At 44.0% G+C, this 72,089-nt stretch overlaps 3 protein-coding genes across 3 annotated transcripts; 1 reads left to right on the forward strand and 2 right to left on the reverse strand.

Annotated features, from left to right (window-relative positions):
- The first annotated feature begins 26,529 nt into the window (after nucleotides 1–26,529).
- LOC123403300 lies at nucleotides 26,530–28,593 on the forward strand. The gene is made up of 4 exons (XM_045097254.1): nucleotides 26,530–26,623; nucleotides 27,032–27,576; nucleotides 27,705–27,768; nucleotides 27,875–28,593. The coding sequence occupies exons 1-4, from the start codon at nucleotides 26,585–26,587 to the stop codon at nucleotides 28,346–28,348; spliced, it is 1,122 nt and encodes a 373-aa protein (XP_044953189.1). The 5' UTR covers nucleotides 26,530–26,584; the 3' UTR covers nucleotides 28,349–28,593.
- A 6,840-nt stretch (nucleotides 28,594–35,433) lies between these two features.
- On the reverse strand, nucleotides 35,434–39,522 carry LOC123435512. Its single transcript, XM_045115607.1, has 4 exons — nucleotides 39,250–39,522; nucleotides 37,931–38,475; nucleotides 37,275–37,338; nucleotides 35,434–35,803 (listed from the first exon to the last, which is right to left on the reverse strand). The coding sequence occupies exons 1-4, from the start codon at nucleotides 39,286–39,288 to the stop codon at nucleotides 35,603–35,605; spliced, it is 849 nt and encodes a 282-aa protein (XP_044971542.1). The 5' UTR covers nucleotides 39,289–39,522; the 3' UTR covers nucleotides 35,434–35,602.
- A 14,180-nt stretch (nucleotides 39,523–53,702) lies between these two features.
- Nucleotides 53,703–55,762, reverse strand: LOC123403311 (23 kDa jasmonate-induced protein-like). Its single transcript, XM_045097262.1, has 3 exons — nucleotides 55,567–55,762; nucleotides 55,028–55,304; nucleotides 53,703–54,132 (listed from the first exon to the last, which is right to left on the reverse strand). Exons 1-3 carry the CDS (start codon nucleotides 55,734–55,736, stop codon nucleotides 53,953–53,955), a joined length of 627 nt encoding a protein of 208 aa, XP_044953197.1. The 5' UTR covers nucleotides 55,737–55,762; the 3' UTR covers nucleotides 53,703–53,952.
- Nucleotides 55,763–72,089: the final 16,327 nt, after the last annotated feature.

The raw sequence follows: 72,089 nt of genomic DNA on the forward strand, positions 1-72,089 counted from the left end.
GGCCCTATGGGTCCCGACATCATGATGATCGGCGTTCAGTCGGCGACACTTACGACCCAAGACACGACGCAAGAGGGCGAATCGCCCAGCGAAGAGTCGACAGGGGTCGAGCCCACTGCGATGGTCACGATATGGACCGTTCAAGTGGAAGCAGGACCATCGTGTCCGGCCCCGAGTGTTTTAGTCGAGCCATCCGCTCGGCTGACATCCCGCCCAACTTCCGATTGGCAGCGGGAATCGGTAAATTTACGGGGGAATCCAAGCCTGAAACATGGCTAGACGACTACCGAGTGGCAGTCCAGATCGGAGGAGGGGACGACCATGTCGCTATGAAGCACCTCCCTCTGATGCTCGACGGCTCGGCTCGAGCTTGCCTGAACCAGTTGGCCCCTTCAAGCATTTACAGTTGGGCAGATCTGGCCCGAGTGTTCATCAGGACCTTCGAAGGGACATGCAAACGCCCTGGAGGCCTTGTGGAGCTTCAGCACTATGTCCAGAAGCCTAATGAGCCATTGCGCGACTTCATCCAGCAATGGAAAACTCTCTACCACACGGTGGAGAAGGTCACCGAGCATCAAGCAGTTTGCACCTTCAAGGCAGGCGTGCGGTACAGAGAGCTGTACCTGAAGTTCGGTCGAACAGGTGACATCTCCATGAGCAAGATGATGGAGATAGCGGCGCGCTATGCAAATGGCGAAGAGGAGGACCGCATCCGGAGCGGCAAGCACAAGACAGTCGGTGATGCTGACGGAGGTAACACTCGGAAGCAGAAACAGAAAGCTCCGCCCACACCGCAAGCAGAGGCTGCAGCCGTGACCAATGCTAAGTTCAAGGGCAAAGGGAAGGCGCAGTTTACCCCTAAGAAGAAGCCGTTCAACAATCCCATCCTAGACCAGCCTTGTCCGGTTCACACGAAGATGGACAAAGAAGGCAACCCCATATACGCGAAGCACACCACTCGACAGTGTCGTCTCCTGATCCAGGGGTTCAGCGAAGGGCAACCGAGTGAGAAGGATCCTGAACAAGATGAGGAGGATAAGGAGGATCCGTTGCCCCAAGTCCACGCGACCCTCATGATTTTTGCTGACGTCGAAAGCAAGAGTCGACTGAAGCTGGTGAACAGAGAGGTCAACATGGCCGTTCTGACTGCCCCCAAGTTCCTCAAATGGTCCCAGGCTGCGATCACCTTTGACCAGTCGGATCATCCGGCACATGTACCCACCCCAGGAAGACAGGCCCTGGTCATCGACCCGGTGGTAGAAGGAGTTCGACTGTGCAAAGTCCTCATGGATGGCGGTAGCGGCTTGAACAACATGTACGCCGACACCCTTAAGGGGATGGGCATCCCGATGTCCAGACTCAGCGAGAGCAACATGCAGTTCCACGGAGTCGTCCCTGGACGGAAGGCCAAATCACTCGGCCAGATCGCGTTGGACGTCGTTTTCGGCTCCGACAAGAACTTCCGTAAGGAAAGGCTGACGTTCGAAGTGGTTGACTTCCAGAGCGCTTATCATGCAATTCTGGGTCGCCCAGCGTATGCGCATTTCATGGCCCGTCCATGTTACGTGTACCTGAAACTGAAGATGTCGGGCCCGAAAGGCGTGATCACCATCACGGGCAATTGGCAGCGAGCTGAAGAGTGTCTGCAGCAGGGGTCAAGGATTGCCGACCAGCAGATGGCCGTCCTCGAGCTGGACGAGTACAAGAAAACAGTCGACCCCGCCGACCTGATGCGCTCGAAGAAGCCAGCTTCAGAGTCTGCATTTTAGTCGGCGGGAGAGACAAAGATGGTCAGCATCCACCCAACGGACGCCACTGCTGCCCCGACGAACATCTCCACCACCCTCGATCCTAAATAGGAAGCCGAGCTCACCCAATTCTTCCGTGAGAACTGGGACATCTTCGCATGGAAACCCTCCGACATGCCAGGTGTACCCAGGGAGTTGGTTGAGCACCGACTGCACATGGATTCCACGGCTTGGCCTGTCCGAGAACGTCTGCGCCGGTCCGCCGCGCACAAGAGGAAGGCAATCGGGGAAGAGGTGGCCAAGCTGCTGGCAGCCAACTTCATTCGCGAGGTTCACCACTCCGAGTGACTCGCCAATGTAGTCATGGTGCCCAAGAAGGACAAGTCGCTCCGAATGTGCATCCACTTCAAGCATCTCAATAAGGTCTGCCCGAAAGACCATTTTCCGCTCCCCCGCATAGATCAAATTGTTGATTCGACTGCGGGTTGCGAGCGTCTGTCGTTTCTCGATGCCTACTCAGGCTATCATCAGATCCGTCTGTATGGTCCCGATGAGTTAAAGACAGCCTTCATCACCCCATTCGGGTGCTTCTGCTACATCACTATGCCTTTCGGTCTGAAGAATGCAGGAGCTACCTTTATGCGCATGATCCAAAAATGTCTCCTCGACCAGATCGGTCGCAAAGTGGAGGCATATATGGATGATATAGTAGTCAAGTCACGCAAAGGTTCCGACCTGCTGACTGACTTGGCAGAAACATTCGCCAACCTTCGTAGGTACGATATCAAGCTCAACCCAGCCAAATGTTCATTCGGTGTTCCCAGCGGAAAGTTACTCGGTTTCTTCGTTTCCGAACGAGGGATCGATGTCAACCCCGAAAAGATCGGGACCATCGTCCGAATGGAGAGGCCGGTCAGAATACACGATGTTCAACGGCTCACAGGTTGACTAGCGGCTTTAAGCAGGTTCATCAGTCGACTCCGCGAAAAAGCACTTCCTCTGTACCGACTCATGAAGAAATCAGATACCTTTGAGTGGACAGACGAAGCCCAAGTCGCATTCGACGACCTCAAAGTCCTACTTTCCACCCAGCCGGTTCTTACTGCTCCGCTCAGTAAAGAGCCCCTTCTTCTATACATCGCGGCTACAAATCAAGTTGTCAGTACTGTTCTTACAGTCAAGCGAGAAGAAGAAGCCAAAGCATACAAAGTTCAGCGGCCAGTGTACTATGTCTCCGAAGTCCTGACCCCTTCCAAGCAGAGGTATCCCCATTATCAAAAACTTATCTATGGGATTTATATGACTGCGAAGAAGGTGGCTCATTATTTCCAAGATCACTCGGTATCTGTCGTTTCTGATGCTCCGTTGTCGGAAATTCTCCACAATCGAGACGCATCGGGCCGAGTGGCGAAGTGGGCAATGGAGATGTTGTACTGTGACATCAAGTTCGAGGCCAAGAAAGCTATTAAGTCTCAAGCCCTGGCTGACTTTATAGCAGAATGGGTAGAACAACAGCAACCGACCCACATCTACTCGGCTCATTGGACAATGTTCTTCGATGGGTCTAAGATGTTGAATGGCTCTGGCGCTGGTGTTATGATCATATCACCAAAGGGCGACCAGCTCAAGTACGTGCTGCAGATACACTTTGATACCTCCAACAACGAGGCAGAATATGAAGCTCTCCTCTACGGATTGCGCATGGCCATCTCACTCGGCGTCCGTCGCTTGATGGTCTACGGCGATTCGGATTTGGTGGTCAATCAAGTGATGAAAGAGTGGGACATCAGGAACCCCACCATGACTACATACTGCAATGCAGTGAGGAAGCTGGAGAAGAAGTTTGAAGGTCTAGAACTCCACCATGTTCCAAGACTGAAGAACCAAGCAGCTGACGAGTTAGCAAAGCTCGGATCCACTCGGAGACCAGTACCGAGTGATGTCTGCCTCGAGCACCTCCACCTCCCCTCAGTTAAAGAAGATCCTTTCGCAGAAGAACCGATACAACCCAAGAGCACAACAGATCCGACTGAAGTCGATGTACCTGCTGTGGTTGATCTGGTCATGGAGATTCTGGCTGTCATTCCCGATTGGACTGTGTCGATCATGGCATATATCTTGAGGCAAGAACTCCTAGAAGACGAAGTCCAAGCCAGGCAGATTGTCCGTAGATCAAAGTCATTCACTGTGATTGAAGGCCAATTGTACAAGGAGAGTATCTCAGGCGTGCTTCAACGATGTATCTCCCCAGGGGAGGGGCAGCTGATCCTGGAGGATATTCACTCGGGGACCTGCGGTCATCACGCTTCTTCGAGAGCAATCGTAGCCAAGGCATTCAGGGCTGGCTTCTTTTGGCTGCAGGCTAACGAGATGGCTAAGGATATGGTTGATCGATGTGAGGGCTGCCAGTTCTACTCCAACAAGTCCCACAAGCCAACGTCCGCGTTGAAGACGATCCCTCTGGTGTGGCCGTTTGAAGTGTGGGGATTAGATACAGTTGACCCGTTCAAGACAGACCAAGGTGGATACACACATCTGTTGGTGGCAGTCGACAAGTTCACGAAGTGGATCGAAGCGAAGCCCATCAAGAAGATCGATGCTTCGAGAGCCGTCAAGTTTGTCAGGGACATCATCTTCAGATTCGGCATACCTCACAGCATAATTACGGACAACGGGACAAACTTTGACTCGGACAGATTCAAAGGGTTCTGTACAAGCCAGGGCATCCGAGTGGATTTTGCTTCCGTAGCACATCCACAGTCCAATGGACAAGCAGAGCGGGCAAACGGGCTTATTCTACAAGGATTGAAGCCCCGACTCCTGCGAGAGATAGGACATGCCGCTGGCGCTTGGGTTACCGAGCTACCTTCAGTGCTTTGGGGACTTCGAACAACCCCGAACAGATCTACAGGGCGATCAACGTTCTTCCTCGTCTATGGAGCAGAAGCGGTCCTTCCGAGTGACTTGCTTCACAATGCGCCACGAGTCGAACTCTTCTCCGAAGCCGAAGCAGAACAAGGAAGGCAAGACGGAGTGGATCTTCTGGAAGAGGAGCGCGAGATGGCGTTAACTCGCTCGACCATTTATCAACAAAATCTGCGGCGTTTTCATGCACGCCACGTCAGAAGTCGGACGTTCCAAGCAGGCAACCTGGTGCTCCGAGTGGATCAACAAAGACCCCACAAGTTGGCTCCGGCTTGGGAAGGACCCTTCATCATCTCCAAGGTGCTGAGCAACGGAGCATACAGACTCTACAACATTCAGAGGGAGACAGACGAGCCGCGCGCATGGAACAGAGACCTCCTGAAGCGCTTCTACACGTGACCGTCGACTGAAGCGATGTAAAGAACAAGTATTGGCGAAATAATATAAAGCAGATTGAGTTTTTTGCAGGTTCAAAGTTCTTCCGCGGTCGCAGACTCCGGTCTCAAAAAAAAACTTAGGTGCGATCCAGGATCGCCTAAGTATTAACTTTCTCCTAGTGTGTACTTAACGTCACACTCGGGGGCTTAGCTGCGATCCAGCATCGCCTAAGTATTAACTCTCTCCGAGTGTGCACTTCACGTCACACTCGGAGGCTTAGCTGCGATCCAGCATCGCCTAAGTATTAACTCTCTCCGAGTGTGTACTTAACGTCACACTCGGGGGCTTAGCTGCGATCCAGCATCGCCTAAGTGTTAACTATCTCCGAGTGTACACTTAACGTCACATTCGGGGGCTTAGCTGCGATCCAACATCGCCTAAGTATTAACTCTCTCCGAGTGTGCACTTCACGTCACACTCGAAGGCTTAGCTGCGATCTAGCATCGCCTAAGTATTAACTCTCTCCGAGTGTGTACTTAACGTAACACTCGGGGGCTTAGCTGCGATCCAGCATCGCCTAAGTGTTAACTATCTCCGAGTGTACACTTAACGTCACACTCGGGGGCTTAGCTGCGATCCAACATCGCCTATGTACTAACTCTCTCCGAGTGTGCACTTCACGTCACACTCGGAGGCTTAGCTGCGATCCAGCTTCGCCTAAGTTTTAACTCTCTCCGAGTGTGTACTTAACGTCACACTCGGGGACTTAGTTGCGATCCAGCATCGCCTAAGTATTAACTCTCTCCAAGTGTGTACTTAACGTCACACTCAGAGGCTTAGCTGCAATCCAGCATCGCCTAAGTATTAACTCTCTCCGAGTGTGTACTTAACGTCACACTCGGGGGCTTACCTGCGATCCAGCATCGCCTAAGTATTAACTCTCTGCGAGTGTGTACTTAACGTCACACTCGGGGGCTTAGCTGCGATCCAACATCGCCTAAGCATTCACCTTCTCCGAGTGTGTACTTAACGTCACACTCGGGGGCTTAGCTGCGATCCAGCATCGCCTAAGTAATAACCTTCTCCGAGTATGCACTTCACGCCACACTTGGAGAGAGCTTACCGGCGATCCAGCATCGGCTGTTTGCCTTTGCCTTCACCAAGAAACACCAACCAAAAACTCGAATCAACATTGCAACAGAAGAACAAAAGTCGGATTCCAAAATTCTCGCAAAGATAGCTAACTTGATGCAGCTCAAGTTTATCCGCACCGATTTAAAAGTGTGACGGCCAACAGAAGTGGCCAAAGTACCTTACAGATATGTTCGGGAACGTCGCATGGGAAACAAAAAATTTCCTACGCGCACGAAGACCTATCATGGTGATGTCCATCTACGAGAGGGGATGAGTGATCTACGTACCCTTGTAGATCGTACAGCAGAAGCGTTAGAGAACGCAGTTGATGTAGTGGAACGTCCTCACGTCCCTCGATCCGCCCCGCGAACAATCCCGCGATCAGTCCCACGATCCAGTACCGAACGGACGGCACCTCCGCGTTCAGCACACGTACAACTCGACGATGATCTCGGCCTTCTTGATCCAGCAAGAGAGACGGAGAGGTAGAAGAGTTCTCCGGCAGCGTGACGGCGCTCCGGAGGTTGGTGATGACCTTGTCTCAGCAGGGCTCCGCCCGAGCTCCGCAGAAACGCGATCTAGAGGAAAAACCGTGGAGGTATGTGGTCGGGCTGCCGTGGAAAAGTCGTCTCAAATCAGCCCTAAAACCTCCGTATATATAGGTGGGAGGGAGGGGACCCTGCCTTGGGGCTCAAGGAGCCCCAAGGGGGTCGGCCGAGTCCAAGGGGGAGGACTCTCCCCCCCCCAAACCGAGTTGGACTAGGTATGGTGGGAGGGAGTCCCCCTTCCTTCCCACTTCCTCCCTTTTTTTTCTCTCTTGATTTTCTTCTCTTTGGCGCATAGGGCAGTTGTGGGCTGTCCCACCAGCCCACTAAGGGCTGGTGTGTCTCCCCCAAGGCCTATGGGCTTCCCCGGGGTGGGTTGCCCCCCCCCCCCCCCCGGTGAACTCCCGGAACCCATTCGTCATTCCCGGTACATTCCCGGTAACTCCGAAAACCTTCCGGTAATCAAATGAGGTCATCCTATATATCAATCTTCGTTTCCGGACCACTCCGGAAACCCTCGTGACGTCCGTGATCTCATCCGGGACTCCGAAAAACATTCGTTAACCAACCATATAACTCATATACGCATAAAACAACGTCGAACCTTAAGTGTGCAGACCCTGCGGGTTCGAGAACTATGTAGACATGACCCGAGAGACTCCTCGGTCAATATCCAATAGCGGGACCTGGATGCCCATATTGAATCCTACATATTCTACGAAGATCTTATCGTTTGAACCTCAGTCCCAAGGATTCGTATAATCCCGTATGTCATTCCCTTTGTCCTTCGGTATGTTACTTTCCCGAGATTCGATCGTCAGTATCCGCATACCTATTTCAATCTCGTTTACCGGCAAGTCTCTTTACTCGTTCCGTAATACAAGATCCCGCAACTTACACTAAGTTACATTGCTTGCAAGGCTTGTGTGTGATGTTGTATTACCGAGTGGGCCCCGAGATACCTCTCCGTCATACGGAGTGACAAATCCCAGTCTTGATCCATACTAACTCAACTAACACCTTCGGAGATACCTGTAGAACATCTTTATAGTCACCCAGTTACGTTGCGGCGTTTGATACACACAAAGCATTCCTCCGGTGTCAGTTAGTTATATGATCTCATGGTCATAGGAATAAATACTTGACACGCAGAAAACAGTAGCAACAAAATGACACGATCAACATGCTACGTCTATTAGTTTGGGTCTAGTCCATCACGTGATTCTCCCAATGACGTGATCCAGTTATCAAGCAACAACACCTTGTTCATAATCAGAAGACACTGACTATCATTGGTCAACTGGCTAGCCAACTAGAGGCATGCTAGGGACGGTGTTTTGTCTATGTATCCACACATGTAAATGAGTCTTCATTCAATACAATTATAGCATGGATAATAAACTATTATCTTGATACGGGAATTATAATAATAACCATATTTATTATTGCCTCTAGGGCATAATTCCAACAGTCTCCCACTTGCACTAGAGTCAATAATCCAGCCCTCACATCACCATGTGAATTACATTGTAATAAATCTAACACCCATACAGTTCTGGTGTCGATCATGTTTTGGCCGTGGAAGAGGTTTAGTCAGCGGGTCTGCTACATTCAGATCCGTGTGCACTTTGCATATATTTACGTCCTCTTCCTCGACGTAGTCGCGGATGAGGTTGAAGCGTCGTTTCATGTGTCTGGTCTTCTTGTGAAACCGTGGTTCCTTTGCTAAGGCAATGGCACCCGTGTTGTCACAGAACAAGGTTATTGGATCCAGTGCACTTGGCACCACTCCAAGATCCGTCATGAACTCCTTCATCCAGACACCCTCCTTAGCCGCCTCCGAGGCAGCCATGTACTCCGCTTCACATGTAGAATCTGCTACGACGCTTTGCTTGGAACTGCACCAGCTTACTGCACCCCCATTAAGAATAAATATGTATCCGGTTTGCGACTTAGAGTCGTCCGGATCTGTGTCAAAGCTTGCATCGACGTAACCTTTTACGGCGAGCTCTTCGTCACCTCCATATACGAGAAACATCTCCTTAGTCCTTTTCAGGTACTTCAGGATATTCTTGACCGCTGTCCAGTGATCCACTCCTGGATTACTCTGGAACCTACCTGCCATACTTATGGCCAGGCTAACATCCGGTCTAGTGCACAGCATCGCATACATGATAGAACCTATGGCTCAAGCATAGGGGACGGAGCGCATATGCTCTCAATCTTCATCAGTTGCTGGGCACTGAGTCTTACTCAATCTCGTACCTTGTAAAACTGGCAAGAACCCTTTCTTGGACTGTTCCATTTTGAACCTCTTCAAAACTTTATCAAGGTATGTGCTTTGTGAAAGTCATATCAGGCGTTTTGATCTATCCCTATAGATCTTAATGCCTAGAATGTAAGCAGCTTCTCCTAGGTCCTTCATAGAGAAACTTTTATTCAAGTAACCTTTTATGCTCTCCAAAAGCTCTACGTTGTTTCCAATCAGTAATATGTCATCCACATATAATATTAGAAACGCCACAGAGCTCCCACTCACTTTCTTGTAAATACAAGATTCTCCAACCACTTGTATAAACCCAAATGCCTTGATCACCTCATCAAACCGTTTGTTCCAACTCCGAGATGCTTGCACCAGTCCATAAATGGATCGCTGGAGCTTGCATACCTTGTTAGCATTCTTAGGATCGACAAAACCTTCGGGTTGCATCATATACAACTCTTCCTTAAGGAAACCGTTAAGGAACGCCGTTTTGACATCCATCTGCCAGATTTCATAATCGAAAAATGCAGCTATTGCTAACATGATTCTGACGGACTTAAGCATCGCCACGGGTGAGAAAGTCTCATCGTAGTCAACTCCTGGAACTTGTGAAAAACCCTTTGCCACAAGTCGAGCTTTATAAACGGTCACATTACCGTCAGCGTCCGTCTTCTTCTTAAAGATCCATTTATTCTGAATAGCCTTGCGGCCCTCAGGTAGTATCTCCAAAGTCCACACTTTGTTCTCATACATGGATCCTATCTCGGATTTCATGGCTTCTAGCCATTTGTTGGAATCTGGGCCCACCATTGCTTCTTCATAACTTGCAGGTTCATTGTTGTCTAACAACATGATTGATAAGACGGGATTACCGTACCACTCTGGAGCAGCACGTGATCTCGTCAACCTGCGTGGTTCAACAGAAACTTGAACTGGAGTTTCATGATCATCATCATTAACTTCCTCCTCAACCGGCGTCGCAATGACAGAGGTTTCCCCTTGCCCTACGCCACCATCCAGAGGGATGAGAGGTTCGACAACCTCGTCAAGTTCTATCTTCCTCCCACTCAATTCTCTCGAGAGAAACTCTTTCTCGAGAAAAGCTCTGTTCTTAGCAACAAACACTTTGCCCTCGGATTTGAGATAGAAGGTATACCCAACTGTCTCTTTTGGGTAACCTATGAAGACGCATTTTTCCGCTTTGGGTTCCAGCTTTTCAGGCTGAAGCTTTTTGACATAAGCATCACATCCCCAAATTTTAAGAAACGATAACTTTGGCCTCTTGCCATACCACAGTTCGTATGGTATCGTCTCAACGGATTTTGATGGTGCCCTATTTAAAGTGAATGCAGCTGTTTCTAATGCATAACCCCAAAATGATAACGGCAAATGAGTAAGAGACATCATAGATCGCACCATCTCTAACAAAGTACGATTACGACGTTCGGACACACCATTACGCTGTGGTGTTCCAGGCGGTGTTAACTGTGAAACAATTCCACATTGTCTTAAGTGAGCACCAAACTCGAAACTCAGATATTCACCCCCACGATCAGAACGTAGGAACTTGATCTTCTTGTTACGATGATTTTCCACTTCACTCTGAAATTGCTTCAACTTTTCAAATGTTTCAGACTTGTGCTTCATCAAGTAGACATAACCATATCTACTTAAATCGTCAGTGAAGGTGAGAAAATAACGATATCCGCCGCGTGCCTCCACGCTCATTGGACCACACACATCGGTATGTATGATTTCCAATAAGTCACTTGCACGCTCCATTGTTCCGGAGAACGGAGTCTTAGTCATCTTGCCCATGAGGCATGGTTCGCATGTGTCAAGTGAATCAAAGTCAAGTGACTCCAAAAGTCCATCAGCATGGAGTTTCTTCATGCGCTTTACACCAATATGACCCAAGCGGCAGTGCCACAAAAATATGGCGCTATCATTGTTTACTCTAACTCTTTTGGTCTCAATGTTATGTATATGCGTATCGCTATCAAGATTCAATATGAACAATCCTCTCACATTCGGTGCATGACCATAAAAGATGTTACTCATAGAAATAGAACAACCATTATTCTCAGACTTAAAAGAGTAACCGTCTCGCAATAAACAAGATCCAGATATAATGTTCATGCTCAACGCAGGCACTAAATAACAATGATTTAAGTTCATCACTAATCCCGATGGTAGCTGAAGTGACACTGTGCCGACGGCGATTGCATCAACCTTGGAACCATTTCCTACGCGCATCATCACTTCGTCTTTCGCCAGCCTTCGTCTATTCCGCAGTTCCTGCTTCGAGTTGCAAATATGAGCAACAGAACCGGTATCGAATACCCAGGCACTACTACGAGAGCCGGTTAAGTACACATCAATAACATGTATATCAAATATACCTGATTTTTCTTTGCCCGCCTTCATATCTGCCAGATACTTGGGGCAATTGCGCTTCCAGTGACCCATACCCTTGCAATAGAAACACTCCGTTTCAGGCTTAGGTCCAGCTTTGGGTTTCTTCGGCGGATTGGCAATAGGCTTGCCGCTCTTCTTCGAATTGCCCTTCTTGCCTTTGCCGTTTCTCTTGAAACTAGTGGTCTTATTCACCATCAACACTTTATGCTCTTTACGGAGTTCAGACTCTGCGACTTTCAACATCGCAAACAACTCGCCGGGAGACTTGTTCATCCCTTGCATGTTGTAGTTCAACACAAAGCCTTTGTAGCTTGGCGGCAGTGATTGAAGGATTCTGTCAGTGATAGCTTCTTGCGGGAATTCAATCCCCAGTTCAGCTAGACGGTTTGAGTACCCAGACATTTTGAGCACATGTTCACTGACAGACGAGTTTTCCTCCATCTTGCAAGCATAGAATTTGTCGGAGGTCTCATATCTCTCGATCCGGGCGTTCTTCTGAAAGATAAACTCCAACTCCTGGAACATCTCAAATGCTCCATGACGCTCAAAGCGACGTTGAAGTCCCGGTTCTAAGCCATACAAGACTGCACATTGAACTATTGAGTAGTCCTCCTTACGTGCTAACCAAGCGTTCTTAACATCCTGATCAGCCGTAGCGGGTGGTTCATCTCCTAGCGCAGCATTAAGGACATAATCCTTCTTCCCAGCTTGTAAGATTAGCTTAAGATTACGAGCCCAGTCTACAAAGTTGCTTCCATCATCTTTCAACTTAGCTTTCTCTAGGAACGTATTAAAATTCAGGATGACTGTCGCGTGAGCCATGATTTACAACACAAATATATTCAAAGTGGACTTAGACTATGTTCAAGATAATTAGAGTTCAACTTAATCAAATTATATGCTAAACTCCCACTCAAAAAGTACATCTCTCTAGTCATTTGAGTAGTTCATGATCCATTTACACTAGCTCAAGTCCGATCATCACGTGAGTTGAGTATAGTTTCAGTGGTAAGCATCCCTATGCTAATCATATCATCTATATGATTCATGATCGACCTTTCGGTCTCATGTGTTCCGAGGCCATGTCTGCACATGCTAGGCTCGTCAAGCTTAACCCGAGTATTCCACGTGCGCAACTGTTTTGCACCCGTTGTATGTGAACGTTGAGTCTATCACACCCGATCATCACGTGGTGTCTCGAAACGACGAACTGTAGCAACGGTGCACAGTCGGGGAGAACACAATTTCATCTTGAAATTTTAGTGAGAGATCACCTCATAATGCTACCGTCGTTCTAAGCAAAATAAGGTGCATAAAAGGATTAACATAACATGCAATTCATAAGTGACATGATATGGCCATCATCACGTGCTTCTTGATCTCCATCACCAAAGCACCGGCACGATCTTCTTGTCATCGGCGCCACACCATGATCTCCATCAACGTGTTTCCATCGGGGTTGTCGTGCTACTCATGCTATTACTACTAAAGCTACATTCTAGCAAAAGTAGTAAACGCATCTGCAAGCACACACGTTAGTATAAAGACAACCCTATGGCTCCTGCCGGTTGCCGTACCATCGACGTGCAAGTCGATATTTCTATTACAACATGATCATCTCATACATCCAATATATCACATCACATCATTGGCCATATCACATCACAAGCATACCCTGCAAAAACAAGTTAGACGTCCTCTAATTTTGTTGTTGCATGTTTTACGTGGTGACCAAGGGCATCTAGTAGGATCGCATCTTACTTACGCAAACACCACAACGGAGATATATGAGTTGCTATTTAACCTCATCCAAGGACCTCCTCGGTCAAATCTGATTCAACTAAAGTTGGAGAAACCGTCACTTGCCAGTCATCTTTGAGCAAAGGGGGTTACTCGTAACGATGAAACCAGTCTCTCGTAAGCGTACGAGTAATGTCGGTCCAAGCCGCTTCAATCCAACAATACCGCGGAATCAAGAAAAGACTAAGGAGGGCAGCAAAACGCACATCACCGCCCACAAAACCTTTTGTGTTCTACTCGAGAAGACATCTACGCATGAACCTAGCTCATGATGCCACTGTTTGGGGAACGTCGCATGGGAAACAAAAAAATTCCTACGCGCACGAAGACCTATCATGGTGATGTCCATCTACGAGAGGGGATGAGTGATCTACGTACCCTTGTAGATCGTACAGCAGAAGCGTTAGAGAACGCGGTTGATGTAGTGGAATGTCCTCACGTCCCTCGATCCGCCCCGCGAACAATCCCGCGATCAGTCCCACGATCTAGTACCGAACGGACGGCACCTCCGCATTCAGCACACGTACAGCTCGACGATGATCTCGGCCTTCTTGATCTAGCAAGAGAGACAGAGAGGTAGAAGAGTTCTCCGGCAGCGTGACGGCGCTCCGGAGGTTGGTGATGACCTTGTCTCAGCAGGGCTCCGCCCGAGCTCCGCAGAAACGCGATCTAGAGGAAAAACCGTTGAGGTATGTGGTCGGGCTGCCGTGGTAAAGTCGTCTCAAATCAGCCCTAAAACCTCCGTATATATAGGTGGGAGGGAGGGGACCTTGCCTTGGGGCTCAAGGAGCCCCAAGGGGGTCGGCCGAGTCCAAGGGGGAGGACTCTCCCCCCCCTAAACCGAGTTGGACTAGGTTTGGTGGGAGGGAGTCCCCCTTCCTTCCCACTTCCTCCCTTTTTTTTCTCTCTTGATTTTCTTCTCTTTGGCGCATAGGGCACTTGTGGGCTGTCCCACCAGCCCACTAAGGGCTGGTGTGTCTCCCCCAAGGCCTATGGGCTTCCCCGGGGTGGGTTGCCCCCCCCCCCCCCGGTGAACTCCCGGAACCCATTCGTCATTCCCGGTACATTCCCGGTAACTCCGAAAACCTTCCGGTAATCAAATGAGGTCATCCTATATATCAATCTTCGTTTCCGGACCACTCCAGAAACCCTCGTGACGTCCGTGATCTCATCCGGGACTCCGAACAACATTCGGTAACCAACCATATAACTCATATACGCATAAAACAACGTCGAACCTTAAGTGTGCAGACCCTGCGGGTTCGAGAACTATGTAGACATGACCCGAGAGACTCCTCGGTCAATATCCAATAGCAGGACCTGGATGCCCATATTGAATCCTACATATTCTACGAAGATCTTATCGTTTGAACCTCAGTCCCAAGGATTCGTATAATCCCGTATGTCATTCCCTTTGTCCTTCGGTATGTTACTTGCCCGAGATTCGATCGTCAGTATCCGCATACCTATTTCAATCTCGTTTACCGGCAAGTCTCTTTACTCGTTCCGTAATACAAGATCCCGCAACTTACACTAAGTTACATTGCTTGCAAGGCTTGTGTGTGATGTTGTATTACCGAGTGGGCCCCGAGATACCTCTCCGTCATACGGAGTGACAAATCCCAGTCTTGATCCATACTAACTCAACTAACACCTTCGGAGATACCTGTAGAGCATCTTTATAGTCACCCAGTTACGTTGCAGCGTTTGATACACACAAAGCATTCCTCCGGTGTCAGTGAGTTATATGATCTCATGGTCATAGGAATAAATACTTGACACGCAGAAAACAGTAGCAACAAAATGACACGATCAACATGCTACGTCTATTAGTTTGGGTCTAGTCCATCACGTGATTCTCCCAATGACGTGATCCAGTTATCAAGCAACAACACCTTGTTCATAATCAGAAGACACTGACTATCATTGATCAACTGGCTAGCCAACTAGAGGCATGCTAGGGACGGTGTTTTGTCTATGTATCCACACATGTAAATGAGTCTTCATTCAATACAATTATAGCATGGATAATAAACTATTATCTTGATATAGGAATTATATTTATAACCATATTTATTATTGCCTCTAGGGCATAATTCCAACAAGATAAACACTCGGCATACCGAGGATAAATTTTCTTACACGTCAGCTGGGCCGGCACCAGGACTGGAGGGCTCCACGAAAGTGTCCAAGTCGATTCCGTCGGTGATGTGGGTAGCACTCTCAAGGAACGTCTCCATGAAGTCTTCGAATCGAAGCTTCTTCGTGTTGGCGACCTTCAGCGTCTTCGTTTTTTCCTCACGCACCTCCTTGCAATGGACTCGGACCAGGGACAGAGCAACATCTGCACCGCAACGAGCTGCAGATTTCTTCCACGAGTGCACTCTGTTGGGAATCTCCGCCAGTCGACTCATCAGGTTCTCCATCTCTTGCCGCGACTCATCTTCCGGCCAAAGTTCCTTGTCGATTCGGCCGACGACTTCTCTCAGTCAACCGATGAAAGGACCCACTTTGCCCACGCGGATATGCGCATGGAGCAGATCCCGATTGGCGTCGTCGCCGAGTGGAATGTTCTCAAGAATCGAACGCTCCACGTCAGCAGCTTCAGATTCGGCGTCAAAGCAAAAATCTGTGACAATAGGACAAACAGACAATAAGCGCCGAGTGCTACGCGCACAGCACACCCACTCGGAAAAATAAGGACTTACCAGCCACACGCGTCATCATCTGCCGAGCCTAGTCGCTCACATATTTCTCTTGTGCTCTGCATCGTTTGTTCAGCACGTCCATCTGACCCATCAGCGCAGTCCTCTGCTTCCCCATCCTTTCCACTTCCTCAGTTAACACCTTGTTCACTTCACGCGCCTGCTCCAATGATTTCTCCCGTTCCGCCAGGGCATCCTTCATGCCAGCCATTGCAAGCATGGCCGCATCAAGTTCGCCAGCGAATTGATTCCTCTCCGCCTTGAGAGTCTCATAGGCTGACCCCATTGCACAAGTTTTCTGCCAACGACAACCAAGGGACAATCAGAAAGTTCAACAGTTAACAGTCTAAGTTCTTCAGACCCCTGCCGACGCAAGCAGTCGACAGCGGTCTCGGGGACTACACCCAGTGGGTTCACTAAGCGTGACCCCATTGGCATGCACCTCAAGCAGGCCTGCCCTATTGAGATGCATGTTATCAACTACGCCTCTGAGACCAATACTACCCGACCTGAGTATAACTTACTCTCGGGGACTCTTACCGTAAGTGCAATCCGACTGCAACAACTACTCGCACTCGGTACTCCTATATACAGACACAACCAAACTCGAAGCAACATGTATAAAGACAACTGTCGGTGCAAGCACTCGACAGAAGTCTCGGGGACTACACCCACTGGGTTCACTCAGAGTGAACCCATCGCAAATAACAGCTTCTATTCAACAACACCCAGTGGGTTACAGGGGAAAAGTAAATACTTACTAGACAACTTACTCGGATATCATCGCGCAGCTCCAAGCTCCGCTGGTACAAGGCCGCAATAGAGTCATAGGCCCTCTTGGCTTCTCCAGTCATCAGCTCCGCCTGCACCATAGCCCCCTTGGCCGCTCCCACCTACTCCTCTGGAAGATGCTGGATGCTGAATTCAGCATGCGACGTCCCTGGAATCGTCGGAGGTTCCTGAGGCATCCCAAGGCCCGCCCCAGTCAGCTCCTCCTCCACCAGCACTGGTTCAGTCGGCGGCGGCGCCTCTGTCGGCAGCACGTCGGCGGCGAGAGCAGCAGCGGGAGGAGCAGCCTCAAGAACAGGCTCCACAGCTGGGTCGGCTCTCCCCTGGTCGCCCTCACCCAGGCAGATCGCCCCTGACGGGCCGAATGACACGAGGTCTCAGAAAAAGAAAGAAGCGATGGTATAAAACACTCGACGTTCCTACAACGCACCTGGTTGAGACGAGACGATGTTGTCCGTGTCCATGGGGTCGTCTTCCTGACGCGTCGGGGAGGTAGCAGAAGTAGCGACCCTGTCGAGTGAGATCCAGTCGGCGAGTAAACAGAAGTTCACTCGGATATCAGACAAAACTGAAAGCTGGGTGCACTTACATAGAGGTGACGGGGACAGCGACCCTCATTCGCAGGAGAGCCTTCCGAGGTTTAGGCCCACTCGGCTTGGGTGCCTTAGAAGATTGGCCCGCAGGCTCAGCGGCGACATCCTTGGCCCTCTTAGCGCTTCGAACACTCGGGACCGCTGGAGCAGTAGGCGGAACACTCGAAGACGCGGGAGGAGTTGAGGAAGCAGCGGGCTCGTGTCGGCGCTTGGTCCGATGCTCCAGTTGTGGAGGTGGCGAGTCCTGCTCCTCGTCTTCTTCCTCCTCCTCGCTGGACTCTTCCTCCGATTCCCCACTGTCGGAGACATATTCGGCACTCTCCACGCTGCCCTCCTGGCTACCCTCCTCCTCTTCAGCCAAATTCCAGTTCGAGACGGGAGAAAACCAGTTAGTCCACTCCTGCATAAAATTCAGTCGGCGACGTCAAACATCACACAAAGATTCAAGCAAACGACAAGAGTAAGACAGTTAGGAGCACTCGACAAGAGTCTCTCACCTTATTCGGCGGAGGATTGTCCGCGCAGAAGGGCTTCACTCGCCGTGATCCTTTGAGATTTTCACAGGGACCCGTGATCTGAAGCACCAACGAGGTCACCCTCTCCTCAGTCACGCCCACAACATTGGTCCGAGTGGAATCCTCGGGCCCCGTGTAATGCCACATGGCATGGTCGCGAGCCTGCAGAGGCTGGATCCGCCGACCAAGGAAGACTTCCAGCAGGTCTATTCCGGTGACCCCCTTCCTGACGACGTCCACGAGTGCCTCAACCAAGGGCTGGACGTCGTTCTTCTCCGCCTTCGAGAGCGCGAGTTGCTTAGGCGGGGCGGGCCGGTCTAGACTAAAAGGAGGCAAACCAGTCGACGCATTCGGACAGGCGATATCTTGGCAGTAGAACCACGTCGACTGCCAGTTCCTAACCGACTCACTTAACTGGAGAGCAGGATAGCTACTCCGACTCTTCTTCTGGAATCCTAAACCCCCACAGAGCTAGAGGAGGTGCGTCTTATCATCCGACTGGCTAAGTCGTTTGATGGTTTGGGATCGGGCGGAGAAGATGTGTTTGAACAAACCCCAATGGGGAGGGCAGCCAATGAAACATTTGCATAAAACTATGAAGGCAGAAAGGTGCGCGATGGCATTCGGAGGGAAATGATGAAGTTGGGCACCGAAGTGGTTCATGATGCCTTTGAAGAAAGGGTGCGGGGGCAAAGAAAAACCTCGGTGGACATGGCTGAGGAGCAGGACGCGCTCCCCCTCCCGGGGCGCTGGCTCAACCTCGTCCTCCGCCGGCAGTCTCCAGGACTTGTGCACGAGCACGCCGTGCTCCACCAGCTGCAGCAGATCTCCCTCCGTCACCGTGGAGGGGAGGAAATATCCTTGGATCCACCCCGCCGGCAGCGGCCGCTGCCGCCACTGAGCAGGCGCCGCCGCCTTGCCCTTCTTCTTCCTCGCCTCCATCTTGCTAGTCTGACCCTTGGTCATGGAGGCGACGGCGAACTCTCGAGAGAGAGGAGAAGGAGGGAGTGTTGGAGCGCTGGAGGTGGCGAGGAAGACGGAGCAAGCGAGAGTGAAAGATTCCGTGAGCGTAACGAAGAAGCCTCGCCGCCCAGATTTAAATAGGGTCACTGGCGGGTGGCCCCGAAACCTGATCCGCCCGACCGGCCGCGGCGATATCAGTGGAGGACTTGAAGGCGCGAGAATCGAGGCGTCAGGCGCTACTCGAGTGCGCTGACGTCGTCCCCGCTGAGCGCGCGGAACCCGAAATTTGAGATCCCGGAAAATCCGCCGCTGTCAGTTGACCGATCGCGTCAAAAGATGCCGCGGAAATACTCGACTCCCGACAGTCGGTTTCGCAAGCACTTCCACTCGGATCGTTGGTCAGAAAACGTAAAATGGATAGGGGCAAGCAACGCCCAAGCCGAATCTAATCCAGTCGGATCCGAACTTCAAGCACCGCTTCGTCGTACCAACCCCAATCCATTCGGGGACTAATGATGGGGTCATAGTCCTAGGGTAGGGTCATAGACCTGCCATGCAGGTCCTACCCAAGGACTACCCCACACAAAGGACAAGACCCTAAGCCTACCCCGACTGAATTAAGGAATCCCCATTATCCAGTCGGCAACAGGTCCTATATCGTCCAGTCGGATACTAGCATTCGGGAATACCAAGCTAACCGACTGGATACACTCGGTACATCGTAACCTCCCTGAAGGGAAACGTTCGTACGTTTCCGGGTGTATTTATTAGCATTTAGAGCATACGTTACCTGTAACGTATGCATTCAATCCCCACTACTCCGCCCTTATACCGGAACCGTTGTGGAGGGCAGCGCGCTCTATATAAGCCGCCCTCCCCCACTGGTAGAAGGGTTAGCAAATCATTGTATTCCATATTACACTCGGCAACAAGCTCCGAGAGCACTGAGACGTAGGGCTGTTACCTCCACCGTAGAGGGGCCTGAACTCATACAACCTCGCCGTAGCTAGGACTCTGCCCATCTCATTCGTACCCTACACTTCTACTGTCAGGCTTATACCCACGACAGGTCTTGTCTATCACATCATTCTGGTAATGTCGTGATCCCGTTATCAAATGACAACTCTTGTCTATGTCTAGGAAACCTTAGCCATCTTTGATCAATGAGCTAGTCGAGTAGAGGCCTACTAGGGACACTTTGTTGTCTATGTATCCACACATGTATCTGAGTTTCCGATCAATAAAATTATAGCATGTATACTAAACAATTATCATGAACAAGAAAATATAATAATAACCACTTTATTATTGCCTCTAGGGCATATTTCCAACAAAAGGGTCACCGCGAGACCTCCGGTGGGCTCTTGTCTTGCCTTCTCATAGCCTGGCTGGGAGGCCGAGGTCAGTTATTCTAGAGGCACATCCTTCGGTGTGTCGATGTCTTGATCTTGATCCTACATCTCTAACAAAACAATCGTGATGTGGCAGCATACCTCTGCGCTCTTATTGACGTCTTTTGTCTTGACAAAGGGTTCCATGGTCCTTTAGCATTTCCTAAGAGCCACCCATGATGGCTCTTTATTTTACAAGCTCATTTGCTGCATGTTTTTTTCATATACCCTGTCCCATTGAAGCAAATAAGTGTCCATTATGCATGATTTCCTGTTTTTTTACTTATCATTCTGAATATTACACATTTAGTGATTTGGAGCAAGCTAGGACCAAGCATGATGAAAGAACCAAGTATATGTTTGATACAGAATCACTGAGGTGCCAACCTAGCCATTCCGGCGGTCGAAAAATGTGATTTTTTCGAAATTTATCCAAATCGAGATCCAAGACCAGGAATGGATCGGCGCCGTTCACACGACTCAAACAAGTCCAAGAACGTCTAATTCCAAGTTGTGTGGAGAATTGGCGGTCGTTTTACCAGAGGAGGACAAATTCAAAGACGTCGTTCCAAACGACCGCGCACGGTCGTTTGACATGCAAACGGCTACGAAAGTTGCGCTTCCGTATGTGATTCTTCACCGATTTTTCCCAGTTCGATCCCACGAGATCCTTGGTTCGTAAAAGAGATTGAAAAAGGATTTGACTCATCTTGAGCCCTTCGATGAAGCCCATCAAGAGAGAAGGCTACGGAGGCTCCTTATACAAGTCTCCCTCAACCTTAGTCGCCTCATATGATCTCATCTCATCTAAAATTAAACTTTGCCACTTTGTTTAGTACTCCCTCCTTTCAGAATTACTTGTCGTACAAATGGATAAAAATGAATGTATTTAAAATTAAAATACATCTAGGTACATCCATTCCTATGACAAGTATTTTGGGACAAGATGCTCAGTATTCCTTCATGCATGCTATCGCTGTCACCTTTGTATTGATCCCACGCGATGCATGAAATCCCAGGCACATCATATAGGTGTCATGTTAAATATTCTGGTTCATACCAGTGTACGAAGTGTGGTTTTATCTGGGAGTAATCTTGGCAGAGTGATATTTATCTGCAATGCATCATTGATGTTGTTTTTATTTGATCTGTTAAAACGCAGGGCACTTGATGGTCTGATTTACATTTTTTTTGACCTGTTAAAACGCAGGGCCTTGGATGGTTTGTTATTTAATCTGAAGACATGTGTTTTCACTTGCTACTTCTTACTTATATCCTGTTTCAGTTTTTCAGATAAAAACAAGCCTTGGTGTACAACAAAGCAAATCCTACTGAATCATCAGCAAGCTCGTTCACAAGTGATTGAAATCAGGATCACATTATTCCGGTCCATATCAGGGTAGGTGACATGTGGTGGTTTGACAGCTTGTTCAGCATGTATTGTTTGTTTGCTTGGTTCATTTGAAATTCAACGTGATGTGAATGTTATGTGATGGTTGTAACTTTTAAGTGAATGAAATGCGAAGCACTATTATCAGTTATCAATTCTATGCGGTTACATTTTGTTCATTGTAAAAATGTAAAATGGAAAGAGACAACGTATTTGAAAAGTTCAAAACTGACGAAAAAAAGATGATCTTCGCGTTGGGGAAACCTGTTCGAGCTCGCAATTCGCATTGGGGAGGCTCCATCTTGGATCGATGCGTGGAAGTAGTCTGCTGCCTTGGAAGGAGCGCGCCAAGGTTGGGCAATGCTCGAAACCCATTACCTTACCCTACACTCGACAGCAAGACGATCGCCGAGGTCGGATATGTCGGGTCAGACGAGCAGGAGATGAAGCTAGACGGCTGCCTCGACGCGCTGATGTAGTATGCTTAAATGACTGAGTAGGACTGCCACCTACAAGAAAAATAATAGAATAGACTTAATTAATAGGAACGCCGAGGGAAAATTCAGTAAAAAACTTGAGTACAAATTACTACTAAATCCAGCTAGAACAAAACCAGCAAATTTTGGTCCGGACATCCCTCGAACAGCTGGTGGGCTATAAAACCGGAGGTCGCTCCAAATCCGACCCATGCATGGGTTGAATTTAAGGGGTCGAACCGTGTGGGACGGCATTTTTGGGGGTCGAGTTGGTGATCTGGTTGGAGATTTTTTTTTTTAGAAAAGGAGGATTACCTCCGGCCTCTGCATCAACATGATGCATACAGCCCTTTTATTAATGAAGTAAACAAAGTTAGGTACCTCATAGTCTCAAACAAAAAACATAAGGCTAAAAAATAAAAATAATAATAATGCCACAACCGGCTAAATAGGCCTAGATGTCTACTCACCTATCCTATTAGTGGACTGCCATCCCCGCGCTACCGTCTCCCATCGGGTAGACCCAGTAACCAAAGGCTCCCTGGTTTTCGCAGGAGTGAGTAATGACCAGGTACGGATCGAAGCCGACGCTCTGTGAAGTACTTGCAAAAAATGTATATTTGTATGTCTGTCAAACACCATATCGTTCGTACAGTTCCAAATAGCCCAGAAAAGTGCACAAACTCCAATACGAATGTGCCTAGCAATAGTCGAATGCACTCCATCTAGCCACGTTCCAAATAACGTGTCAATGCTGTCCGGAGGTGTAATATTAAAGGCTATGTGAATAGTCTGTCAAAGAACCTTCGCAAGGGGGCATAGGAGAAAGAGGTGTGCAATATTTTCCTCGTTGTCACAGAAACTACAAGTAGTATTACCCTCCCAATTTCGTTTAGCTAAGTTGTCCTTGGTTAGAATCACCTTCTTGTGCACAAACCACATGAAGACTTTGATCCTTAAGGGAACCTTTACTTTCCAAATATTTCTGGAATTTGGGATAACAAAGGTATCAATAAGATCGAGATACATGGACTTAACTGTGAAGATTCCACTATTTGTGAGCTTCCCACGCACCCTATACGGTTCGTCGGAAAGTTGTATGTCCATGAGTCTTCTAACTAGGTTAAGCCAATCTGCCCATCTGTATCATATCAAGGCTCTTCGGAATTGTATATTGAGAGGGTTAGACTGTAATACTGTGGCTACATACGCATCCTTGCGTTGCACAATATTATAGAGGGCTCGATATTGAGTGGCTAGAGGCGTCTCCCCCAGCCACGAATCTTTCCAGAATCTAGTACCCTCCCCATTCCCAATAATGAACTTTGTTCTGCGAAAGAAGGCTGATCTTACTTTCATCTGTCCCTTCCAGAATGGTGAGTCATTGGGTCTTACAGTTACATGTGCTAGGGTCTTGGAATGTAGGTACTTATTACGCAAAATTTATACCCACATTCCTTCTGTCTCAAATGACAGTCTGAACAACCACTTGCTCAGCAGACACCTGTTCTTTACCTCTAAATTCTCAATTCCCAGACCACCTTGGTCTTTGGGCCTACAGATAATGTCCCATCTGGCTAACCTGTATTTCTTCTTGTCCCCATCTGTTTGCCAGAAAAATCTGGATCTATAAAAGTCCAATCTTCTTCGTAGCCCTACAGGTACCTCAAAGAAGGACAGAAGAAACATGGGCATACTTGTCAGAACCGAGTTAATTAAAATTAGTCTACCTCCATATGCTAGCAATTTGCCTTTCCAACAACTTAGCTTTTTCTCAAATCGATCCTCTAGACATTTCCACTCACTATTGGACAATTTCCGATAATGAATAGGAATGCCAAGATAACTAAAAGGTAGGCTCCCCATTTCACATCCGAACAATTGCTTATATGTGTTTTGTTGCTCTTGGGCTTTCCCAAAGCAAAACAACTCACTCTTATGAAAATTTATTTTTAAACCTATCTGGAGATGGTCAGTTTTTTCGATAAAGGATTCATTCAATTGATTTATCAAGGCGATACAACCCATCAAAAAAATGTCTAGCCTCCACATAACGTGTTACACACAGTCAACAAGTCTAAATGATCCAAAAATAAAACAGGTTTACAGCAAAATAAATCAAAGCAGCCTAGGGTGAGGCAAATCCTATCCGGAGATTATACCGTCATCCATGGAGGGAGAAAACCTCCCTGACCGTATGCTCCAACCGTGTAGATGTCATCATAAAAAAGCCTCTGTCTTCTAACCTCGGCAGGATAAACCAAGTACGGAGTCATCACGTGCATGCATGAATAACCTGAAGAAGAGAAGAAACACATTTATAATTAAAAACCACATCATTCCTGGTAAGCTACAATGCCCAACATAAGACAGCCGCTCCCACAAGAATATGTGCAGAAAATGATTTATCAATACCCCACAACGAGTTGTCGAACAAGTTACATGCACTACGCGGGGATATAGATTTGAAGCTACTTGAACTATGATCCATACTGTACGACCGAACTTACACTTAAGAAATGAGTGTTTACTAGATTCGTCATGTTGGCAGAAGACACATGTCTTACAACCTTATCAGTTACGTCGTGCCAGGTTATCTCTAGTTAAGATGACCCCTCTCCTTAAAAACTAGAGGAATATCTTCACTATTAGAGGTATTTTTAGCTTTCATTTTTTTATCAACGGAAACATCACTACGATCCATTGCATCGTACATGGAGTTAGCTGAGAAACTGTCGATCTTATGCAGCTTCCATTGAAACTTGTCCGGTTCACCTGTAAATTGAATGTCCTCTAGACGAGAGTAATTCATTCCATCATGCCAAGCGAGGGCCAAAGATGTCCCTACAAAAAGAAATGTCGGGGCTTTCTTGTCATAGAACTTATTTGATCGTGACAAAGTTATGCCTGACAATCTGGTACAAGCTGGGATACTGCACCATAATTGGTGTGATGCCTAGCCTGGTATCTTCCCAGAATCAAACCTAGGAACCATCCATAAGTGAGAATGTACCAAACTAAAAACAGAATTCCTTTCTCCCCATACCAAAAATGTGAACCACCCGATTCTCCATGAACTTGAGAAATGGCTTTCGACCGCACGTATTTATTACTAATGATTTCCTCCCACACTTCCTTCTTAGTGTGTAATTTGTAAACCTATTTACTTAGAAGAGCGATGTTTAATCTCAAGATCTTGAATTCCAAGGCCACCTTGACTTTTAGGAAGACATAATATAGTTTAATCTCAAGATCTTGAATTCCAAGGCCACCTTGACTTTTAGGAAGACATAATACAGTCCACCTCGCCAGCCTATATTTCTTCGATTCATTATCGCATTGCCAAAAAAACCTCGATCTAAAATCAAGATTTTGAAGAACTCCCTTCGGTAAGTGGAAGAAAGACAACATGTATTGAACCATATTGTTGAGGACATAATTGATCAAAATAAATCGCCTCCCGTCAGTGTTTTTTTCTAGGCCGATATTTTCGGAAACCGCTCGAAAACCGGCGCTTCCACTACCCACCGAGATATTTGAATACTGATTTTTTTTTTAAATGAACGTTTAAGTTATGTCAAGTTGGGCCTCTATTGTTCTTGGACAGAAGTTCTCAGTCATCGTGGTGGTAACGCGCTTGCTGAAGTTTCTCTTGCTCGAAAATAAAATATAGGGGCTTCCGAGATGGTGATTCGGACCCTAGATCGTAGGTTTGTGGGAACTACATGCCAACCACTAGAACAGACAGTACGTTCTGTTAAGAGAGGGTTCAAACTTTTCTTATTTGAAGCAAAAAAGTAAAATTCAAAATTCATTTGAAAAATTCAGGCTAAAATAATCCCAAAATTCCGAGATTTTCCAAAAACCGATTTTTTTCGATGCCCCTCCCAAAAGAAAATCGGAATCGAGAAAATAAACCTAGCCCCCATATGACAAGAGTTCGTCCTTCCATCTGGTTAGCCGTTTCTCAAGTCTCTATTCCACATGCTTCCACTCAGCAAGAGTTAAGCGCCGATAGTGAATCGGATTACAAAGATACCGCATTGGGAAATGCCCGATCTGGCAGCCTAAAATGTTAGCATTCTCAGGTACAGAGTTTACAGCGTCACAGAAGCAGAAAAGCGCTTTTATGAAAATTAATTTGGAGACCAAATAAGAGCTCCTCGAATGCACATAAAAGCAACTTGAGGTTTCTTACTTTATCTAGATCATTATTCATAAAAAAATACTGTCATCCGCATATTATAAAATAGATTGACCTTCTTCTACTAAGTGAGGAATAAGACCGCTAATCTGTCCGGCCAGCTTAGCCCTGCCAACAAGAATAGCTAACATATCGGTCGTGATATAGGGGATATGGGGTCCGCTTGATGAAGACCCTTCTTAGTCTGAAAATAGTCTGGACATGATTAGCTGTGTGATATGTTATCATTATTCATTTTTTGTCCTCTGCCTACGCCTCTCTTTTATAAACACCAACCATTCTTGACGAAACCGCCGTGTGAGACACAAGAAGCAATCCAGGCCAGGTGAAGCCCCTTTGCTTGTGCCATGGCCGCCGTCGTCGCCGCGGAAAACCTGAAGCCCGAGGTGATGCGCTTCCTCCTTCCCTTCCCCTGTTGGGAATATCCAGTTTGTTTGTTTGTTCGAGGCGTTGGTGGGATTTTTTGGTGGAGGCGTTGAATGGATTTCTTTGTTTGCTCTTGTTCTGTTCATGGACGCAAGTATACGTATTTTCTTTGCCTTTCCCCCGACCATGCCAGTGGATGGACTAGTGGGTGTAATCGAATCAACTTTGTTGGTAAAATAGGGCTGCAGGCATCAATCTTATGTAATTATAAATTAGTGCTCAAATTTTAAAAAAACTTTCTTGGTAAAATATAAATTAGTGCTCAAATTAGCCATAGAAATATGAAGTGGTCTTTTATACAAAAACTTTTGATATGTTATATGTTGTAATTATGTAGATATGACTAATTAGGAAGTATATTTTGTCAGGCTTCCACCATATCTGGCCAACCAGTTGAGTTAAGTCCAGGGCAGCTGCATAAGCTAGCCGAGCTGATCCATCGACAAGAAGTGCAGAAGCTTCAAGAGCTCAAGTTCGAGTCATACGCAGAGCAACAAAACTATCTCAAAGATGCAAGAGATGCCCGTGATAAGGTGTACCATATCCTTGACACTGCACAGGCGATGGTCACGGAGGCTGAGGCCGACAATGACGCCACCAAGCAAGAGATTGCTAAGGATGTCTATGAGTACTGCACCAAAGCCATCGGAACATCGCTCAAATTCATCCGTAGTTACAACACCCGTCTCACCTACCTTGACAAGCTCAAGACCCATAGTGATGATCTCATCAAGCAGCTAAAGTTGCTTGATCCGGTCACCCAACAGAAGGAAGCTCAACGCCTTGCTCTTGAGGCGGGCATGTACAAGAAAGCCGCACTTGAGAATGCTGAAAAGTTTCAACATTTTATACCAAATCAATTCTCAAAGTGGCTCAAGGATAACAAAATCAAGTTTGAGGATCTGGTGACAGAGTATGTCCCTACATTTATTATTATTATTTTATTTTTATTGTTACTACTACTACTACTACTTTGGTATTATTATTAAATATTGTTGAGGACAAAACGAGTCTATAATTGCTTTCTCATTGTACTTGCAGTAATATGGCAAAGCTTGGTTTTAAGGGGCCTTTTAAAAACTTGGGTGATATCCAAAAGCTACAGGTATGAACTAATTAACTTACTCTCTAAAGCTCTTGGCATTAAATTAGCAATGTTCATGGTGAAAGTGGTACTGAATATCATCACTGCAATTTACCCTGTTTCTCAGGTATATGACAATATTATTGCCGCAGCGGGACATGGAAAACCCGTGGTGACTTACACATTTGAAGCTTTGGGAAAAGTCGGAGTTGCAGCCTTGGTTTTTACAGCGGCTGTAATGGTGTGGGACATATACACAGCGGAGGATAAGCTGCAGGCAGGCGTTAGGGATGCAGTGAATGCGTTAACCTCAGTAGTCGATCTTGTAATAGGACAGGTAGTTAATACTGCTGTAAGAGCTGGATTCGCAGCACTCAACATCCAAATCGCTTCAGCTGCTGTCACGGTAATTGGATCAGTCGTCGGGTTCGGAATTGGTGTGCTCGTTGGGGTTGCTGCAGGCGCGTTGCTTGACTTGATTTTCGGCAGTGGAACTAGCAATGTGCAGATAACCGACGGGCTTAGTGGTTGTCGTGTGGCTCCTATGCCTGATGGTCTCGAACTAGCTCGCCTAATTAAGCACAACTACCCGGACATGTAAACTCATCATGCAACTATGCTACTACTCTACTACCGTTGCTATCTTCTCGAGTTGTTCCTGCCACTGCTATATTATTGTTGTGTTGAAGGGATATAGTTACCTCTTGTGCAAGTGCATAAGTGCCTATTGTGCACTTCTAAGATAATACACCCGACCCCACGAGGTAGCTGTTGTATTCCCTGATACCATAATCTTAATTATATACTTCAAGAATGAATGTACTCAACCTTCCCTTTCTTGTGATATATACATGTTATCATGCTCATATAAACATACTTGTATGGATCACATAATATAAGTCCATATGTTGTTACTTAATATGTAAGTGCATTCCTACAATAATTTCCCTTGGTCACCAACGAAGACAAATAAAACCCATCTGTTTATATTTTTCGACATGAAATTGAAGTATCAAGTGGATACAAGAAAAATGAAGCTTCGACAAGGTATTGATGCAAAAAAAATCTCTATTTCTATGTATATAATCAACTCGGGCCAGATCTAGGTGGTCCATCCTTGGAGCTTGAGATGTACAACCATCCAAGTCAATCAGGTGTTATCACCTCACTTTTTCACAAACCTAGCAGCTGCATGCGCTGGGCTACAAAACCGACCAACACCCTTGCACAACCATACTCTCTGTGTCTAGCCGCCATCCATAGATTGTATCTTACCACCAGAGATGGAGTGAGTAACCGTCGCAAAGACCTTTATGTGTCCATCCACCGTAGGCCGGAGTGGTCATCACATGGGCCAACACCAGTGGCGAAGCATCTCGCCTCTGACTTTGCATCACCCGGTGCCTCAGAGGGCCCCAAATATCTATGCTTACTGTATCATTCCCAAGATCGATAGCGGCCACACACAGTCGATGATGAAATACAGTAAATACACCACATGTCAAAGTATTTACAAAGAAGAACTAGTGATTTACAATACACACTTGCTTAGCTCATGGCTAACTTATCATACAATTATGAAGCGGACATAACTTTCTGGTCTTGTGACGTCCACCAACTCACGTGCAAGAGTTGGGTATAGTATCATGACCCTACTTCGCAACTTTGCTCGAATGCACGGTAAACGTGCAACATTATATGTTGCAGCCACAAGGGTGAATACATTGAATGTATTGGTAAGCTACACCAGGATTGGTTGTTTGAAAAATAAACATGTAAGTTTGGGTGGCTAGTTTTGTTCTAGAGACCCAGGTTCACTCCTACTCCTCGGACGAACAACACCATCACTCCATGTTGGTTTAATGCATTAGTTTTAAAACAACATGTGATGATATCAAACTCACAATTCTACAATTATTTTCTCAAAAGTTGTCCATAACCTGGTGAAAGGACGTGGATGTAACCTAGAGGAGGGGTGGGGGTGAATAGGTGCTTTAAAATAATTACAATTTAGGCTTGAACGAATGCGGAATAAAACTAAATTAAATTTGTCAAGCACAAAACCCAAAACAACTAGTCTCACCTATGTGCACCAGTAACATATGCTAAGCAAGATAAACAACTAAGTGATAGCAAGATATATAACTAGAAACAATATGGATATCACAAAGTAAAGTGCATAAGTATAGGGCTAGGGTAAGAGATAACCGAGGCACGTAGAGACGACAATGTATCCCGAAGTTGATGCCCTTGCGGATGCTAATCTTCGTTTGGATCTATGTGGAGGCACATGCTCCCCAATAAGCCACTAGGGCCACCGTAATCTCCTCACGCACTCGCACAATGCAAGATGTCATGATTTCACTAAGGGACCCTTGAGGGTGGTCACCGAACCCGTATAAACAAGAACGGGACAATCTCCACAACTTAATTGGCGGCTCCAAACAACACTACGAAGCTTCACCACAATACATTGTGGCTTCAAGGTGACCTCAATTGCTCGGGGAAATCTCCACAACCTAATTGGAGAACCTCATGCTTGCCTGGAGCTTTACACCATGATTGAGCTCCGAGGCACCACCAACCGTCTAGGGTGCCAAAGCACCCAAGAGGCACAAGCTCTAGGGTGCCAAAACACCCAAGAGTAACAAGCTCTAGGGTATCAAACTTCACTTCCACGTATCACCATGGAGAACTCAAACCTATGCACCAAATGCAATGGCAAGGACACACGGAGTTCCCAAGTCCTTCTCTCCCAAATCCCACCACAAGAACAACTACTAGGAGAAACCTTGCCAGTAGTGCGGGTCAGAAGCCTACTGGCAGCACGGGGCAACCCGCGCTACACGTATATTTAGATAGCAGTATCATTGGCAATTGAACCACGCTACTGATATAGATACAATGCGCCCACTTGAGGAGCGCTACTCATAAAAGCTCGTTGCTCCTGAAGCATGACCCGCGCTACTTCTTTTAATTTCTATTTTTTGCCCATTTTCTTTTTGTATTTGAGCAGGTTTTATACAATAGTATAATAAAATCGAATCATACACATACAAATAGTTTCAGAAAATAATGCCATCATCATAAACATCATCCAACACAAATGATCTCTCGCGTCGTCATCTCAAAATAACGATACAAGTTTTGACATGTCTCGAATACTTGCAACTAGATCGTCATCAATCTAAACAATAATGATGTAAAAGAGAAGAATTATCACTATGAGTGTGAGCAGAACTATGCAGTACATCAGGCGGGAGTTCTGTTTCCTCTCTCGCGCTAGCGTCCACGTCAAGTAACTAGCTTCTGCTTCTTGTCTGCTATTGAACCCTTTATGGCTAGCCCGGATAACACATCCACTAGAGTCTGACACTCGGGCCACTCGTCGAAGACTCTCGAAAACTTCTCTAGCTACAAAAGCATAGCACTTATTCGCCATCAAGGATCTGCGTACCAGTTAGACATGCATCTTCATCAAGGGAATCAATAAAATAAGAAACATAATATAATTGAGATACGCAAAAATAAAGGGTGTTAGAAAATAGATGCAATATGTAGTAAACATAATTAATCAACACAGATTCATCGTACCCAAGCTAATTAAATAGAGGTACGCAGATCATCATTTACCTAGACTAACAAACTATATAGTGCTACGCAAGTTCGGCACGGACCATTTACATCACAAAGAGTTTCATCGCTACATAAAGTACGAGTTCAACTGACACATCATGAATCATCAGCGGCATCATCAGTCATTACTGTAGGTTCCATCCAGATCATCGAGGAAGCACCCTAGCTTCTTGAACGGCCTCAAGTCCTCATGTTGTATGCCTATGCAAGTTCGGACGTGAGCTGGCGGTATAGGGTCGTTGCTGAACAACCCGTTCTCTTCGACGACTTTTTTCATGATGATTGTTGCAATGTCCCTCTGGATACGAAAGAAGTCATCTCTAAGTTTATAATCCGGTTCTTCTCCTAATTATTTTGCCCATTTTCGGATATGATCATCATTTCTGGTTTTCATGCGAAGCTGTTGGTCATCCCTTCTGAACTACATCATGAGATGTATGAGGTAGAATCCATCATTCTTGCTTGATGTCAGTTGATGCATGCAACAGAAGGTGGTTTTATGCGAGAAACCCGACCTGTTCTTCCTTTGTTACCTGATCTCAAGGTGGCCACCCCTCAAGCTGAAGCCGTGCAAAGCATCATCCAGAATATCCATTATGTGTGTGTAGTCCTTCTTCATGTAGTTTCTGGACGCGTCAAAATACACCTCATGGGAGACTCACGGGAAAAGAACGATAAGGACGGCGCGTCCATCGCCGCGGGAAAAAGAAAACACCTCAAATTAATTTCCATATGAGCAAGACGGAATGATTTAAATGTATGAAAAGGTTATCCGACAAAGGCTTACATTGAATGATAAGGCAGGAGAACCAGTTACTTGTCCTTATACATAACATGAAGTTTTCGATGTAGGTCCTAGCAGTTTTATGCTCATAGTCACTGAGAATCAAGAAGGACTCGTGCATGTAGTGTGGATCCGCCACATAGATTTGTTGGACATGTCCTCTCCTACCGACCAAGCTTATATGTAGTGCAAAAAGGCAGATGATTGTAAACTCGAGCCGCCTCGTGAGAAGCATCTCAAAGGTATCATCAAACTACAGGAAGAACACCTCCGCGGGTAGTGTATCGACGTAGTACTTCCCGTGAGGCACATGCACCGCGTATAGCGGACATCCTAGATCTTGCGAGGCGAGAAGGCTTATGTCAGTCGAGAGCACATGGTCGTGCAGTCTTCTGAGATCCCCTGATATGCCCTTGATGTCTACGCACGCTTCTATTATTTTAGACTATGTTGGGCCTCCAAGCGCAGAGGTTTGTAGGACAACAACAATTTCCCTCAAGTGGATGACCTAACGTTTATCGAACTCAGTGATGTAGAGGTTGAAGATGGTCTCTCTCAAGCACCCCTGCAATTAAGAAACAAGAAGTTTCTTGTATTCCCAACACACCTAATACAGTGGTAAATTGTACAGGTTCACTAGTTCGGCGAAGAGATGGTAAAATATGGGTGATAGGTGTGGTAAAGCAAGGTAATATAAATCTATAATAAAAATTACAGCAAGGTAGCAAGTGACAAAAGTGAGCATAAATGGTGTAACAATGATGAGAAACAAGTGCTAGGCTTCTTACTTTCACTAGTGGCAACTCCCAACAAAATTAACATAGTCTAATCACATGATATTTCCACTAAAACATGCAATGGTGACATACTCGGAGATCATTCCTTTGTGATCAAGAGAGGATCGTTTTTTAAATTATCGAATATTTCAATAAAAAGTAAATATTTTTATTACATATAAACTTTTCTAAAATTGCAAATATTTTTAGCAATTGCGAACAATTTCTGAAAACATACACATTTTTTGCAAATGTAAACATTTTTTGAAACTGCCGAACAAATTTGAAAACATGAATGATTTTTTTAACATTTGTGAATAATTTTTGAAACAAATGAACATATAAAATAACAATAGTAAAAGGAAAAAATGAAAAAAAAATGAAAATGAAAAAAAACAGGAGAAAGGTGACAAAAGAATAAAAGAAAATTGAAAGAATAAAGTAAAAAAGAAACGGAAAAAGAAAAAAAAAACAATGGGAACAACTCTCAAAAACGTGAACATTTTTTGAAAATGTGAACAATTTTTGAAACTCCCGAACAAATTTGAATACCTAAAAAGTTTTTGGAAATATGAACATTTTCTAAACTCATGAATAAAATTAAAGCACGAACATTTATCAAAAATTGTGAGCATTTTTTAAAACACGCGAACATTCTTTCCAAAACAAAGGAAAATGAAAAAATGAAATATGAAAACTAAAAGGAAGAAAAAAGAAACAGAAAAAAGGAAAAAAGTCATAAACATTATTTGAAACTTTTGAATAAGCTTGAGAAGTAAAGGAATAAAAAGGAACAAAGAAAACAAAAAAAGAGGAAAGAATAGAAAAGGACATAGAAGAAAACCGAGTTGATCATGTTAATTTTTTGAATAAGGTTGCATAGGGAGATGGGCCGGCCTAGTTGATCGCCCCCTGTGCGATCGTCCGACTATTTGACGCAAAGAGCGGTTTTCCATTTGGTTGTTGTTTGGTTGTTTGGTTGTCTTTTATTTGAGAAAACTATCATCTCCATGTTGTTTGGTTGCCTTCTCCAACATGTATGTCCCGCATTTCATATACATCTACATCAGCTTGGTTGGAAAAAACTAGGCAATTAATCATCATTTACATGTTGTTTGGTTGCTGCATTGATCAATGACCACTTTAGGACGAGCTATTTGGTTGCTCACATAAGCTTTTTTCAAATCAACATGGATAAAATTCAAATCGCCAGGTTAGCCTAACCAGACACGGCGGCCAAACCAAAGTGAATTTATAGGCTAGAGAATAAGGCAAACAGAGCAACAGGGGCCCACAAGGGGGCAGCGCGCGACTATGCCCCAGAGCGCCCCTTGCAGCATTTTCGTCTCCTCGTGAGGCTTCTAGCCTCCTCCCGGCGATTCCCGGGTGTCTTCCGGTCCAGAAAAAGCATAAAAAGTTTCACCGCGTTTGGACTACCTTCGGCATAGTTTTTCGGAAAAATAAAGAAAAAGCAAATAACAATAACTCGCACCTGGCACTGGATTAATAGGTCAGTTCCCACAAAATGATACAAAATGATATAAAACAACTCGCACTTGGCACTTCATACAAGATTGGTAATATAATAGCATGAAACAATAAAAATGATAGATACGTCGCAGACGTATCAGCTAGCAATACGTGCTTCTCTTTGTGAGGATTACTCTCGAGAGAGTCGCTGGTTTCCTTTCGAGGTGAGATGCATTGTGTGGACAATGGCTTGACACAGAGGGTATGGTTGTGCGGTAGTGGCGGCTAGTTTTCTAGCCCAACACATGGATGCAGGGAAAAGTGGTGGCGACAACACATGATTAACTTTGATGGTGGTCCTTCTCGATTATCCCGTGTACAGCTCCAGGGTGAAAACTAGGTCTTGCCCGAGTTGGTTATACCTGACAATGACGATATTGTTGTATGGTTACCTTGTTGAAGGTATTGTTTTGACTGATTCTTTAGAGTAAAAACCTGCTAGACTCCGACCTTTGGTTGTTGGATACATTGTTGGCGGCGCTCGAGCATTGCTTCCTTCTAGGAGGTGTTGTTATTGAAGAACCTCGTCATCCTTGTGGTGTCATGAGATGGTTGGTATGGATATGGTCATAGTTGTAGTTTGTCGATCGCGGATTTGATCGCTTCAGCGGGTTTTTTTAATCTTTTCTCATTTAGGCATAGCTTTGGTCTTATATATGACTTCGTTATTTTCCGGTCAGTTTTTGTACGAATGTGTCTGTGTGTTGGTGTTGGCCGCATACATCTTAGCTACGCAAAGCCTAGGTGTGTGCTCATTTGGGTGTATCTACTTGATACTTCATTTTGAGTAATAAAATCCATTCGTTGTCGAAAATACAACCAGGTGGGTTTTATTTGTCTTCATTGATGATCAATGGATATTATGGTAGGAGTGCACTTAGCTATTAAGGTACAATATATGGACTTATATGCATAAAAGCATGTATATATGAGCATGATAATATATAACACAAGAAAACAAAGCAGAAGTACATTCATTCATGAAGTATATAATTAAGATTATGGTATCACGGAATGCAACAGCTTCCTCGCGGGGGCGGGTGTATTATTTAAGGAGTGCACAAAGTGGCAGCAACAACAACAAAAGATAGCAGCAGTAGTAGAGTAGTAGCATTCTGGGATAATCAGTTCATAGGTCTGGGTAGTTGTGCGTAACAAGGCGAGCGAGTTGGAGACCATCAGTCATAGGAGCCACACGACAACCACTAAGCCCGTCTGTTATATTCACCTTGCTAGTTCCACTGTCAATCTCGACTTTTCCCAAATCTTCAAATGAGTAAGTCACCATGGGGTTTCCATGTCCACTTCCCGCAATAATATTGTCATATGCCTGACCAACATGATAAATTGCAGTGGTAGTTAGAAAATGCTCGGACCCATTCTAAGATTAGACAAGGTCCAGTCATGTGTTCATTCCAATATTAAGCAAGGCACTGATCTGTGTTCATTCACCATGCTCAATTCAAAGATTAAGCAAGGCCCCATTCTAATGTATGAAACTATATCATTTTAGTTCAGATTGAAACTCCAAAGCATGATAACTTCTTCTTTGAATTAAACTATAAGACAATTCAAGTACCTTTTGGAAAGTTTTTGATACGAACTTTCATTTGATTACGATATTGCTAGTCTTCACATATACTACCTCTGTTCATAAATATAAGACGTTTTGAGAGTATAGATTGAACTGCCAAAACGTCTTATATTTAAGAATGGAGGGAGTAGTTTACATTGTTAAAAATGGACTTTAAATCACCAAATTGAACAACTTCAATTCAGTTTAGTTCAGTTCAACAAACAACACTTAATAAAGCAGCCTAAATCATTTCTATGTCTTGACTCCCGTGAGTTGAAAACTTGAAATGTAGTAATTTTTCCACTTTTGCTACGGTACACCCCATGGACTCATCAATAGCCAAGATCGGCCTATACCCCTTCCTAATGAAGGTCATACGGTGGGCATTAAAGTAGTAATTAAGTCAAGTCTAGCAGTTGCCACCGCAACCCAATGGAAACAACTAATCAACTTGCGTGCCACTGAGGAGGTATTTGGCAACAGAAATGGTGACGGTAATGTTAACGTAATCAGATCACAACGTTAAAAATGGTGACGGTGGTGTAATGAGTTTTTTCCAAGTCTGTTTGGTTCACGTTCAGGGAGAGGAATCCATTACTACCCCTTTGCTGTTGCTCGGCTCTGCTATTCGCCAGCCACCCCCCACACAGGCGGCGAATCTTCAGGGGCTTGTCGCCGCCGCTGATGACGACGCAAGCTGGCGTGGGACATTTCCATGGGAAACCCGATATCCTTCCAGAATTCCTACGCAAGTTCCTCGTCGGTCTTCTTCTTCTTCCTGCTGCGAACCAAAGACCACGATATGTTCGCTGATCTTGCCTCTTTCAAGAATGTCAGCTACGGCCTTCATGGAGAGGTTCCCATAAATGGCCTGCCCTTGCTCCGGCCCAGCTGCCCAAGATCCCAAATGCCGTCGGTCATCCCCGAAGTCATGTGCCGTCGGTCGCTCAGATCTCAAACGCCGCAAGCCATCCCACAGCATGGGTGAACCAAACTACCCTTTTCAAACTTTTGAGCGCACTTTTTTTTGCGATGAAATCTTTTGAGCGCAATGCAGTACCACGGGTCTTTTTTGTATACAAATCACAATAATGGTGTATTACAATATTTAATCACTTAGGCAAATATGTGTAATATAATACCTTTGACATTGTTAATTTATATAAGCAACTAATTTATGATAAGCCTGTAAATGGCAAGGTTTAGAGAGTAAGTTAGTTCATACCTTTAACTTTTGAGTATCATCCAAGGTTTTAAAAGCCCCCCTCAAACCAGGCTTGGCGGTATCACTGCAAGTACAATGGGAAAACAATTGTTGTTACTGCATAAGTACTATAGTTAAGTCTAGAGACTAAACAGAGATTATGTTCACTAAGTGATGCCAATTTGCTTTTGTTTGTTCTCGGCAACGTCAAGCAATGTTAAACAAATTCCAAAAATGTTAAGCAAGTACCGCCCCCTCCCGTTTCTTTTTAGTCGACGTCCACATATAACAATTTGTAAAAGTCAAACTTTATAAAGTTTGATTAAACTTATATTGAAAAATATGAACATCTATGATACGTGCTAAATGTATGCAATATGAAAATTAATTTTAGGATGCATCTAAGGATATTTATTTAAAAAAAGCAAAGATCAATATGTTACTATTTTTATAAACTAAAGTTAGATAACTAAATTATTGAAACCAACACATTCGAGATCAAATTTTATGAATTTCGGTTATGAATTCCCGCTATGTGAAATTTTAATAATAGTAATATAAAATTATTGTACTCACTTTGAGCTCAGAAAATTCATATAATAATAATAATAATAATAATAATAATAATAATAATAATAATAATAATAATAATAATAATAATAAATGTAGGGACATACTCTGCCACCAGATCCTGAAACTTGATTTTGTTACCCTTGAGCCATTCTGAGAATTGATTTGGTATAAAATGTTCAAACTTTTCGGCATCCTCAAGCGCAGCTTTCTTATACCTGCCAGCCTCAAGAGCAAGGCATTGAGCTTCCTTCTGTTGAGTTGCCGGATCAAGACACTTTAGCTGCTTGATGAGATCATCACTGTGGGTCTTGACCTTATCAAGGTAGGTGAGACGGGTGTTGTAACTACGGATGAATTTGAGGGATGTTCCGATGGCCTTGGTGCAGTACTCATGGACATCCTTAGCAATATCTTGCTTGGTGGCGTCTTTGTCGGCCTCGGCCTCCATAATCATCTCCTGTGCACTGCCAAGGATATGGTACACCTTATCACGGGCCTCTTTGGCGTTTTTGAGATAGTTTTGTTGCTCTGCGTATGACTGGAACTTGAGCTCTTGAAACTTCTGCACTTCTTGTCGATGGATCAACTCCGCTAGCTTATGCAGCTGCCCTGGACTTAAATCAACTAGTTGCTGAGGCATGGTGTAATCCTGACAATATATACATCCTAGTTAGTCATATCTACTTAATTACAACATATAACATATGAAAAGTTTTTGTATACAAGGCCATCTCTAATTTCGATGTCTAAACTTGAGTATTAATTTATATGAGAAAGCTACGAACAGTAAAATCAAAAAAATAGGAAAACAAATAAAAAAATCTGAAACTTTGCAACATCAAAGATGATCAAACTTTGTAGGTTTTTGCAAGTTTTAATTTCAAAATATCATGTAGAGAAAGGTGTACAAACAAATTTTAGATTTCAGTGCTAAAAATGCTCAAAACTTGAAGCATTTAAATGTTTTCCTGTGTAGAGCTCATCAATTGTTTTTTTTGGCATGAAAACTTGCAAACACCTAAATTGTTTGATCATCTTTGATGTTGCAAAGTTTTAGATTGTGTAGGTTTTTTTCTATTTGTTGTGATTTTACTGTTTATAAAGGGTGTGCTGAAAATCCACTCTCTAATCTATATTTTATCAACAAAGTAGATTCGATCACACCCACTAGTTGAGATGAGATCTCTGTCCATCCATTTTCTGGGATGTGTGTGTGTGTGGGGGGGGGGGGGGGGGGATGGCAAAGAAAATACATCATCTGGGGTGGCGGAAAGAAAAGAAACATATACGCACGTCCATGAACAGAACAAGAACGAACACAGAAATCCATTCAATGACTCGACACAAAAATCCCACCAACGCCTCGAACTAACAAACAAACTGGACATTCCAAACAGGGGAAGGGAAGGAGGAGGCGCATCACCTCGGGCTTCAGGTTTTCCACGGCGACGACGACGTCCATGGCACAAGCAAAGGGGTTTCAACTGGGCGGGATTGCTTCTTGTGTCCGGACACAGCTCTCACACAAGTAAAGGATGGTTGGTGTTTATAAAAGAGAGGCAGAGGGGAGTGGCAAATTAGCCAAGCCCCGTGAACAACGTGGCAAAGCTCCCTCCCGAGGTACTATGAACTGAGTTAGTATGCATGCGTGAGTTAGTGGACAGAGAGTCCAGGGGTTAGTTAGTGGGATAGCTAGTAGTGTGGGTCATTGTGTGAGTTTAGGATAGCTAGTAGTGTTGCTGTGTGGTCACTTGTACTAGCTTTGGCAATCCCGTTCAGTGGCGGAGCTAGCCCATCCATGGAGCCTGGGCAAAATACAAAGGGATATGCTTAATTCAGCATTTGCCCACAAAAACTAGTGATTAATTATCAATCTCTTACTATAAGCTAATAGAAGTATTTGGGCAGAGCCCGGGCCGCTGCCCAGGGTCGCCGGGAGGTGGCTCCTCCACTGATCCGTTCAGTCGGGCCCTTGCAGCTGGACGGCGACGCTCGATGCGGGAGGGCCTCCCTGATGAGCTACCTCGGTTGTGCCGGCAGGTCGATCTGGTCTATCTAGTCGGCAGGCCACGTTTGCAGATGACCTCGCGGAGAGTTGTGCCGCTACCATGATGGGCAGACACGAGGGTGCTCCTCCCCCCTTTTCCTCGTGCTCGACAGGGAGCCCGGTAGGTGGGATGGGTGGCCTCGACGCGGTCGCGTCACCTGTCGCCACAGCGGTGGCGGTCCGAATCCGTCTGCTCCCCTTTCTTCCTCATTCCTTGGCCACGGGCGGGTTGGTGCAACTCTACCAGCGGAGCGTCTGCGGATGGCTCTGTCGGTCGAGGGCCATTGGTAGATCAAAAGCCATGGCCTTTGTGGAGGTCTCGGGGATGTCTTGTTGTAAGGCGACGGCTCTAGCGGTGGGAGGCGTGGCGTTTGTGGGTGGAGCGTGCGTCCTAAGTGCGGACGGACAACCATGGCCTCGTGGGTGGCGTGGTTGCGGGTGATTGACGGAGTTAGGGTGCGATGGTGGGGTGCGAGTGACGGAGTACACCACTTGACCAGTCCTTTTAATTTTTTTACAATGAACAAAATGTAACCGCATAAAATTGATAATTGATAATAGTGCTCCCCATTACATCCATTTAAAAGTTACAACCATCACATAACATTCACATCACGTTAAATTTCAAAGGAACGAAGCAAACAAATAATACATGCTGAACAAGCAGTCAAACCACCACATGTCACCGACCCTGATATGGACCGGAATAATGTGATCCTGATTTCAATCACTTGAGAGCGAGCTTGCTGACGATTCACGTAGGATTTGCTTCTTTGTACACAAAGGCTTGTTTTTATCTGAAAAACTGCAAACACGATATAATTAAGAACTAGCAAGTGAAAACACATGCCTTTAGATTGAATAACAGACCACCAAGTGCCTGCGTTTTAATAGATTGAATGAAAGCATGCAAACCAGACCATCAAGTGCCCTGCGTTTTAACAGATCATATAAAAACAACAACAATGCTACATTGCAGATAAATAGGACTTTGCCAAAATTACTCCAAGATAAACCACACTTAGTACACCGGTATGAACCTGAATATATAACATGACACCTATATGATGTGCCAGGGAATTCATGCATCTGGCATCAGTATAAATGTGACATGGATAGCATGCAGGAAGAAATACTAAGCATCTCGTGGCAGTGAAGTCTAAAAAATGCATGCAAAGTACTAAACAAAGTTGCAATGGATGTATAGGATATGAATGGCGATGTAGATGAGATGAGATGATATGCGGCGACTAGGGTTGAGGGTAGCTTGCATAAGGAGCTTCCGTAGCCTTCTCTCTTGATGGGCTTCATCCAAGGGATCAAGATGAGTCAAATCTTTTCTCAATCTCTCTTACGAGCCAAGAATCTCATGAGATCGAACGAGGACAAACCCAGTGAATAATCCAGTCTGGAAGCTCGACTTTCGGAGCCATCTGCGTGTCAAACGACATGCCGAACATCGTCTTTGAATCTATCTTCCTACGGTAAAACGTCCGCCAATTCTCCACACAAATTGGAATTTGAAGTTCTTAGTCCCGTTTGATTCATGTGAACGTCACCGATCCATTCGTGGTCTTTGATCTCGATTCGGAGAACTTTGAAAAAAATCACATTTTTTGACCTCTGGAATGGCTAAGTCTGGCCCCTCACTGACTCCGCATCAAACCTATACTTGGTTATTTCATCGTGCTTGGTCCTACGTTGCTCCAAATCAGCGTAGACAAAAGAAAACGAAGAAAAATGATAAAACATTGAATAAAACACTAAATGTGCAATGTTCACAATGATAAGTATAAAAACATGAAGTCATGCATAATGAACACCTATTTGGTTCAATGGGACATGCTATATGAAAAGAACATGCAACAAATTAATGAGCTCGTAAAATATAGAGCCATGGGCGACTCTTAGGAAATGCTAAAGGACCATGGGCCCCTTTGCCAAGATAAAAGATGTCGATAAGAGAGTGGAGGTCTGCGACCACATCACGATAGTTCTGTCAGAGAGGTAGGATCAAGACCAAGACGTCGACACCTCAAAGTATGTGCCTCTAGAATAATTAACCTCGGCCTCCCGGCCAAGCTACTAGCAGGCAAGACAAGAGCCCACCAAGGTCTCGCGGTGACCCTATGTGACCTCCGCCACACTCGGGGCTACTAATGGGGTCGTGTACCGGGGCTAGCTAATGCGTAGGAGCCCATCCTCATCAAATATAATGGGGCCCACTAGGCCCAAAAGAAATAACAAACCTAAGGATGCGAAAAGGACCTTCATGGCACCCAAGTTAGGAGGGCGGCAAAGTCCCAGATCGCATCTACCGCCATGTAAAGTTTAGACCTCCACTGCCTATATAAAGAGAGGTCTAGCGTCGCCCTCCTCATCTATCCAAAGATAGCCAACTCTTGGTATCAATCTCATACACCATTGTTACCCATCGCACAAGGTATCACTCCACCATGGATAACGAAAACCATCATGACGTAGTGTATTACTCTCCGGAGGACCGGACTTGGATAAACCTTTCATGTGATCTTTGATCTCGGACTTCAAACTATGCTTGGACCTCTACCGAGGGATCTAACTGCCACTGGTGTGAGTCGGGAAGAGATGAGGGATAGCAGTGAGGGAAGGGGGTGAGGGTAACTTATGACGCTGCTTCCCGAAACAACACGATGTCTCCATAACGCATCCACGTGTACAAACTCCCACACCCACATGCCTAGGGTAGCACTGCTCGGGTGTGACTCTAGAAAAACGACCGATTCACGCGTTCTTCTGGATGCATGCCCAAAGTACGTGCAAACCAAGAAACCAAACAAGCAGAAAACTGCCCGTGCGGGTCTGGCTGGCTCTTATGCAGGTAACCAAACGCGCCCTACATCGCTTTGCATGTCTTTGGCGACCTCGTTGCACCATCGAGTCCCTATATATGTACCTTGTTCCGAACGGACATGACGAACACGCTGGTCACCATGAGCTTAACCTTCATTCCCAGGAGTCTGGTGTGGATGGTTTGAGGGCTTTGTACAGGTACTACATTTGTGGCATCTAGGCATATAAAATAGATACAATGTGCAATTCTTGTTTAACAACAGTTTCTTATTACGTTTTATCTTTGGGGCTCATGGCGAGTTAAATTGTGTCCTAAAGATAGTGTTTTTGCAATGTTTTTTTTTGAAAAGCCAGCAATGAAATGTCAAAACATAGCTAAATATGCTATCTAATACATCTTAGGGCAGATAACGTGGCTAATTTTGTTGGATTATTAGGACAAGCTCAAGCACCTGCAAGAAAACGTAAGGAAGAACATGCCATTGGCAATGTTGTTGAAGAGTGCATGTGGTGTTTTAGAACAAACTAACAGTGGGTTGGCACAACTCTACCAGCGGATCGTCTGCGGGTGGCTCTGTCGATCGAGGGCCATCGGTTGATCCAAAACCATGGCCTTAGTGTAGGTCTCGGGGATGTCGTTGTAGGGCGGTGACTCTAGCTGTGGGAGGCATATCTTTTGTGGGCAGAGGGTGTGTCTCAAGTGCGGGCGGACAATCATGGCCTCGTGGGTGGCGTGTTTTAGATGACCTAACATTTTAATTTCTTACAAGATAGAAAGCACAAAGGTGCCTTGGATTCTGGTTTCGCGCCCCCCAAAATCTGCCCTTAGTAGTATGACAAAATTAGTAAATATTCCTAGTAAACCTAATTAAACATATTCACTGTATGACCACAGTATGAAAAATATCAACGAATAACATTCACAGCAGAACCACACTTGATCATGATATAGTTTACATTACAAAATTCTAACAGATTCAGAGTACAACCAAATCATATCGAATTCAGAGTACAACAGTGTGAATGGTTTTCATCTGCCTAACGAACATATACTAACATACAAGCCGGGTCCAGTGTCCCTCTATTATTGCAGTAATGCTACACATACCCATGTATCATCCACCTACCCTCCCCTTCCCTCCATCTATCTTCACCTCCTCCACACACTCGTTAGATGCCGTCTGTGACTTCCATTAAAGAAAGAAAGATGCCGACTCGGACAAATGATATGTGTGCAGACTGCAGCGAACGGGAGTGTGCAAGCTAGGATCCGATCTAGGGTGCATCTTTACGCGAAGATGGCACGGTCGATACTGTAACAACACGTTCAGCAGAGACAAAACAATGAGCATCTCTGCAGTTTTGTTTTGGAAAAGATAAAGATATCAGCATTCTATAGGCAGATGCGGACGAGGATCATCATCACTATCACGTTCACGTGTACGATTTTGTTCCTCGTGGCCCATGCTCTCTTGATTTTTCAGAACGCACATGTATATTGGCTTTCTTAGTTTTGATTTCTTCCTCTCTTTTGTCTTTTTGTATGGTTGTCTGTATGATACTATCTTCATCTCTTTTAAATTAGATCCTATAAAAGCGACATGAACTCATACCAGAGTATCGCATACGAGCAATTAAAAAAGAATTGATGGGATTCTTTGTTGATGAGGTCATATCACCAACCGGAGAATACCATCAACAAGTGATAGGGGATGTTGGTAATTAAATATTAGAGATCGTGAGAGATATATATATTGTATATATGTATGAATGTGTACTATGGGCGTGTTTGGTAGCCTGCATGGAGAGTGTATGAGCCCAAAAGTTCCCTCCCGACCCACTTTTCGCTGTTTGGTAGGGTGTATGGGCCGAGGAGAGCATGCATCAACTGATGTAGAAAGGGCCTCAGCATAGCTGAGCCCAGCACCCCCGCAGAGGCGAGCTGAGGCGAGCTATGCTAAGCCCATGCACCCTGTCGCCCCGTCGCCCCGTCGCTCCCCCCTGCGCCTCGCCCCGTCGCCCCGTCGCTCCCCCCCCCCTATGCCGAGCCCGAGCTCCGGCGGCCCCCCTCCCCCCCTGCGCCGAGCCCGAGCTCCGGCGGCCCCCCTCCCCCCTGCGCCGAGCCCGAGCTCCGACGGCCCCCCTCCCCCCCTGCGCCGAGCCCGAGTTCCAACGGCCCCCCTCCCCCCCTGCGCCGAGCCCGAGCTCCGACGGCCCCCCTCCCCCCGTTCCTTCACCTCCCTCCTCTTCCTCCCTCGCAGTGCACCTCTTCCTCCTCCCTCTTCCTACCAAGCACAGTCTCATCCAAACATGTCACAACACATGCATGACCACCAAACAACTGAACATGAATGTATTCATCATGTCTATACTTAGCATGCATCAACAGGGAACAACTATGCTAGGGTGAGAACAGCTGCCAAACACACCCTATATGTAGTAGCATCAAATATTAGTTGGCTCGACGGTATTAGCAGCTACATACCCAGGAGTTGGGTTTCGACGGTATTAGCAGCTACATATGTGCAACGGTTGCCAGCTTTCCATGGCCAAGTCGACCTTCTTGCTTGCCCTCTGTTTTTACAACTGTGGTCATCGGAGAGGTTCTCTATAGGACGACCAAACATAGATGTCGACCAGGGTTTTGATGTGGGCAACATGTTTGATGTTGAAAACATCGACATGCCTACTTTTGGTCTGTGTTGGACACATCGCAAGATAGTCTCGTGGTATAATGTTATCGACCTTCTTTGTGTAGACTATGGCAGGAAATTGAGGCGGGAAAGAAAAGGCGGGAAAAATTATAGAGGAGCAATTTTCATATCGTGGACATAAAAAATTGTGCATTACGTGGAAAAAAAATTATATGCACTTATTAGCTTTACCAACACCAATTAGTACTAATTGGTGACTGCTAGACACTTTTTTTAACAGAGTACAATCGAAGTCACTCACATACACTAATCGCTCACATACACGAACCTACACAAAATGCAAGCACCAACGTCATGTCTGGGACTTGAACTCTGGTGGGCAGGGGATATCACAGTCCACCTAACCATCCAACCACGGGTTGGTTTGCAGGTCACGGCTAGGTCGATTAGTACTAATTGATCATGGCTAGGCTGACTAATCGCCCTAGCCATTGCCGATATGTGCCCACATGCAAAGCCGACAGGCCTGTCGGCCTAGCCATAGCCGACAACGACTAATTAGTCTTGGCTAGGATGACAGGATCACATTTAAAAAAAATCAAATGACTCAATATTTTTCAAAATTAATAAAAAATGCAATATTTAAAAAAGATTAGCATCTATATTCACCTCCTCCGCACACTCGTTAGATGCCGTCTGGGACTTCCATTAAAGAAAGAAAGATGCCGACTCGGACAAATGATACGTGTACAGACTGCAGCGTACGGGAGTGAGCAGTGTCCAGTGTGCAAGCTAGGATCTGTTTGGTTTCATCCCTAGCAGCCGTTCTCGTGTTTAGTTGGGTTAGGAACCGAAATTGGATCATCCGCATGCAGGGAATATTCCCTCTAGATGCTTTATCAAGTGATTCCGCCGATTTGGAGGAATCGACTCGTTATTCGTTCATGAAAGCAAAGAGAGAAGTAAATAACCAATCAATTCTCACCGCGCTCACCCCCGCATCCGAACAAAAGTTTTCGTGGTTATTTTTTTTGTGGTTATTTTTTTGTTGTTATTTTTTTTTCATTTTCATGATTATTTTTTTCGTGGTTATTTTTTCATTTCCGTGATTATTTTTCGTAAATATTTGGCATATACTCATGATCATATATTTTTATTTGCATGTGTTGAAAATAGAAAGAAAATATTTCTGAAAATTTAAATTATAGGCTTGTCAAATGCAAAGAACTATATTTGTTCAGAGATGTAATCTCACCATTTATATCGGAGAGGTGAGTGGCATCAAATTCTTCTCATTTCATCTCTCCAACTAAACACCGGGACGGAACCAATCCATGACATTTTTTATCATCAACTGAACACAAGGATGGAACCAACCCATGACTTTGGGATGGAATCATGACATTTCATGACTTTCGGTCCTCAAACCAAACACACCTTAAGAGTGCATCTTTACGCGAATATGCCACGGTTCATACTGTAACAACACGTGTCTTGCACGTTGAACAGAGACAAAACAATGAGCATCTCTGCAATATTTTTAAAAAAAGGTAAAGATATCAGCATTCTAGGCAGATGCGGACGAGGATCGTCACGGTCCAGCGTTCCTCAAATTTTTATCAATTTAATCAGATTCATAACACAAGTTCACAGAATAGTTTTCATCTGCCTAACGAAGATATATTATCATCGAAGCCGGGTCCTGTGTCACTCTATTATTTCAACAATGCTACACGTACGGATGTATCTTTGCCTCCTCCACGCACACATAAGATGCTGCCTGTGACTTTCTCGCAAAATAAGAAAAGATGCCGTCTGTGACTAGCATAAAAAAGGGGAAAGATGCCTGCAAGCTAAGATCCGATCTAGGGGTCTTGGACTTTGATGGCAACTTTGGTCATTTCTAAGGTGGATGATGTAACAATGCGTGTTTTGCATGTTAGCGTGCACACACACAGACAAAACCATGAGCATCTCATGCAAAAAACAATTGGAAAAAAACAAAGATATCAACATTCTAGGCAGATGCGGACGTGTATCACGTTCACGTGATCGATTTTCAGCCCCGTGGCCCATGCATGTTTGGCTTTCTTGATTTTGATTTCTTCCTCTTTTTTGTCTGGTTGTGTGTAGATGATGCTATGCTTTGTTCGCCGGCTACCCAATCTCCCATTCTCTCTCTCTCTTCTTTGGAAAAACTAAAGGTATCAGCATTGTAGGACGGTCACGGGTGTGATTTTGGCCCAGGCAGATGCCCTCTTTATTTGTTTGTTTGTTTTTGAGAACGCACATGCTCCCGGTGACTCATGCCAATTATTTTTGACCGGGCCGCGAGAGGGTAGAAAAGCACGCTCGGTGTGTCCACCCTGACTCACAGCTAGCCATCTAAAATCTACTAAAAAGAAAAGCTAGGCATATAAACTAGTTTCTCTATAAAAAACCCATAGTTCATTTTATGTTAAAATTAGTACAAAATAAGCGTCTCTATACTAGTACTTCCTTCGTCTCTAAATAAATGTTTTAAATCTTATATTAAAGTTAGAACAAATTAAGACACTTATTTTAAGACGGAAGGGGTATATATGTATCAAAAACAAAGAAAGAAATGGCCGCTGGAGCTCCAGATGATAATTATTTTTATCAAAATATCGTGTGATGTTGTTTGATTCGTTTTCGTAAGTACACAAAAACAAATCAGATTCTTATGTAATTGTGGGAACATATTAATGATTTCAAATGTGAATTAACATGTGTGCCCATACATTGTGAATCTATATTTCGTCACATGGGAATATATTCAGATCGCTTCTCAATTCATTTCAACTTAACTCGTACAAATAAATAAACTACTCTAAACTACTTAGTATATTTATTCATTGGAAACACATGACGTATATCTGAAATTCTACACGTGGTTATTCTCATATTTTGGGCCTGTTTGGAACTGCTTCAATTCATCAAAATCAGCTTCACTTCATCAAATTCATTTTGAAGCAGCTTCACACAGAAGCTATAGCACTATTAAGAGAATGTTTGACTTTCATCTAGCTCCAGCTTCAAAAATAGAAAATCTGGTGGAAAGAATCTATTTGATTGGTTGAGGGAAAAAATGAATGGGTATCCACTTACTGATGGCAGTGGTGGGTAATTTCCTCCCAACTCCAGCTTCTAGAGTTTTTTGGAGCACCCTCTGAGGAGCTTCATAAAAACTTTGAAGTTTTATCCCAGATTCTAGTTTTTTTGCGGAGCGACATATCATGAAGCTACCCCGTTTGGCTTGTCTTTTCTCGAGCAGAGCTGAATTTTAAGGAGCAGAGCAGTCCCAAACAGACCCTTTATGTATGTCGGTGTACACAAAAATCCGCGAGAAAGGGCACTGCCCAAACGTGGGACGTTGGGAGTCGAATACAGCCTTTTGTTGCCTCTCGATATACACGAGCCCTCGCCGTACGTATGCGCATGTGTAGCGTGGTTGTACGTATGTGTATACGATTTAGATTGGATACCCTGGACTGCTATCATTATTAAAAAATAGACCTTTCATCCGGACCTTTAGTCTCGGTTGGGTTTGGGACCGGGACTAATATGAGCATTACTCCCGGTTCCAACGGCAAGGAGCCGACAAAGGGATGGCCGACTTTAGTCCCGGTTGGTGATACCAACCGGAACTAAAAGGATTGCGGTAGGCTGGGACCCTGCGAGCCTCTTTAATCCCAGTTGGTTTCACCAACTGAGACTAAGTATAAACCTTTAGTAGTCCTGATTAGTGATACAAACCGGGACTAAAGTCTTTTCTGTATAAAGCTCTTCTTCTTCCAACCCAAGTCCAAGCTTTACCTCCTCTCTGTTTCCTTCCCCACGCTAGAGTTCATCCTTCATTTCCCCCCAGATTTGTCAAGATGGAAGGGACCCCATCTATCCAAGTGTTCTAGACGGTTAGCAACTTCACCCATTCATCTCTCATTGTTAGTTTCGCTCATTTAATGTTCTATAAGTATAGTGATCTGTGGGTTTTACTTTGGGAGTAATTATGGGAGAGTTTAATTTGATTTATATGCAATTTGAGCTCAAATTAATTTCCTAGTTTGCATATGTGCAGGTGTGGTTTATTTAGTGTCTTCCCGTCCTCACCGCCGTCGATCACCCACGCCATCCCGTCGCCGGCATCACCTTGATGAGCCTCTTGTTCTTATCCATTTTGTAAAAAATAAATCTAATTTGTATGATTTAGATAGTTACTTGTATAATTTTCTTACTTATATGATTTTTTTGTTATATATACATATAGTGCCATGGTTTTGATATCCGTCCCCGTCGGCCCTCGTCCGGTTTATGATTCAGATGTGGTATATTATATTTTGTAACTATTTGTTTCATTTCATGTTTATGAGAATTCTTCCCATCAAGTTGATATAGATGTCTTGGAGGTCTGTGAACCGGAAATTGCAACCAACCCTCTGGTCGAGAAGTTAAATTTCGTTGGAAAAGAAAATGGTTATTTGAAAGTTAAATTGAAAAGAATTGAAGAAGAGAAGATGAAATTGAAGTTGTATGTTGTCGGTGTAGTCGATGATCAGAAGATCAAAATGGATGCGATGCGCTCGAGGACTAGAAATATAACAAAATATGTCATTATTAAAGAGGCTTGTTATCACTATGTTGTTGGATCAATTATTACCTTAGTTGTAATTTTGATCACATTTTTTGTTGCATTTAATTTCTTTAGATAGTTGTATGTTGTTTTATGAGAAGTATATATGTATGAACTTTATTTATATATATTTTTAGTAATAACATTTTGTCACTACACTACTCTACTTTGGTTTTGATGTGATGAACTTGTATTTTGTTTACTTCCATGTTGTGTAATGAATATGAGCCGACAATGGATGTATGATGACCGACGCTCTCCCGAGTTCATTAATGGCCTGCATTGTTTTATACGTGTGGGTGAGGAAAACAAGCGGAATGGTTCTTTGTGTTGTCCATGTGGTGTCTGTAAGAATGATAAGGATTACTCTACCTCAAAAATCCTTGACAGCCACCTGCTTCAGTTCGGTTTCATGTCCGACTAAAATTGTTGTACCAAGCACAGAGAAAGTGGGGTTATGATGGAAGAAAATGAAGAAGAAGATGATGGTGAAAACTATCATATGTCCCCTGAATACGGTGATACTTCAACGAGGGAAGCTGAAGATCAAGAGGCACCAGATAAGCCTGCTAATGATCTTGGTCGGACCATTATTGATGCAGAGAGAAAGTGCAGAAGTGAAAAGGAGAGGTTGAAATTTGAGAGCATGTTAGAGGATAACAAAAAAATGTTTTACCTAAATTGCGAAGATGAAAAGAAAAATCTAGGCACCACACATGAATTGCAGCAATAGAAGGCAGAGAATGGTGTATCTGACAAGGGATTGAAAAGTTGCGAAAATGATAACAAAGGTGCTTCCAAAGGATAACGAATTGCTCGCCAATATGTATGAAGCAAAGAAGGTTATCTGTCCTCTAGGATTAGAGGTGTAGAAGATACATGCATGCCCTAATGACTGCATTCTATACAATGGTGAGGAGTACGAGAATTTGAATGCATGACCGGTATGCGGTGCATTGCGCTATAAGATCAGCCGTGATGACACTGGTGATGTTGAGGGCGAGCGCCTCAGGAAGAGGGTTCCTGCCAAGGTGATGTGGTATGCTCCTATAATACCACAGTTGAAACGTTTGTTCCAAAACAAAGAGCATGCTAAGTTGGTACGATGGCAAAAACAAGACCATAAGAAAGACGCGATGTTGAGAGTACCCACTGATAGGTCACAGTGGAGAAAAATTGAAAGAGTGTTCCCAGTCTTTGCAGTTGACGCAAGGAACTTATTGTTTACTCTAAGTATAGATGGCATGGATCTTTTTGTGGAGCAGAGCCATAGTCATAGCACCTCACATGTTAATCTATATATCTATAACCTTCCTCCTGGGTTGTGCATGAAGCGAAAGTTCATTATGATGTCAGTGCTCATCCAAGGCCCTAAGTAAATACTTCAACGACATTGATGTGTACCTAAGGTTATTAGTTGAAGAAATTTTACAATTGTGGGATAAAAATGTGTAAGTATGTGGGATGAGCACAAACAGGAGGAATTTGACCGACGAGCATTGTTTTTTGTAACCATCAATGATTTGCCTGCTCTTAGTAACAATTCGGAACACACAAATAATGTATACAATGCTTGCACATACTGTTTGGCTGAGACCGATAGTATATATTTGGATAAATGTAAGAAGAATGTCTACCCGAGACATCGTCGATTTCTTCCGACCAACCATCTCTTAAGAAAGAAAGACAAGCATTTCAAACGTGAGGCTGATCACCGGAAGAAGCCTGGCCACCGTATTGGTGATGATATGTTTCATATGATCAAGATTTAGAAGTGAACTTTGGAAAGGGTCCTAGGAGACAGTCTTTTCCGAATGATGCTAACGTACATACACCCATGTGGAAGAAGAAATCTATATTAAGGAAACAAATAGCCGGTACAAAAGAAGTACAACTTGATAGAAAAAAGTACAGAGTATAATTTTTTGGTCATCTCCTTCCATCTATTATTCGCGGACAACCGGCTCTTGAAAAACACTTTCCTATGAAGGAAATGGACTTGCAACCACTTTGAAGACCATAATAACCAGTCCCTGCTAGCAACGAGATCTAGTAGGGCAGCTGGAAAACTCCACGTGCATTCATGGTAGTGCCTTCACCGATGTTAGCCCTGGAAACATATCCGTAGTTGCTATCAGTTGAGTGGATATTTGAATTTGCCAGCCTCACATTATAGATATAATCCCAGGGATTAGGGAAGTGTCCTTGCTCACGGATTTCAGTGTACACCTGCAGACATAAAATATAAGATCAACAGCGTTTAGGAGTCCGAATTTTGTGGTGTACTTCTCAAGAATCAAGACGAATCAGACAAGATTTTATACCATTTTTGTTAAAATAATTATCATGTGCAGCTCTGTAATGCATGACATGATTTGCCAACTAAATTCCAGTTTCCATTTTTGATTGCATATAAATTTATGTGTTATTAATAGATTAGTCATTCTAGCAGCTGCTCTTGGTTTGACGTGGAGAAATGCCCCCCATTGTCCATTCTGAATATCCGATGGGTAGGGTGTATCAAAGATACTGCCAATCCAATCCTTCTAGGTGACGAAACTCAGGTTGGTACCGGTGGCATTGTAGATGAGGCATTTCACAGATATTCCATTTCCGTACCTAGGAGTTTAGCCAAAAGTTGAACGAATCGATATGAGTTGAGTTGTACAATAACAAAACTATACTAAACCTTTGTTGTGGATCTTTTGCATGATTGCATGGTTAAATATAAGCGAACTCAATTTGGTTCAATTTGCTTCAATTTGGGTCTGTTTTCCTCATCTGAAAGAGTATGATGTGAATGAATTCAGGTCAGTTATAATCTAATAAATTGAATGCGAAAAAGACCAAGGAGTGCCGAAGAAAACAGTGGCCACCGCCTCCTCTCCCAGCTTTAGATTGTGAAGAGGACAGAGCATCGGGGCAGCCCTCCTTGGTCCTGGCCAGCAGGTAGGGGACAACGTCCAACTCGCCGAACTTAACCACCTTCCTCATGAGCACCGTGCCCATGACGACAAGCAGGGGGGCCCTTGAAGCGGATTCGAGAGCGCCGCCATGACTTGGTCTGATGCATATCACCGACAACCAGTCCAGTTAATGGCTCGATCATGGACCAGGCCGACTAGAACTATGTCCACCCTTACCGGTCAGGGCCATGACTTGTGATGAAGGTTCACAAGTGAGGGGAGCACCTCATGTAAAGGGTCCTCATGGGTCGACGGTCGTCACGAGGCCAGATACTTCAGCGTTGGTGCTAGGGTTCGTCACTGGAAGAGAAGGGGAGGAATGAGAGAAAGAAGACGCAGTCGACTGATGGTGCCTCACTAGTGAGGTCGTCTACTCACAAGGACTATGAGGATTGGGCATACAGATTGGGCCTTATGAGGCCTTAAGGTAAACATGGCATGGATATTGTGTTCGTGGGCTATTAAATCAGTCTATATGGACAATTCGGTCCTACAGAGTAGAGGACCGATTTGAACGTATTTAAATTCGGTTGTAGACCGATTTTTATTCGGTCTTCTCAAGTTCGGTATTTATGGGTTCGGTCTCGGCCTTTATGGCTTCAGTTTTCGGTTTTCCATTTTTATGTCGGGGTTGAGGTTCCACAACTAATTGTCATTATAACTTTCCTTGTGATGCTTTATTCTAGCATTAATATCTTAATTTCAGTTTCAATTTAATTCCCCTGCTGAGAAAAGACTCTCAGAAGAGTGCCTTATATCTGATACTTATTAAGGAAACAAATAGCCGGTACAAAACAAGTACAACTTGATACGTAACAACTTGATAGAAGAAAGTACACAATATACTTTTTTTGTCATCTCCTTCCATCTATTATTCGCGGACAACCGAAAACCCAAGGACAGCAAGGAAATGGACTTGCAACGGCTTTGAAGACCACTATAACCACTCCCTGCAGCATGCAGCTAGCAATGAGATCTAGTAGGGAAGCTGGAAAACTGCACGTGCGTTCATGGTAGTGCCTTCACCGATGTTAGCCCTCGAAACATATCCGTAGTTGCTATCAGTTGAGTGGAGATTTGAATTTGCCAGCCTCACATTGTAGATATAATCCCAGTGCTTAGGGAAGTGTCCTTGCTCACGGATTTCCGTGTACACCTGCATACATAAAATATAAGAATGTGTGCTAGTAGATTTTGAGATATTCCCTTGTCCCTAAATACACGAAGTAGTTCAGATTAGTTTGCTTATCTGTACGAGTTTTAGTTCAATTGATTTCAGAGGAAAATACGAACATATCCATTGTTCCTAAATATAGATTCACAATGTAAATGGGCATGCTTGTCAATCCATATTTTAAATCATTAATATTTTCTTAAAATTATTTAGGAATCCGATTTTTGGTGTACTTCTCAAGACAAACCAGACAAGATTTTATATCATTTTTGTTAAATTAACTAGACGACGCCCCGCGTGTTGCTGCGGGAAACATGATAAACAGATGTATAAATAGGTGTTGAAAAACAAAAACTATTGCTAAAATATGTTAGGATTGCTCTCGTTTTATATTTTAAGAACAATAACTCATATGAAACATTTGACAAAAGATGCGTAAAAAAGTGTAACATGATCTACATATATTTGCTCTAAAGTATATACCGCGTATGCCCATAACAAAAATTAGTGGAACAATGTGTAGATTAGTGCACACATTAGAACTTATGACCACATGCATGACTTGATGATGTGGCATGGTTACATGAGAAAAAATAAATACTTATGACTAAACGCATGACTTGATGATGTAGCATGGTTGCATGAGAAGGAAAAATAGGTAGTGGATTGCAACTATTTAGGAATTGAAGATTATCATCTGCAGCTCCGTAAATGCATGATTTGCCAACTAATTAAACTCCAGCTTCAACTTTTGATTGCATATAAATTTATGTGTTCTTAATAGATTAGTCATTCTAGCTCATAGTAACAAATAATCGGAGTATGAACCAAGAGAAATAAGTAAGATAGAATATATGAAGGTAAGCACATTATTTACCCCGTTGTTGCCAATGAATGGGACAGACCAAGTGAATAACCAGTCGCAGGAGCTGCTGCTGGACGGGATCCTGCTACGATACACAACAGCGGCAGTTGAACCTTTCGCAGCTGCTCTTGGTTTGACGTGGAGAAATGCCCCCCATTGTCCATTCTGAATATCCGATGGGTAGGGTGTATCAAAGATACTGCCAATCCAATTCTTGTACGTGACGAAACTCAGATTGGTACCGGTAGCATTGTAGATGAGGCATTTTACAGATATTCCATTACCGTACCTAGGAGTGTAGCCAAAGATATGAGTTGAGTTGTACAAAAACAAAACTATACTAGACCTTTGTTGCGGATCTTTTGCATGATTCCATAGTTATATATCAACGAAAACCTCAATAGTAATTAGAATTAAGAAAACATTAGTATTTATCCTGTCTTCTATACAGTTCGCAGTAACTGAAGTCAACTCCGTTTTCGCTAGTCTAAACTTTTGTATAGCTACAAGTGTCGAAGCAGAAATAATAAATATCCAGATAATAAACCTACTTGATCTTCAGGTTGTCGACGAATTGTTGTGCATCAATATCCTTGCCACCCGCGTTGATCATCTTCATGGTATAGTCGGCAACATCTTTTTGGGTAACGGGTTCTTTATACTCTCCAGTGGCTATCACCGTCTGCATTGAAATGGGGATACCAAACACTCCTGAGGCCATTTGTTCCTTGGTTTCTTTTCTGTGTGAATGGATTTATGGGTTGTTGCAACCATGTATTTATACACGCTGTGGAGGGATTCTCACATGCAAACCTGGTCACAGGGAGGGTCACGGGATAACAGGTGTGTCGGGAGATAGATAGAGAGAGAGATTGGGTAGCCGACGAACCTAGCATAGCACCATACGGACAGCAAGACAAAAAAAAATGAGAGGATGAAATCAAAATCAAGAAAGCCAATATGCATGTGCGTTCCCAAAAATCAAGAGAGCATGGGCCACGGGGGAGAAAATCGAACGGGTGAACGTGATAGTGACGATGATCCTCCTCCACATCTGCCTAAAATCTTGATATCTTTATTTTTTTCTAATTGTTTTTTGCATGGGATGCTCAATGTTGTCTCTGTTCAACGTGCAAAACGTGTGTTGTTACAGTATCGACCGTGACATATTCGCATAAAGAAAGGGCCAAAGATGCCCCCTAGATCGGATCTTAGCTTGCTCACCACCACAGCTCACTCCCGTACGCTCCAGTTTGCACACATATCGCATCTTCCTTTCTTTAATGGAAGTCCCAAACGACATCTAACGAGTGTGTGGAGGAGGTCAAGATAGGTGGAGGGAAGGGGAGGGTAGGTGGATGATACATGGGTATGTGTACCATTATTGCAATAATAGATGGACACCGGACCCGGCTTGTATGGTAGTATATGTTTGTTAGGCAGATGAAAACGATTCCGTGAACTTGTGTTATAAATTAGCTTCAAGTCATGCACATTTCAGACTTGTATTGTAAATAGATCGCCTTGATATAGCCTTTTCAGCAGGGTGTCTCTAAATCGTATTATGTATAAATAAGTCGGTATATCTCGCTATAGCTCCTCTATAGCTAATTTAGAGGTCCACCATTATTTATCATAGCCCTCTATTTAAAACTTTAGTTTGTGTGGGAAGTAACCATCTTCAAAAAGCGGATGGTTGAGGCTCCTTTCAAATGTATGAAATGTTTTGAGTGAATTCAGTCATTTCCGGGCAGTAGGGCACTATGGTTCAACCAGCTTAGAGTTATTATGTTTGTGTTCTTGGTCAAGTGGATGGTTAAACTTGTGCTTGTGAGCTTTTGCACTCATGTCTAGTTATTATGTTATATTGACACCCTCTTTGATACACTCCCACTAAACGTATAAAGTATGAACGGCAATATGGGCCTTTGATAAATTATACGCATACTTATATTACCCCCCCCCCCCTTAGATGGCCCATTTATTTCTTTTGTAACGGTCCATTTACTTTCTTTTTAAGAAACAAAATGGCGAGGGAAACGGGATTCGAGCGCCAAAGCATCAGGGAAAGCTTACCTGTTATGCATCACGAGGCAAGCATGATAAGCTCTTCCAACCAATCAACAAAAAAAGCTCAGCCTATGGAATCCTGTGAAAGTTTTAGACAGATTTCGTGGTGAGTAAGGACGCTGCAGCTTAATTTACTAGTCCCGACAGTCACATGTTGCAATCTATTCCATTTTCATTTGTACGAGTAGCTTTGCTTTTGAATCTGAATTTGACGTGCCCACTTACTGTCATGTTGTATATTTTTGCTAATAAGCACGTCAACAGGCACGTTTCACTTAATAAGAGGTGCCTCGACATATTAATTAGATATTCAACACCGTTTACAAAAGGTGATTCGAGTAAAAGGTGATTCGAGTAACTGAAGTCGAGCCAATCGGTAACCAAAATCAAAATCAAGAAAGCCAACATGCATGTGGGTTCTCAATAATCAAGAGAGTATGGGCCACGAGGCAGAAAATGCATCACGTGAACCTGATAGTGATGACCAATCCACGTCCGCATCTGCCTATAGAATGCTGATATCTTTATTTTTTTCCAATTGTTTTTTTGCATGAGATGCTCATTGTTTTGTCTCTACTCAACATGCAAACCACGTTGAAAATATACTACTAATGCTGATATGATGTTATATATTTGTTTGACTTGTGATCATATACTATTAAAAATTGCTTGTTGAAAATACAAAGAAAATGCTGCCAAAATTTTAAATTATATGTTGTCCAAATCTGAGATATATATGAGTACATTAGAGGTAATCTCACCATTCATATGAAGAGGTGAGTGGAATACGATTCTTCTCATTTTACCTCCCGAACCAAACACATGGATGAAATCAACCCATGCCATTTTTTATGTCTAACCGAACACAAGAATGGAAACAACCCATGCATCCGGAATGGAACCATGACATTCCATGCCTTTTGATCCTCAAACCGAACACACCATAATTAATGGAAGTCCCAGAGTGCATCTAACGAGTGCGGGGAGGAGGTGAAGATAGATGGAAGGGAGGGGAGGGGAGGGGAGGTGGAAGGTACATCCGTATGTGTGGCATAGGGTTTAGGGTTTAGGGAGAGAGAGATTGCAGCAGCCACATCGAGCCAATAATGGGTAGCCGACGAACATAGCATAGCATCATGTACAAACAACCAGACAAAAAAGAGGAAGAAATCAAAATCAAGAAAGCCAAACATGCATGTGGGTTCTCAATAATCAAGAGAGTATGGGCCACGAGGCAGAAAATGCATCACGTGAACCTGATAGTGATGACCAATCCACGTCCGCATCTGCCTATAGAATGCTGATATCTTTATTTTTTTCCAATTGTTTTTTTGCATGAGATGCTCATTGTTTTGTCTCTACTCAACATGCAAACCACGTTGAAAATATACTACTAATGCTGATATGATGTTATATATTTGTTTGACTTGTGATCATATACTATTAAAAATTGCTTGTTGAAAATACAAAGAAAATGCTGCCAAAATTTTAAATTATATGTTGTCCAAATCTGAGATATATATGAGTACATTAGAGGTAATCTCACCATTCATATGAAGAGGTGAGTGGAATACGATTCTTCTCATTTTACCTCCCGAACCAAACACATGGATGAAATCAACCCATGCCATTTTTTATGTCTAACCGAACACAAGAATGGAACCAACCCATGCATCCGGAATGGAACCATGACATTCCATGCCTTTTGATCCTCAAACCGAACACACCATAATTAATGGAAGTCCCAGAGTGCATCTAACGAGTGCGGGGAGGAGGTGAAGATAGATGGAAGGGAGGGGAGGGGAGGGGAGGTGGAAGGTACATCCGTATGTGTGGCATAGGGTTTAGAGTTTAGGGAGAGAGAGATTGCAGCAGCCACATCGAGCCAATAATGGGTAGCCGACGAACATAGCATAGCATCATGTACAGACAACCAGACAAAAAAGAGGAAGAAATCAAAATCAAGAAAGCCAAACATGCATGTGGGTTCTCAATAATCAAGAGAGTATGGGCCACGAGGCAGAAAATGCATCACGTGAACCTGATAGTGATGACCAATCCACGTCCGCATCTGCCTATAGAATGCTGATATCTTTATTTTTTTCCAATTGTTTTTTTGCATGAGATGCTCATTGTTTTGTCTCTACTCAACATGCAAACCACGTTGAAAATATACTACTAATGCTGATATGATGTTATATATTTGTTTGACTTGTGATCATATACTATTAAAAATTGCTTGTTGAAAATACAAAGAAAATGCTGCCAAAATTTTAAATTATATGTTGTCCAAATCTGAGATATATATGAGTACATTAGAGGTAATCTCACCATTCATATGAAGAGGTGAGTGGAATACGATTCTTCTCATTTTACCTCCCGAACCAAACACATGGATGAAATCAACCCATGCCATTTTTTATGTCTAACCGAACACAAGAATGGAACCAACCCATGCATCCGGAATGGAACCATGACATTCCATGCCTTTTGATCCTCAAACCGAACACACCATAATTAATGGAAGTCCCAGAGTGCATCTAACGAGTGCGGGGAGGAGGTGAAGATAGATGGAAGGGAGGGGAGGGGAGGGGAGGTGGAAGGTACATCCGTATGTGTGGCATAGGGTTTAGGGTTTAGGGAGAGATAGATTGCAGCAGCCACATCGAGCCAATAATGGGTAGCCGACGAACATAGCATAGCATCATGTACAAACAACCAGACAAAAAAGAGGAAGAAATCAAAATCAAGAAAGCCAAACATGCATGTGGGTTCTCAATAATCAAGAGAGTATGGGCCACGAGGCAGAAAATGCATCACGTGAACCTGATAGTGATGACCAATCCACGTCCGCATCTGCCTATAGAATGCTGATATCTTTATTTTTTTCCAATTGTTTTTTTGCATGAGATGTTCATTGTTTTGTCTCTACTCAACATGCAAACCACGTTGAAAATATACTACTAATGCTGATATGATGTTATATATTTGTTTGACTTGTGATCATATACTATTAAAAATTGCTTGTTGAAAATACAAAGAAAATGCTGCCAAAATTTTAAATTATATGTTCTCCAAATCTGAGATATATATGAGTACATTAGAGGTAATCTCACCATTCATATGAAGAGGTGAGTGGAATACGATTCTTCTCATTTTACCTCCCGAACCAAACACATGGATGAAATCAACCCATGCCATTTTTTATGTCTAACCGAACACAAGAATGGAACCAACCCATGCATCCGGAATGGAACCATGACATTCCATGCCTTTTGATCCTCAAACCGAACACACCATAATTAATGGAAGTCCCAGAGTGCATCTAACGAGTGCGGGGAGGAGGTGAAGATAGATGGAAGGGAGGGGAGGGGAGGGGAGGTGGAAGGTACATCCGTATGTGTGGCATAGGGTTTAGGGTTTAGGGAGAGAGAGATTGCAGCAGCCACATCGAGCCAATAATGGGTAGCCGACGAACATAGCATAGCATCATGTACAAACAACCAGACAAAAAAGAGGAAGAAATCAAAATCAAGAAAGCCAAACATGCATGTGGGTTCTCAATAATCAAGAGAGTATGGGCCACGAGGCAGAAAATGCATCACGTGAACCTGATAGTGATGACCAATCCACGTCCGCATCTGCCTATAGAATGCTGATATCTTTATTTTTTTCCAATTGTTTTTTTGCATGAGATGCTCATTGTTTTGTCTCTACTCAACATGCAAACCACGTTGAAAATATACTACTAATGCTGATATGATGTTATATATTTGTTTGACTTGTGATCATATACTATTAAAAATTGCTTGTTGAAAATACAAAGAAAATGCTGCCAAAATTTTAAATTATATGTTGTCCAAATCTGAGATATATATGAGTACATTAGAGGTAATCTCACCATTCATATGAAGAGGTGAGTGGAATACGATTCTTCTCATTTTACCTCCCGAACCAAACACATGGATGAAATCAACCCATGCCATTTTTTATGTCTAACCGAACACAAGAATGGAACCAACCCATGCATCCGGAATGGAACCATGACATTCCATGCCTTTTGATCCTCAAACCGAACACACCATAATTAATGGAAGTCCCAGAGTGCATCTAACGAGTGCGGGGAGGAGGTGAAGATAGATGGAAGGGAGGTGAGGGGAGGGGAGGTGGAAGGTACATCCGTATGTGTGGCATAGGGTTTAGGGTTTAGGGAGAGAGAGATTGCAGCAGCCACATCGAGCCAATAATGGGTAGCCGACGAACATAGCATAGCATCATGTACAGACAACCCGACAAAAAAGAGGAAGAAATCAAAATCAAGAAAGCCAAACATGCATGTGGGTTCTCAATAATCAAGAGAGTATGGGCCACGAGGCAGAAAATGCATCACGTGAACCTGATAGTGATGACCAATCCACGTCCGCATCTGCCTATAGAATGCTGATATCTTTATTTTTTTCCAATTGTTTTTTTGCATGAGATGCTCATTGTTTTGTCTCTACTCAACATGCAAACCATGTTGAAAATATACTACTAATGCTGATATGATGTTATATATTTGTTTGACTTGTGATCATATACTATTAAAAATTGCTTGTTGAAAATACAAAGAAAATGCTGCCAAAATTTTAAATTATATGTTGTCCAAATCTGAGATATATATGAGTACATTAGAGGTAATCTCACCATTCATATGAAGAGGTGAGTGGAATACGATTCTTCTCATTTTACCTCCCGAACCAAACACATGGATGAAATCAACCCATGCCATTTTTTATGTCTAACCGAACACAAGAATGGAACCAACCCATGCATCCGGAATGGAACCATGACATTCCATGCCTTTTGATCCTCAAACCGAACACACCATAATTAATGGAAGTCCCAGAGTGCATCTAACGAGTGCGGGGAGGAGGTGAAGATAGATGGAAGGGAGGGGAGGGGAGGGGAGGTGGAAGGTACATCCGTATGTGTGGCATAGGGTTTAGGGTTTAGGGAGAGAGAGATTGCAGCAGCCACATCGAGCCAATAATGGGTAGCCGACGAACATAGCATAGCATCATGTACAGACAACCAGACAAAAAAGAGGAAGAAATCAAAATCAAGAAAGCCAAACATGCATGTGGGTTCTCAATAATCAAGAGAGTATGGGCCACGAGGCAGAAAATCCATCACGTGAACCTGATAGTGATGACCAATCCACATCCGCATCTGCCTATAGAATGCTGATATCTTCATCTTTTCCAATTTTTTTTTGCATGAGATGCTCATTGTTTTGTCTATGTGTGTGCACGGGAACATGCAAAACACGCATTGTTACATCATCGACGGTGGCATGTTCGCTTAGGGGCTGTTTGAATTGTAACTATCTTTGCCATATCTTACCACATTATTTTTTGCCACACTTGCCTTATTTGAGTTGCTCAAATTGTTAGTCACACATTGGTTGCTTAAGGGAATCTTGCCACACTTTTTGTGTCTATGACATGTGGAATTTAGTACTCATTAAAAAAAATGCTTGCCTTAGATGTGGCTAAAACCAAACACCCACCTAACTTGGTCAAACTTGCCTAAGGTAAGTTGTGGCAAAGTGTGGCAAGGTGTGGCTAGGAACCAAACAGTTCCCATCAGAGTCCAAGATGCCCCTAGATAGGATCTTAGCTTGCCGACCACCACTGCAGACATATCATTTGCTCCAATCGGCATCTTTCCTTTTTTTATGCTAGTCACAGAAAACATTTTTTTTACCGAGGAAGTCACAGACGGCATCTTATATGTGCGTGGAGGAGGTGAAGGTACATCCGTACGTGTAGCATTATTGAAATAATAGCGGGACACTGGACCTGGCTACTATGGTAATATATGTTCGTTAGGCATGAATCAGATTAAATTGCAAAAATAGAGGGACATTGGACCACGACGATCCTCGTCCGCATCTGCCTAGAATGCTGATATCTTTATCTTTTCCAAAACAAAATTGCAGAGATGCTCATTGTTTTGTCTTTGTTCAACGTGCAAAATACGTGTTGTTATAGTATCGACCGTGGCATATTCGCATAAAGATGACCACTACGGCTAACTCCCGTACGCTGTAGTCTGCACACATATCATTTGTCCCAGTCGACATCTTTCTTTTTAATTGGAAGTCCCAGATGGCATCTAACGAGTGTGTGGAGGAGGTGAAGATAGATGGAGTGGAGAGGAGGGTAGGTCGAGAATACATCCGTATGTGTAGTATTATTGTAATAATAGAGGGACAATACTGGACCCGATTTGTATGGTAGTATATGTTCGTTAGGCAGATGAAAATCATTACGTGAACTTGTGTTATGAATCTGGGTAACTTTGAACTTTGTTAGTGTGAACGATGTTGTACTCTGAATTTGAGATGATTTGGTTGTATGGAGGATCTGTTAGAATTCTATAATATAACCCATATCATGGTCAAGTGTGGTTGTGCTTAGAATGTTATTTGTTGATATTTTTCATACTGTGGACATACAATGAATATATTTAATTAGATTTTACTAGAAATATTTATTAATTTTGTCGTACTCAGCGCCGATCAGAACCCTTTGTACTTTCCATCTTATAAGAAATGAAAACGTTAGGTCACCACTGTCAGTTTGATCTAAAACACCACATGCACTCTTCAACAATATTGCCAATGGCATGTTCTTTCTTACGTTTTCTTCCAGGTGCTCGAGCTTGTCCAAATAATCCAACAAAATTAGCCACGTTATCTTCCCTAAGATGTATTAGATAGCATATTGGGTAATGTTTTGACATTTCATTTCTGGCTTTTCGAAAAAATACATTGCAAAAACACTATCTTCAGGAACAATTTAACTCGCCATGATGCCTAAAGATAAAACATAATAAGAAACAACCGTTAAACAAGAATTGCACATTGTATCTATTTTACATGCCTAGATGCCACAGATGTAGTACCCATACAAAGCCCTCAAACCAGACACACTAGACTCCGGGGAATGAAAGTTGCGCTCGTGTAGTTCACCATGTCCGTCCGGAACAAGGTACATGTATATATAGGGACTTGATGGTGCGACGAGGTCGCCAAAGACATGAAACATGATGTAGGGCGCGTTTGGTTACTTGCATTAGGCCTAGCCAGGCCCGCACAACCAGTTTTCCGCTTGTTTGGTTGCTCGACTCGCACATACTTTGGGCCTGCATCCAGAAAAACGACTAAATCGGCCGTTTTTATGGAGCCAGCCACGAGCAGTGCTACCCTAGGCACTTGGGTGTGGGTGGATGTACACGTGGATGCGTTATGGAGACGTCGTGTTGTTTCACGAAGCGGCGTCATAAATTACCCTCATTCCCTCCCCTCACTTCTATCCCTCCTCTCTTCCCGACTCACATCAATGGCTGTTAGATCCCTCGGTAGGGGTCCAAGCGCAACTGGAAGTCCTGGATCGAAGATCACAAGAGGGTTTTATCTAGGTCCGATCCTTCGGAGAGTAATACCATAGATCCTGATGGTTTTCGTTATGTATCGTGTGAGGGGTAACAATGGTGTATGAGATTGCTACCGGGAGTTTCCTATCATTGGACAGATGACGAGGAGGACGCTACAGCTCCCTTTATATAGGAAGTGGAGTTCTAACGTTTACATGGCGGTAGATGCTATCTGGGACACTGCCGCCTCCTAGCTAACTTGGGGTCCACGAAGGACCTCTTCGCATCCTTGGGTTTGTTATTTGTTTTGGGCCTAGTGGGCCCCTTCTAGGTGATGAGGCAAGGGTCCTAGGCATTAGCCAGCCCCGGTACAGGACCCCATCATTAGCCCCGAGTCTGAAGGAGGTCATAAAGGTGTTGGGGAACGTCGCATGCGAAACAAAAAATTTCCTACGCTCACCAATATCAGCCTATGGAGATCAACATCTATGAGAGGGGGAGTGCATCTACATACCCTTGTAGATCGCTAAGCGGAAGCGTTAAGAAAAGTAGTTGATGTAGTCTAACATCTTCGTGATCCAATCACGATCCGTTCCACGATCAAATCACGAACGTCCCTATAAAGTGCCGAACGGATGGCACCTCCGCAATCAACACACGTACAACTCGATGACGCCTTCATTTTCTCGATCCAGCTAACAATGGTGAAGTAGAGGCTGAGTTTTCCGGCAGCACGACAACATGGCAGCGGTGGTGACGGGGCAATCTCGGCAGTGCTTCATCAAGCACTACTCCGATTGCGACGGTGGAGAAATTCTACTAGAGAGAGAGAGAGAGGAGGGCAGCGCCGCGGCTGTTTCTGGTGCGGCTGCCCTCCCTCTCCTCCGGTATATATAGGAGGGAGGGAGGAGAGTCCGGTGCCCTAGGGTTTCCCTAGGGGTAGGGCGGCGGCCAAGAGTTGCTTGGCCCCAAGGAGAGTGGGTCGGTGGCCACCCCTGGGCCAGCTCAGCCACTTGGCCGCGTGGGCCTTGGGTGGGAGGGGCGGCCATGCCACCAGGTGCTGGTGCACCACCTTTCACAGCCCATGGCCCCCTCCAAGATAGGTGGACCCTCCCGGTGGACCCCCGGGACTCTTATAGAACCTCCGTCACAAAACCGGTAACCTTCCGGAACCTTTCCGGAACTCGAATACCAACTTACCATATATCACTCTTTACCTACGGACCATTCCAAAGCTCCTCATCTCATCTAGGATCCCATCCGGGACTCCTAAGATCATTTGGTCACCAACACAATAACTCAACTATGTCTATATCATCGCCAAACATTAAGTCTGCAGACCCTGCGGGTTCGAGAACTATGCAGATATGACCGAGACACCTCTGCGGTCTATAACCAATAGCGGGACCTGGATGCCAATAGTTGTTACTACATATTCCATGAGGATATTTACCGGTAGAATCACGATGTCAAGGACTAAGTTAATCCGGTATGTAGTTCCCTTGCCCTTGATTCCATTGTCGGTATCTCCATAGCCAGTTCAATATCGTTACCGGAAAATCTCTTTACTCATTCCATAATACATGATCCCGTGACTAACTCCTTAGTCACGTTTCTTGCAAGCTTACTATGATTTTGTATTACCGAATCGGCTCTGAGATACCTCTCTGTCACACGGAGTGACAAATCCCACATTTGATCCATGCCAACTCAATAGATATCCTTGGAGATAACAGTAGAGAACCTTTATAATCACCCAGTTATATTGTAAAGTTTGATACACACAAGGCATTCCTCCGGGGTGACTGAGTTTCATGATCTCATGGTCATTAGAACAGATACATTGACAATGCAGAAAACAATAGCAGTAAACAGGATATGATAAAACGCTATGCTTAGAGTTTTGGTCTTGTCCATCGCATCATTATCCTAATGATGTGATCTCGTTATCAAATGACATCTCATGTCTATGGCTTGGAAACCTTAGCCATATTTTATCAACGAGATAGACCAATAGATGCTTACTAGGGACACTTTGTTGTCTATGTATCAACACATGTATCCGAGTTTCCGTTCAATACAATTATATCATGGATAATAAACAATTATCATGAACAAGGAAATATAATAATAACCACTTTATTATTAGCTCTTGGGCATATTTCCAATAGTTTCCCACTTGCACTAGAGTCAATAATCTAGTATTACAAGGTAATGAATCTAACATCATGTTTTGCTCATGGAAGAGGTTTAGTCAACGGATTTGGAACATTCAGATCCGTATGTACTTTGCAAATGTTTATGTCCTCCTCTTTGATATAATCACGGATGGAATTGAAGCATCGCTTTATATGCGTGGTCCTTTTGTAAAACCTGGGTTACTTGGCTAGAGCAATGGCACTCGTGTTGTCACAAAACAGGATCATTAGATCGAGTGCACTGGGAACAACTCCAATATCCGTCATGAACTGCTTCATCCAGACACCTTCCTTCGTTGCCTCCTAAGTAGCTATGTACGTCGCTTCACATGTCGAATAAGCTACCACGCTTTGCTTGGAACTGCACCAGCTTACCGCTCGACCATTTCGAATAAATATGTGTCCGGACCGATACTTAGAGTCGTACGGATCAGTGTCAAAGTTTGCATCGATGTAATCCTTTACGAAGAGGTCTTGATCACTTCCATAAATGACAAACATTTCCTTAGTCCTTTTCAGGTACTTAAGGATATTCTTGATCGCTCTCAGGTGTTCCACTCCTGGATCACTTTGCAACCTTTCGTCCATACTTATGACAAGGCTAACATGTGGTCTCGTGCACAACATCACATATATTATAGAGCCTATGATTGAAGCATTGGGTATGACACTCGTCTTTTCTCTATCCTCTGTAGTCGCTGGTCACTAATTCTTTACTGAAGTTCACACCTTGCAGAACACGCAAGAACCCCTTCTTGGACTAGTTCATTTTGAACTTGTTCAAAAACTTGTCAAGGTATGTGCTTTGTGAAAGTCCAACTAAATGTCTCAATCTATCACTATAGATCTTGATGCCTAATATGTAAGCAGCTTCTCTGAGGTCTTCCATTGAAAAAATCTTGTTCAAATACATCTTCACGCTTTGCCAAAATTCTATATGGTTTCCAATCAGCAATTTGTCATCCACATATAATATTAGAAACGCTATAGAGTTGTCACTCACTTTCTTTTAAATAAAAGCTTCTCCATAAAATCGTATAAACCCAAATGCCTTGATCATCTCATCACAGCGAATATTCCAACTCCGAGATGCATGCACCAGTCCATAAATGGATCGTTGGAGCTTCCATACTTGGTCAGCATTCTATGGATGGGTAAAACCTTCTCGTTGCATCATATACAACTCTTCCTTAAGGAAACAGTTACAGAACGCTACTTGGACATCTATCTGCCACATTTCATTATTGAAAAATGCAGCTATTGCTAACATGATTCTGGCGGATTTACGCATCGCTACGGGTGAGAAACTCTCATCGTAGTTGAGCTCATAGACTGTGATATTACCGTCTGCGTTCGTATTCCTCTTAAATATTTATTTGTTCTGAATAGCCTTCCGACCTTCAGGTAATACTTCCAAAGTCCATACTTTGTTTTCATACATGGATCCCATCTCGGATTTCATAGCATCTAACCATTTGTCCATAGCTCGTAGGTTCACTTTTGTTCAACAACATAACTTCTAAGACAAGATTACTGTACCACTCAGGAACAACACATGTCCTTGTCGACCTATGAGGTTCGATAGTAACTTGATCTCAAGCGTCATGATCACCATCATTAGCTTCCTCTTCAACTGATATTGGTGTCACATGAACATCTTCCTCTATCGTGCTACTATCTTGTTGAAGTGACAATTCATTAACCTCATCAAGTTCTATCTTCCTCCCACTCAATTCATTTGAGAGAAAGTCTTTCTTGAGAAAGGACTTTCTTAGCGACAAACACTTTGCCCTCAGAACTGAGATAGAAGGTGTACCCAACTGTTTCCCTTGGGTATCCTATGAAGATACATTTATCCTCTTTGGCTTCGAGCTTATTAGGCTGAAGCCTTTTCACATAAGCATTGCAGCCCTAAAGTTAAGAAACGACAACTTAAGTTTCTTGCCAAACCATAATTCATACAGTGTCGCATCAACGGATTTAGATCCGGCCCTATTTAAAATGAATATAGCTGTCTCTAATGCATAGCCCCAAAAGGATAGTGACACATTGGTAAGAGACATCATAGAACACACCATATCCAATAATGTATGATTACAACGTTTGGACACACCATTACGCTGTGGTGTTCCACGCGACTTGAGCTATGAAACAATTCCACACTGTCTTATATGCATGCCAAACTCATAAATCAGATATTCTCCTCCTCGATCAGATCACAAGAGTTTAATCTTCTTGTTATGATGATTCTCAACTTCACTCTAAAATTGCTTGAACTTTTCAAATGTTTCAGACTTGTGTTTCACCAAGTATATATACTCATATGTACTCAAATCATTGGTAAACGTGAGAAAGTAAAGATATCTACCGCGCGCCTCAACACTCATTCGACTGCACACATCACTTACCCATATCTCCAACAAGTCACTTGCCCTGTCCATTGTGCCGGAAAACGGGGTTTTTGGTCATCTTGCCCAACAAGCATGGTTCGCATGTGTCAAGTGATCCAAACTCAAGTGACTCAAAATGTCCATCAGCATGGAGCTTCTTCATGCGTTTTACACCAATGTTATCTAAGTGTTTATGCCACAAGAAAGTGGTACTGTCATTATTTACTCTACATCTTTTGGCACGAGTGTTATAAATATGTGTATCATCACTATCGAAATTTAACAAGAACAAACCATTCACATTGTGTGCATGACCATAAAAGGTATTACTCATATAAATAGAATAACTATTATTCTATGATTTAAATGAGTAAACCTCTTGCATTAAACAAGATCTAGATATAATGTTCATGCTCAACACCGGCACCAAATAACAATTACTTCGGTTCATCACTAATCCCGATGGTAATCAAAGAGCGAGTGTGTCGACGGCAATCACATCAACCATGGAACCATTTCCCACACACATCATCACTTTATCCTTTGCCAACCTCCATTTATTCCGCAGTTCCTGCTTCGAGTTAAAATATGAGCAACCGAACCGGTGTCAAATACCCAAGCACTACTATGAGAGCTAGTAAGGTACACAAAAATAACATGTATATCATATATATCTTTGTTGATGTTTCTAGCCTTCTTATCAACCAGATACTTGGGACAATTCTGCTTCCAATGGCTGGTTCCCTTGCAATAGAAGCACTCAGTCTCAGGCTTGGGACCAGCCTTGGGTTTCTTCAAGGGGGCGACAACTTCTTTGCCGGTCTTCTTGAAGTTACCCTTCTTTACCCCGCCCTTCATGAAACTAGTGGTTTTGTTGACCATCAAAACTTGATGCTCCTTCTTGATTTCTACTTCTTCGACTTTCAACATCGCGAATAGCTCGGATATGGACTTGTTTATCCCTTGCATATTATAGTTGATCACAAAGCTCTTGTAGCTATGTGACAGTGACTAAAGAACTCTGCCGGTGACCGTCTCACACTCAACTCCAAGCTGAATCAAATGGTTGTAGTACCCACACATTCTGAGAATGTGCTCACTGACATAACTGTTCTCCTACATCTTGTAGGCAAATAATTTATAGAGGTCTCATACCTTTCGAAACTGGCATTTTCTTGAAAAACAAAGTACAACTCTTGAAACATCTCAGATTCTCCATGACATTAAGACGCCTTTCAAGTCCCGATTCTAAACCATACAACATGGCACACTAAACTATTGAGTAGTCAACAACACGAGCCTGCCAGATGTTCACAACGTCCACAGACGACACCGGAGCGGGTGGCACACCAAGCGGTGCATCAAGGACATAAGCCTTGTGCGAAGCAGTGAGGATAAATCACAAAATTACTTGCATCATCTTTCAGCTTATCTTCCTCTAGGAACACATTAAAATTCACGGGATCTACTACACAAGCCATTGATCTACAACATAATTTGCAAAGACAACTTAGACTATTGTTCATGATAATGAGTTCACTTAATCATAGAACTTAAGAACTCCCACAGCCCCACTCACGTCAACATCCCTCAGGTTGTCTGAGTGTAACATGACACAAATTTATGAACCCAAGTACGATCATGATGTGAGATGAGGTGGTTTCAATGGTGAACATCTCCATGTTGATCATATCTACTATATGACTCATGTTCGACGTGTCGGTCTCTTGTGTTACGAGGCTATGTATGTACATGCTAGGCTCGTACAGTTTAACCCAAGTGTTCTGCATGAGCAAGACTGGCTTACACCGTTGTATGCGTACGTAGAGTCTATCGCACCCGATCGTCACTTGGTGCCTCAAAACGATGAACCTTCGCAACGGCGCACACTTTGGGAGTACACAATTTTATCTTGAGATTTTAGTGAGGGACCATCTTGTAATGATATCATTGTCCTAAGAAAAATAAGATGCATAAAAGGATTAACATCACATGCAAATCAAAATAGTGACATGATATGGCCATCATCTTCTGCTTCTGATCTCCATATCCAATGCACCCACATGATCTACATCGTATCCGACATCACACCATGATCTCCATCATCGTGTATCCATTGAGGTTGTCGTGCCAACTACGCTTCTACCACTATTTCTAATTCATAACGATCAAGTAAAGCAAAAAGGCACAAATAATTAAAGACAACCCTATGGATCCTGCCGGTTGCCTTACTCATCGACACGCGAGTCATGATAATCTATACAAAACATGAGCATCTCATACATCACATATATTTCATCATGTCCTTAGCCAGATTATATCACCACATACCCTTCAAAAACAAGTTAGGCGTCCTCTATTTTGTTGTTGCGTGTTTTACATTGCTGCTATGGGTATCTAGTATGATCACATCTTACTTACGCCAAACCACAACGGTGATATGCAAGTTGCTATTTAACCTTCTCCAAGGACCGCCTCGGTCAATTCCGATTCAAATAAAGTTGGAGAAACAGACACCCGCCAGTCATAGTTATGCAACAAGTTGCATGTCACTCGATGAAACCGGTCTCTCGTGAGTGTACGAGTAATGTTGGTCTGGGCCAGTTCATCCAACAATACCGCTGAATCAAGAAAAGACTAAGGAGGTCAGGAATCTGAATATCAACACCCACAAACTCCATTGTGTTCTACTCGAGATGTCATCTACGCATAGACCTAGCTCTAATACCACTGTTGGGGAATGTCGCATGGGAAACAAAAAATTTCCTACGCAGACATAAGATCTATCCATGGTGATGACCATCTACGAGAGGAGAGATTGAATCCACATACCCTTGTAGATCGCTAAACGGAAGCGTAGATAACGCAGTTGATGTAGTGGAACATCTTCGTGATCCAAATTGCAGCCATGTTGGAAATATGCCCTAGAGGCAATAATAAATAGTTATTATTATGTTTTCTGTTTGAAGATAATCGTTTATTATCCATGCTATA

The sequence above is a fragment of the Hordeum vulgare genome, chromosome 1H (assembly GCF_904849725.1).
Source record: "Hordeum vulgare subsp. vulgare chromosome 1H, MorexV3_pseudomolecules_assembly, whole genome shotgun sequence".
Classification (NCBI taxonomy): domain Eukaryota; kingdom Viridiplantae; phylum Streptophyta; class Magnoliopsida; order Poales; family Poaceae; genus Hordeum; species Hordeum vulgare.

Excerpts from the sequence above, each read along its gene's own strand:
- LOC123403300 (XM_045097254.1), top strand. The coding sequence starts at position 26,585 with ATGGCCGCCGTCGTCGCCGCGGAAAACCTGAAGCCCGAG. Across the intron at positions 26,624-27,031 it reads CGGAAAACCTGAAGCCCGAG|GCTTCCACCATATCTGGCCA; the intron begins GTGATGCGCTTC and ends ATATTTTGTCAG. Across the intron at positions 27,769-27,874 it reads GTGATATCCAAAAGCTACAG|GTATATGACAATATTATTGC; the intron begins GTATGAACTAAT and ends CCTGTTTCTCAG.
- LOC123403311 (XM_045097262.1), bottom strand. The coding sequence starts at position 55,736 with ATGGCCTCAGGAGTGTTTGGTATCCCCATTTCAATGCAGACGGTGATA. Across the intron at positions 55,305-55,566 it reads GTCGACAACCTGAAGATCAA|GTACGGTAATGGAATATCTG; the intron begins GTAGGTTTATTA and ends CTACACTCCTAG. Across the intron at positions 54,133-55,027 it reads CATTCATTGGCAACAACGGG|GTGTACACGGAAATCCGTGA; the intron begins GTAAATAATGTG and ends TTATGTATGCAG.
- LOC123435512 (XM_045115607.1), bottom strand. The coding sequence starts at position 39,288 with ATGGACGTCGTCGTCGCCGTGGAAAACCTGAAGCCCGAG. Across the intron at positions 38,476-39,249 it reads TGGAAAACCTGAAGCCCGAG|GATTACACCATGCCTCAGCA; the intron begins GTGATGCGCCTC and ends ATATATTGTCAG. Across the intron at positions 37,339-37,930 it reads TTTCAGGATCTGGTGGCAGA|TGATACCGCCAAGCCTGGTT; the intron begins GTATGTCCCTAC and ends TTGTACTTGCAG.